The sequence below is a fragment of the Siphateles boraxobius genome, unplaced genomic scaffold (genome assembly GCF_051911475.1).
Source record: "Siphateles boraxobius isolate OS27281-9 unplaced genomic scaffold, OSU_SipBor_1 101, whole genome shotgun sequence".
NCBI classification, from domain to species: domain Eukaryota; kingdom Metazoa; phylum Chordata; class Actinopteri; order Cypriniformes; family Leuciscidae; genus Siphateles; species Siphateles boraxobius.
The window spans coordinates 50,247-112,500 of NW_027508702.1; the positions used below are offsets into that span (position 1 = coordinate 50,247).

Below are 62,254 nucleotides of genomic sequence, written 5' to 3' on the forward strand. Positions count from 1 at the left end.
GAGAACAAATTTAAAAAAACTTTAGCATTTCAGAGGAGATTTTAAAAAGTCAAACTGTACCCCGAGATCTTAATGACACAATGTCAACATTCACACATCCATGTGCATATTCATTTTAAAACTGTACTTTTACTGTATGACAACAAGTGTCTCATTTGCGACGATTTTTATTCTCTTAATAATTTTAGGAGAAACATCAGACAAAGTTGACACAGAGCAACCTCTGAACTATAAAATTTCCCCCCGGATGGCCATAAAAGCATCAAGTTTGATCCCAAAGTGGAGATGCGGGGAGGTTTGTGTTTCCAGCATGGGCAGAGTTAATGTGAGGTTAATCTGAGTCCGGCTTTAATTAGTTGGACAGTTTTATTGCAGTTGTCTACTCAGCTTCCTGTGTCACTGCACAGCTGACACTGGGCGGTCCGAGACAGAGACAATCTAAATGCATTACATATGTGTGTGTGTGTGTGTGTGTGTGTGTGTGTGTGTGTGTGTGTGTGTGTGTGTGTGTGTGTGTGTGTGTGTGTGTGTGTGTGTGTGGATACTGCTGTTTTTGTGTTTCCTGGGATTTCCCTCAGGGCCACAACAGGCCACAGCTGTACAAAACATTGCCAGTGTTGCATGTTGAGACAGAAGTGTGTGTGTGTGTGTGTGTGTGTGTGTGTGTGTGTGTGTGTGTGTGTGTGTGTGTGTGTGTGTGTGTGTGTGTGTGTGTGTGTGTGTGTGGATACTGCTGTTGTTCTGTTTCCTGGGATTCCCTCAGGGCCACAACAGGCCACAGCTGTACAAAACATTGCCAGTGTTGCATGTTGAGACAGAAGTGTGTGTGTGTGTGTGTGTGTGTGTGTGTGTGTGTGTGTGTGTGTGTGTGTGTGTGTGTGTGTGTGTGTGTGTGTGTGTGTGTGTGTGTGTGTGTGTGTTTGTGTGTGTGTGTGTTCACTCTGTGTTAAGACAGCTGATGCATGAAATGGAACTCAGGTAAGCGCGGGCCGGCGGCTGTCTCATGTCTTCCACCAAGTGATTTTACTCTGGCGCATTGATTTTGTTCCTCACAGCCGGTAAAAAGAATCAGCTGACCGTCAGAGTCCTGAAGTTTAACAGGTTAAACCCTTAGAAAGAGAACATGCAGTGAATGTTACATCACATAGACCAGCAGACACACAAACAAAGCAGCTGCGCAAGTTTTTGGATCAAATATAATTTAATTCAGTCCCTCCAAAAATATATATTTTTGATATTTTACTATAGTGCATATATTTATTATTATGATGCAATGTAATATAATATAATAATAATATTCAATTAATTGTTTTTTAATTATTAATAATTTATGTATTTTTACTTTTGATAATTAAGTTAACATTATATTATAATAATTTGTTACTTATACTAATGTTAAATTATTTTATTTTTATATTTGATAATTGTTGAAAGTAAAAAAGAAGTGAGTTAAGCATATGGTTTAATTTAATTGTAAATTATGTAATTTAATTCAAACTCATGTTGTTCAGCATGCAATAGCCTACTTTTCATGTTCAATCCTTTTTTTCAATGGTTGTCAGGTCAGGTGTGTGCGTGGGAAATGATCAAATTCTCTAAAATAAGTAAAAACAAATGCTACAAATAAGAATAGTAGGCCATAAAATTGTGCTGTCGGGACGAAACCTTGTATCTCTTCATTGTTTTAAAAAATGAATGCTATTGGTCATCCTTGCCATCTGTATGTGGGTTTTTACAAATATTTAACCAATAAAAAGCATTTAAATGAGGTTGTGACTAAACCATTGGCTCCTCTAACTGTCAGTCAAACCTCATAACTCCAAAGAGAGCCTAAGCCCCGCCCCTCCGCTTCCGGCTCATCGGACCTTATTTGGGAAAAAATATGTATGGTAGTCAATAGCGAGAGACAACTTATCTTTTTATTCCGTCTGAACTGTGCCCTGAATTACACATATGATGTTTGTCAATTTAAAAGATAATTCTGAAAGTCAAGAAAGTCTCAGTTTGTCATAAAACAGAAGAGTAACATTTAGTTTTATGTGAAAATCGCTCCATGAACTACATCTCTCGTCTCGCACTATGTACGTCACCAAGCTCGTGTGTGTGCAGTCTGGTACAAAACACACCGGCATGACGGCGTAACGTTACGATTATAACGTTAGACTATAGAAAACATGACAGACGTTAGCTTCAGTAAAGTTAGCTTCATTCATTGAGAGAAAAGGTAAGACGTCACATGCGCGCCTTTTGGGTTTGTAGTCTTTGTAAATACGTATTTTCACAGTCTTATAACTCAACAGTTTTACATCAAACTGCGACTATCTTGACTTTAAAATGTATCTTTTAAATTGACAAACATCATATGTGTAATTCAGGGCACAATTCGAACGGGATCCAAATATTTGTTGTCTCTCGCCATTGACTACCATACAATATTTTTCCGATATAAGTTCCCATGGTCCACCGGAAGGGGAGGGGCTTATGCTCTCTATTTAGAAGTAGTCTACTGCGCCCGCGTGCTGTTCGAAGACCTCTGCTTGTTTGCAATGCAAGGGTAAATAAACTGATGTTTGCGTAAGTACAGCGTTTTATTTACTCAAGAAACACAATGCCCATAAAGCCTAATGCTTTTGGTATTTGAAGAGCGAAGAATAGTCTTAGTCTTTGCTGTGTTGAAGAAAATATACTTTTTGTGCAGATCGGTTCATATTTTGTATCATGAGATTTTGATCGTGACATTTCAACAACAAGAAAACGTCTAGGTTACTAACGTAACCTTGGTTGCCTGAGAGTATGGAACGAGTATTGCGTAAGTTAGCTTATGCTATGGGAAAACTCCTCGCTTCATTAATGGTATTTACAGTTATATTTTATACTTATATTGCTATAAGCCAAGCCCATTCTGGTGGGCTCTGACTTCAAAGCGTCCTGATTGGTTCGCGCATCCCAGCCGACTCGCCATTGGTTCATGTAGTTGCCGCAGCTCAGCCAATGAGTGAGCTAAGGCGCTCAGCTGTATGTCTGCTGTGCAGCTGTACTGCGTTTAAAGGGGTGGTAAAACGCATTTTTTCGAAGGCTTGATTGTGTTTGTGGGGTGCACTGTAACGTGTTCATGCTTCGTTTTTTAAAAATTGCATTATTTTTCATATATTTTACCTTTATTCTACACTGCTCTTCCCCTCCTTGTAAAAACGGTCTGATGGTTTCCTGGTTCTGTGAAGCCAGTCCCTCAAAACTACGCTATGGGCTCAGATGGGTTAGCTGGCCCAGTGTGTCGTGATTCGCTAACCGCCTAGTGCACGTCTCCTGGAAACGTCACGCCCCTTGCCTTTACCGGTAGTTTGCGCTTTGGTGTATTATAAACAATGGCGTCAATAAAACCAATCGGACCCGGGGAAACGTTAGTGAAGATGATCGAGCAGAAACGACGTTTCAGAAAGGTTTGTTTTTTGTTGTTCTCTCATTACTTTTTAGATACGCTGTTATTTAATTGTACTAATTATTATAGAATTACAAAAAAATAAGCTTCATAAACAAGAATTTCATATGACTGACTGTATGGCACCGTTACTTTTGGATTTTTAGAACGATTGTAGACAAATATCTGTCGCCAGAACTATTAACCCAAAACGAACACTAAACATCGGCTGCCAAATCAAACACAGAACCATGTTTAGCAAGCCTGTAGATAAACAAGCATGTAGATAAACATAAAAGCTCGAATCAAAGAATAATTTACACTAATTCCTAGTTCGCTGTTGAGATAAAAAAAAAGTTTGTAACGTTAGGTGTTTGTCGGATAACGTTAAGTATGAATGAGCATTTAACAAACCAGCAGAGCTAAACAGCGTTGTCATTTGTTTATTACTTCCTTGCTACAACGCACAATTAACAATACAAACTATTACAGGAAAACACATCGACGAAAAATAAATCATACTTACAGGTTGTGGCCCGTAAACAAAAGCTTCTGTTTTTAAAGTTGGAACTGCTCCATCTTTCAGGACAAGCCGATGTGCGAATCCTGCATTGAGCTCGCGAAGATTGTGAAAGCTTTCCTCCGTAACATGTGCAGCACAGAGAGCGAGATTTGGGTCATAATTATGAGGGACCGAGTTAAAAATAAATTTTAACCATTGATCCCGAACTCCCTCGACCCTTGGAAGGCTGAACAAAGTGGATTTGCAATCCGGATGAAAATAACAGCAGCGTTTCGACAGCATTGCGACAACTCATCTCCAAAACAGCAATATAAAATGGCATCGCCCCGCTTATAAAGTATTCTCGGAGGAGGGGTTTATGTAAATTATGACGTCAGCAGGAAAAAAAGAAATGTCGTGACGTCAGCATATCCCATGGAATGTCGTGTAGTCCAAAACCGATCGTTTGCTTTAGTCCTTAGAAATATATATTTTTTAAAGCAAATATCTTCCTTTGCTTTGAACTTTGAGCGCTTTAACTTTGCAGATGTTGTTTATGCTCAAACAGCAACATTACACACTAGCTAAAGTTAGAAAAGTGAAATCGTGTTTTACCACCCCTTTAAAAATATGTGCTTCACTATTTCTGAGAAAATAAGTTTTCCCAAAGCGTAAGCTAACTTACGCAATACGAGAGACCTCTCGAAAGGGAACTGAGCTCCCATATGTCTATAATAAACTTTATATCCGGTACTTTGATGAAAATGTAATGCGATGCACGTAACATTACTGCCTCAGATGCGGCTGTTCCAGTGACAGGCAAAATATCTCAAATGGTCAAAAACCTCGTAGGCTTACTCAATTTGAGCTTGATTTTCATAAAATGTTAATATTATAATGACACGTGCAAATGTCTGACTATAGCTATATAAAGCCACAATGCCAACTTTGACGACAGTGTTTAATTAAATAGGAGGTTTCCGCCCGAAAGCAACGACAGCCTATGCAAATCTGTTGTTTTAATCACCAACAATATCATACTGATTGTGGTCCTACCTGACTTAAGCTCAAGTTTCACATTAAATGTGCGTACTACTTTTAATATAATATCTAGTTTTTTATATGCCATTTGAAGCAATGCATGTTTGTGCAATTTTGTTAGCCAATATTTTTATATAGTGGTGAGACGTGGGATCTTTTACTTATCAAAACTGTGCGTTACAACAACAACAACAACAAAACGCTGGGTTAACACTGGGTTAGAGTTCAAAGCTGTTGTATGGCATCAGAAAACTTGTAATATACCACAACTTGGACTCTTTTTTTCTCTCTTTTGGTACTCAAAAGCATCCTAAAATCTCCATTAAAATCCATTGTATTGGCAAGAGCACAAAAACATTCGTTAAAATATCTCAATTTGTTTTCCTAAGACTAGTTTGGAACAATTTGAGGGTGAGTAAATGATTACCGCATATTAATTTTTGGGCAAACTATCCGTTTCTCGTTTTCTTCCTCTACAAAATGTAAGAGTTACCTCCGCTGGTAAAATGAGGAAACACACAAGTCCCATCCAGACCTCATAAGTGAAACCTGCAGCTTGTGTCAGCCAGCAGAGCATTCTGGGAACTCTGAATAATAAGTGTTTAGTCCTGATCAATGGGAGCCACCGTGCTGTTAGTGGCAAAATCAATACAGTTTTCTTTGCTATTACAATAGGCTGTCTTGTTGCAAATGAGCAATGAAACAGAGTTGTCTGGGAGAGATGTCGAATCGGAGCAGCCTGCAGAAGTTCAGAGTAATAAAGAGGTCAATAGCTTCCATTACTGCTGCCGTCTGCACACTCATTACTTTCAATGTTCGAAAGAACAATAAGACCAACAAACATTAAAGTCAACAAGAATTGCACTCTGCAACCATTACTACTGTAATTTAACATTAACTGCTGTTCAAAAGCTTGGGGTCGGTAAGGTTTATTATAAGAACTCTTTCGAAGGCTGCATTTATTTGATTAAAAAATACAGTAAAAAAAAATTTAAAATTGTGAAATATCAGTAATAACTGTTTTCTAATTTTCTGTTAGAACGGTGTCGTGTTAGCGGCCCCTAAGTTAATAACTAATGATATTTGCGACGGAAATGAATCAATCAAAACTAACTTTAGCTGGAAAATAACTTTAGAGCTTTCATAAAGCCAAAACAATCTCTGTTACTTTAATTTCCTATTATCACTGTTAAGCTGCTTTGAAACATATAGTTAAAAGCGCTGTATAAATGAAGGCGACTTGACTACCGGTATTTTAAAATGTAGTTTATTGTTGTCATGACAATCCTAAATTTTCAGCAACATTACTCCAGTCTTCAGAAATCATTTTAATATGCTGATTTTTACATTTACATTTTGTTTTCAGGATTCTTTGATGAATAGAACGTTTTTTTAAAAAGGGTTTTTTTGTAACATTATAAAGGTCTTTGCTGTCACTTTTGACCATTTTAATGCATCTTTGCTTAATAAAAGTATTAATGTCTTTAGTATTCATTCAAGAAAATCTTACTGAGGCCAAACTTTAACTTCCAAGTGTAAAAAATATAAAGAATTAAATTAATTAAGGGACTTGATTTATTCCATCAGGTTTTGATTGACTAATGAAATGTCTTTGTGAAATATAATTGGCTATGACACTATTGGTTAATATTTTTTTTTCTTGCATCCACAACCTTCATTACATCAGCAGAAAGTTTCAGACTTGGTAAGTAATAAAAAAAAACGCTTTCTCTTTAGAATAATGTGCACTAATGAATACTGTGTATTAAAACTAAGGACATTTTATAGCCTTTTAAGACAGTATGACATCCAGAGTGAAAAGTCTATAACATGTAAATGATTGAAATGAGCTTTTCTGTTCACATCTTCCCTCTAAAAATGAAATGAAACATCAGTGTGTCGTGAGCTCATGAATCAAACGGCAGTCAGAGAGTTCATCTCACTGTGAGAGCCCGTTCTCCAGCGGAGTGACCTTTACCACACGCTCTTCACTGAGACCGGATCATTTTCCTTTCAAGAGATCCATCAGGATTCTGTCTATGAGTTTATGAGGCTGAGATGAGAACTGATGTGCCTGAGAAGTAGACAATACTAAGCAACACTAAAAAGTGCATTCCTCTCTTCTTCTGTCTAAATGAGTGTGATGAAATACAGCTTTTTGCTGCAGACATTAGCTCATGTATGTTGTAGGGTTCAGATAACATATGTGGTGCAAATAAAATTAATGGTAGCACAGGTTGAACGTTTCAAAACATGTCGTCACAATAATGTCGAATCCTGGTCAGTTCAAAGTCCATTCAGATCTTTTTCAACCCTTTTGTTTCGGTCTCTGAGGAAGGCTCTGGGTTTATGGCACAAATGGTTCAATGCATGTTTGTGTGATCCCTATCATCTCTCTGCCTGATAAATATGACCTTTCTGTGACCTTTGCATGCAGCCCTAATCCCCAGCATGCAGAGGACAGCATGATTTTTCATATTCATGCACTGCAATGTTCTTAGTGTTTAATATAATGCGGTCAATAGTGGAACTTTTTGGTTTTGCAATGTCTTAAAGGGATAGCTCACCAAAAAATTAAAATTCGCATCCACGTTCCCGACTTTCTTTCTTCTGTTGAACACAAAAGGTGATTTATTTTTCATTTTTATGATATCCTGGTAATCATTTACAATAGGCTCTAATGAAGCTGAATAATAACTGGGGTGGTTTAGCGCCAAAATGATAAGAAAGTCTTTTGAAGTCATATGATAACTTTAGGTCAGTGGTTCTCAACCCTGTTAAGAACAGTCTAAAATGTAAGTAGTTATTCACTAATAATTTCCCCCTCCTGGTGGCTTTTAACCATCGTGTAACTGAATCGTTAATTCACAGCTGCATGCTTTTACAGAAGTCATATCTTATATGTCAGAAATAGTAAGAGTAGTGTGTTTGTATACAGTTCCAGAATCAGCATGAATCTGTAAGTTTAGAGAACCAAATCAGTCTGATTTGTGAACAAATAATTCAGACCATATTCATGAAGTGGATGAACTGATTTGTTGAAAAGAGATGCCTGAAGTACAATCAACTTGGATGTTTAAGTCATTTCAACTTAAATTACATTAAACTGAATCTTGCATTACTTAAGTAGAAAATTGCTTAACTTATTTTGATGAGTTACAGCAATGTATAAACATATGTTGTCATAACTTATTGATCATATAATTTTTTACAGTGTATTCATTCATGAATCATACATCTGTTCATAGGATTTAAAGATGAAGTAGCAACAGATGTTGTCTTCTGTTTTGTGAAGTACATCTGATGGATTATCAAAAGTAGGGCATGGACTTGGTTCTATCCATCAGATGTTAATTTGATTTTGAGATGGTGGTGTTGTACTCACAATAGGTCAATCTGATTGCAAGTTTTGAGTCAATTCTGGTGTCATAGCAGTGGAAGATCAAGTTATGACACTTTGATTAAAAATAAATTACATAATAAGTAAAAAAACAAAACAAATTTACAATCAAATACATTTTAGCTATAGATTGTGTTTTTTTTTTTTATTATTTAATGACATGCAGCATTAATTCTCCTTTTCTCATAATCATTTGGACCACTTTTATGTTGCATTTTTGTCATTTTGGAGCTTGACAACCACCTTTTGTGTTCCCAGAAGAAGGAAAGTCGTACAGGTTTGGAGCGACACGAGGATGAGTAAATGATGACAGAATGTTCCTTTTTGGCTGAACTATTCCCATGACACCTCAATCTTACAGAGCTCACATCCCGATCACAAAACCCACCGCACTATCTCTCTCGCTCTTCCTTATGCATCTATTATTCATCCAGGCTTTCTCTCAACGCAGCACCTCATACTGCCAAAACACTCGTGCTAATAAGGCTCATAGCTTTCCTCGATGATTATGTGTGACAGCTTGGTCAGGAATTAGCCTCACTTTCACCCCTCGGAGAGGCACAGAGTGCCCGTGGCGCCCCGCGGTCAGTCTTCTGACACTCGCAAATGGAGTCAGGCCCGAGAACTGCCTGGATCTCGCACAGCCAGCCTCATGTGCCCGAGGTCTGGCCCGTTATGTTTGTTCAGCAGACATTTTAACCTTCATCTCAGAACAATAAAACAAGAATAGAGCGAATGTGTGTGTGTGAAAGCGAGAGACGGTGGGGGTATTTGACACATCTCCTTAAGCCACTGTGTGCTTTATTATCTTTGGCAGGCCTTATTGGTCGTGCTAATCAAGTGAACGATTTGCCACCCTCATTCCCGGCGACTGACAAATGCATTACGAACCGAAGGGAACGTGCGACCTTGAACGTGTCACCTGCAAACCAGCTGGCGCTCTCTCCGCCAGCAGGGAACGACCTTTCCGAGGTCAATAAACTAAATAATTCACAAAGGTTATTCACTTTGCGCTGAATGCACAACAAATCTGTAACTCCTTTGCAACTGGAGTTGGTTCATAACGCGGATCCAGTTTCGATCGCGTTCATGACACAGGACATATGCTCGATTTCTCTGCCCTCTCAGACTACAAACATGAAGACTTCATGAATTATTCAAACATGGCTTTGATGTGAAACATTTAGTGGCATTTGATAACACAGGGCATTTATGATGTGTACACTAACTTCACAATTTTGGCCGAGATGATATGAGGCTTGGCACTAATGTCTGTGCCAACAAATTATGATCAGTGAAGTTATCAGTATACGGCTGCGAGCCTTTCCAGATCACTAACGATGCCCATCTGCATGAGGTAAGAGTGTCTAAAGTCATGCTTTAAAGGCCCCCTGAAATCAAAGTTTTTTAGCTTTTAGTATGAATATGTTAGCTTTAAGGTTATGAATAAGCTGGTGTGTTCCAAAACAATGACAAAATTCACATTTAGGAGATAAAAGCATTCAAAACTTAGTCTCTCACTTCTGCTAAAATGGATCACGGATTTTTATGACATCATTGGGACTTCAACTTCTCATCACATCTTGTCCAATCAAATGCTCTCTAGAATCTAAAGCGTCCCACCCATAAACACCGCGTTGACACGTCACGGAGCAATATGAGTTGGAGATGTGTGTTCGGTTGCTCAGACTTTCAAGTTTTATTCCGTTTTCTAACTGTACGTTGGTTAAGAATGAAATAGAATTTATTCCCACCTCTACTATTAAATCCAACGTATCATCAGCGCTCGGATTCGCTTCCATAGTGCTGTCAAGTACGACTTGCAAACCAAACCCTATTGGCTATTTGAAAAGGAGGAGGAGCCATTCAATATGTCCCGCCTTAGCTTCCCGTTTCAGTGGAAATTACGTCAACGCATCATACAAAGCTGTGCGTTCCAAGGCACTTCAGTGGGCCTTTAAAGACAACATTAAGAGTGGAAACATCAGCGTTGGCAGCCAATGAGACGAAAATGCGCAAGCAATTCACATTAGGACAGAAAACACATTTGCTACTGTTACCTGCCAAGAATTCACTTTTATTGCTAGCCAGTTGTTATATCTGGGAAAATCTTCTCTATCCACACATCACAATCTTTTTTATATTTATTTTAAATCATAGGGTCACCTAAATGCAACTGAAGTAAAACAAAAACGTAAAGTAAAGATAACTAAAATGTATTAGCGTCCACACTAATGGAAAATCAGATTTTTATGTGCCAGTGTAATTGCAGCCTAAAACCCAAAGTATAGGCCTACTTCAGTTTTGACTTGAACACATAGCGGTCGACACATGCGTATTGGAAAGTTTCATCTTTGTCCAGTGTCTGTCTATTAATCTCCACAAGTTATGGCTGATAACAAGGTCTTTGTGCTCCTTCAAACTAAAGTTGCAATTATCTTTTAACCAACAGGTTGTTATTGTCATCTACAGTAGTTTTATGTTGTTCCATTAAATCGGTACAGCAAATTCTGATTTCGCTGACTTAGAGGTGTTCCTACATATTTTGTTAATCCTGGGACAATATTCCTGTCTAAAAATGTAATCCCTACCATATCCCTACCCCTAAACCTAAGTTATCCCTAAAATCAGAGGGAAATAATAGGTGAATAACACTGTAGAAGCACCTAACCACTGTTGTAAGCCTAAACACTGTAAACTTGTCTCCTAAATTTAGTGTTTGCGTGTGTCTTGACACTGTTAACCTCTAGACAGCACTGAGAGATCCAGAGAGAGCTCGTTTGAATCTGCTCCAGTATTAATACTAATGTAGTATAGAATTTAACAGCGGGAATGACGGCTACATTCTTATAGTCTTTGCGTGTCTCGACAGTTACAAATAAAGTCACAATAAGCTCATGGAACGAACTTTTCAATCATTTTGATGGACGATGCAGAGGAAACGCTGACCAATAAGAGGACAGTACTCGAATGTGACTTCGTTTGGAAACCAAGAAGGAAATGCAACATTGTGACAAATTAAGGGCGTTTTCACACCTATAGATCGTTTGTTTTGTTCCCGAAATAGGTACTTAGACACTACAGTTATTTATATAGCACAAACGATCTATAGGTGTGAAAACACCCTTGGTCTACAAGACCATAAGTGCATATGAAGTGCCGTTTGGGACAGGGCTTATGTGAGCAGAGCATGAGAGTATCCGCAGTTACAGTGTGTACAGTACGCACAACTATGCAGATGATGAAATGTATGTCTTGTGCACTGTATGCATTATGCTGTATTTGCATCAAAACGACATATTTTAGTTTTTGTGCATGCACATATATGCATACAGCGGACCGCTTAACCTTGCAATACTTTATTTAATATTGTATGCAAACACACGTGGTCAACACACAAAACTTTCATCTTTGTCTAGTGTCTGCGCTCTGCCTTTGCAGGAATGTCTTTTTACTCTTTTAAACCGGAGTTGCGGTCTTTGTGGGTTTTAATGCATCCATGTTTGATGTAACTTTGGTATTGTGTAGTACTATGATTGAATCACCCTGGCCGACCCCAACAGGTGTGGTTTGTCTGAAGATTAGATAAAACAGGCGCTGGCTTCCATATGGCACTGAGACTCACTAAAGATTAAATATGTTTACTTACCCTTGGACTAGGTAAGTCAAGGCAAATACATCCATATGACCTGGCCAGTGTATGGTCGCCCACATAATGACTAATTCATGATACTATTCCTCACAGGTGTTTATTAAATGGACTCAAATGTCACCATGTAGTTCCTGTCTGCGTCAGGATGGTCTCATCATTTCCGCTGGCCTTGTGCCACGCTGAAATCATACACTGCATAACTGATGTCTCAAAGCTGCTGAAACATCAGTATTTTCCAGCAGATGCAGAGGGTTTGTGGCTGTTACATGCATCAAACGCGGCACACACCTGGCAAAACGCTACGGGATACTTCTCCTGGACGCAGGTCTGACTGCAGTAATGACAATCTGTGTTTCTGTGGATCTGATGTGAGGCTGTGTAAATTCACAAGTGTCATGAAACATGAAAATTCGCTCACCTGAACGCTTCTATCTCACATGTAGCGATGGAAAAATGTCCCATTAATTTAAATCCTAAATCCTAAATATTTATCTCATTTGTAGCTCTGTATATGCCTTCACATGCAGTCAGAAATTTCCTGCTTCCCACTTCTTAAGTTTAAGCGATTACAAACTTGTCACATACAAGAGCTTTGTTGTCAGAAAGAACAGGAATCATAGACGACACCATGTTTAATTTTGCCTATTTATTGGGAAAATCTTATTAACGCCAAAATGATATGTAGCATCCCATTCATTGACAAATATAAACATTTACTGCGCTATGGATCATCAGCTTGCTGACGATTCTGGAATTTCAGTCAAGTACAGGCTATTTGCACTGTGTATAAAACATAAAATACGCTTCAAATGGTTATTCATATATAAATATGCACTTCTTTGGGGACAAGACAAGGCGATGTAGTTGTTGTGGAGAAAACGAATAAAGCAAACAAGTCAAAGCCAAAATCATTCTCCCCTCCGCCATGTTTAAAGTTTATGGCCCGCCCAACTCGGGAACTTGCGTATCAAAATTATCCCTGAGCTTCCCAGTGGTAAATACGTCTTGAGAGGCATCCATGTCCAATTTTTAATTAGGAAACTCGTATTTACAATAATTCGGATAGCATGTGAAGGCAGTATTATACACAGAGACCTAGAAACAGAACCAAGGAAGCTAACAAGGGGATTAACAAGACTAAACTGAAAGGAAACACAAGAAACATAGACACGAAACCAAACACTATCCTGACAATAACCATATCTTTAAAGTTTTGATAATTGTTTTAATTCTATATGAATATGGAAGTCCACACTACAACTTTAACGTCATAGAAGAACAATTTCGTTGGAATCACTATCAGAAAGACTTTTTCCAGCTGATGAACAATAAAAATATTGACAGTCACTCATAATCCCGAGTTTAAAGAGCTTGCTTATTTAAAGCATCAGGCGTCATAACTGCACTCTCACTTATAATAAAACATTATCGTCCATTGGTGTGGACACTATTATAGTTATTGTTCTGGGTGTGAACGGGCCTACAACAAATAATAGCCCTTAACCTACACCCTAACCTTAACCTTTGGTATCCAGATAGATAGCATTACTGTTTGTCCATTCATGATTTTTCTGTATTCTGAACTGAATCCATGAAGTCTGACATTTACTTGACATACTGTAAAAAAAAAAAAAAGTTATCACTTTTAAAAAAGTGAGGAAATCCGTTGATAGTTAATAAATTTCATGCGTAATTGAACAAATTAAGTTATGTGGAATTGTCAAGTTCACATAACTTAATTTTTTCAATTATGAATGTAGGTTATTTACTTAATAATTTTAAGGCAATGGGTTTCCTCACTTTTTTTAAGTTAAGTCAACTGATCACTTTTTACAGATTGCATGATTTAGTTAACCAGTAAAATTCTGGTTCTGGGTCAGGGTTTGGGTGTTTATACTGTTAGAATGCCTGATTTATTATACAGAATCGGTTAACCTCACACTGTTCTCTCTCTCTCTCTCTCTCTCTCTCTCTCTCTCTCTCTCTCTCTCTCTCTCTCTCTCTCTCTCTCTCTCTCTCTCTCTCTCATGTAGATGTGGACAATCTGATTCATTCTAGTGAATCGGTTCTTTCAGACGGTTCATTTAAATGATTCACAATAGTATCACTGATTCTAGGCATTCTCTTCCATAGTGGAATATTTTATTTAAATTTGCTGTTTATCGCTATATTTTTGCCTCAGTTATATGAATGAACTTATATTGTAGTTTTAAAATTATATTTAGTGTTAATAAATACTGAACTTTCAAGAGATAGTCTTACTCCACATTGGAAACTGTATGCATATATATTCCTAAATTGGATATGAATTTGAATTGAGGAAGCAATCGGTGTAGACATAAAATTGGATTTTTAAAATTAAGTAGAATTAAACTGAATTTAAATTCAAAGAAATTCATATACTGCAAGTATTTTTTGCATAAAAAAAAGACAAATCATTAGCTTGACAAAGCCTTGTTTGACAAAACGCTATCATATGGCTAAAGAATAATTAAAATATAGCACATAAGAAATACTGTCTTCTATTATGGTGTTTTAGTGGTGCAGTTTTTGTGCTTTTTTCAGCTTGACAGAAGCCAGGCCATTATACTCTTTCATTGCATTCAAGCAGTGTAAACATTCCTCAAAAATTCTCCCCGCGCTTCATGGAAGAAAAAAAATCATGAAGGTTTGGAGCGACATGAGGTTGAGTAAATGATGACAGAATTTTCATTTCTAGCTGAACTATACCTTTTAAAGGCCGAGGAGGAGGATAAATACAGTGAGACAGAGCGAGACAGTGAGAGAGGAGTGCGTGTGTGAGGGCCGGGTGAGATTTTAACAGTGTGAAGGACAAAGTTAGTGACCCGTAGATTATTCAGAGGAGATTGTGTTTCAGGGCCATCTGAAGGTCAGACTGAATATTTTATCTCTCTGCTCTCCATAATTTGCTTTCAGCAGTTGGAAACTGTTTAATCACAGACGGCTGCATAGAGGTCATCCTAACATCAACATTTGATCTGTTAGCAGCATAAATTATGGGGGAGCTACAAACTTCCTTTTTTAATAGCAAAATATTTGTAGAGGGCCAGATGTTACTGGCTGATTTGCAACTGTTTTGTAACCTGATGTATTTTATAAAAAAAAAATTAAAAAAAGCCCTGCACATGGACTTCACACTAGAGGCTATATTTGTTTGCCGGATGCAGATAACAGTTGGGCAATGAGGGGTCAAAAAAGGTCACCGCTTTCACACTATGAAGGGTCACGGCTGCTATTGACTGGAGAACAAGGTTGATGTTACTCATTTAAACTCCATTTGTATTTGTCCGGTCAGTGCATTCCACCTCATTTAATTTATTTAATCTATGATATGAATCTAGAATATTCATATTTTCATTATGCTAATTTATAATGCTTAATCTATGCACATGATGACATTTAAAGCAACATGTCATTGATATCACAGTGTCTTGGAAATGTACTTGTGTAGCAGTGTAGTCAGCAGTCATTGATCTGCAGTGCCGTATGCTGAGATGTCCCCGGCGTGGATCAACCCGACTGCATGTGAGCGTCTCAGAGGGACGAGAAATACGTCTGGGACTGCAGTGCTGTCCTAGTGCACTAGTATCACTGTATCTACACTGCAAGTAAGTGATGTGACACATCAAAACTAGAATGCACTGTATCACATGGGCTCCACTCCCAGATCTGGGTGGTAACTGATTACGTGTAATCTGGATTACATAATTAGATTTCAAAAACAAAGTACTTGTAATTAGATTATATTACGTTTTAAAATACAGACTACACAGAAATCATTTCACGTTTAAGGACTGTTTTCTCAACATTGCATATCGAATCAAGTCCTGACGAACACATTCTGAACAGATTTCAAAATACTTTTCCACGTGTTTCACAGACAGGGCTTAAGCTTAGTCCCAGACTAAAATGCATGTTTGAGCTGTTTTAACTGAAAGCAACTTGAACTGACATATCTTTCATATAACATTTGCCAGTGCCATTGTTTTGCCTAAAGATGCACACCAGTAACGTTTGTTTCTAATGCACGTTTAAACTTTGCATCATACACTAAACGACTGAGGATCATACACTTTCAAATCGCTGTGAACACAAAAAACTCACACAGAAACACAGGAGATGCATGAAGGATTAAATAAACATGGATGTGCAGGAAATGATCACAGTAGTGGTGTGTTCCCGTTCGCCATCTCAGAGTCAGAAACCTGCCTTCTAAAAATCAGCGTCCTTAGAAACGCTTTGAACAACTCAGAACGTCAGTGGAGAAAGGCATATAGTTCATCATAACATCGTTATATACTGTACATCATATACATAATTCACCCACTATATTGCTAAATGTACACGATTTTTCACATAAACAGAAAAATATACCAGGATAACCTGGCTTCTCTTGAGACTCCCCTGCTTCACTGCATAGTTAATGACATGCTAAAGCCCGCACCCCTCATGACGGGATTGGTTACAAGGTAGTTTTTGACCCAAGAAACACCATCGATTTCAAACCGCGTTTTTGAGACTGTCTTTTTGTCACTGCAGCAATGGTGTTGACTTATGAATTTGCACATGGTTTGTCTTAAAGGAACACTCCACCGTTTTTTGAAATTGGGGTAAATCACCATCCCCCCTAAGATAGCGTATAACAAATTGCCTGGATTTATAAATCAGAAACAAATATAGTTGACAATATAATCAGGACATGGAGACACCAGCGTGTGAACTGGAGCGCATCTCATGAACTGAAACTCAGCGTATAAGCTACTTGTCTCACTGACCTGAGAAGAATCTCTATAGAAAGCTTGAAATGTCTACTTTTAAACAAAACAATTAAAAACTAAAAGAAATTGGCTACTCTCTGCTCATGTAGGCTAATTCGTATTAAGTGTGCATTTCTCTCTATAGGCAATTTTATCACTACTGCGTTAACTTTATCTTTGCAGCCAACACTGTTTACACTAGTTTATTAATAAAAAATTCAAATGTTTCATGCATAATCATTACTTTTGCCGGTTGTGACAAGCTTTATTTCAGGTGTTGCGTGATATCTCTGCGCCCAAGTCACATTGCTTCGCCTGCAGCCAAACCTCCCCCCCGAGTATTTGTACTCGTTGTGAATAAGCAGGCCACAAGTAATTTTTATTTTATTTTTTTGGATCAGTTTTACTCACGACATGCTATCCGGCAACAAAGGATTCCATTCATTATGCTAAGCTAAGCTAGCCGCGGCGCTGCCAGACTAAGACAATGCATGTACTGAGACAAAAATGCATTTGCCCACCTATCTAAATGTAGGGGAGACGGTAAATAACCCCTATTTCAAAAAAACGGTGCAGTGTTCCTTTAAAGCATATTAAAATCACCATATAGACATAAACTACATTAAAAACTTGATTTTCACCACAGGGGGACTTTAATGAAAAGATATATTTGACAAAACAGTATATGGCCATTCAGACTAAATTGTAATTTATTTTTATTGATATATTTTATATATATATATATGAAAAATATAAATAAAACAAGCAATGCGATCCAACAATCTAATTTTGTTGGATCGCATTGCTTGTTTTCAACATAGACACGTGTGAGAAAGAATGACAATGTAAGTATGTGTGAAAAACAGAGAGAGAGAGTGAGACAGGCTTGTTGTGGACTGCAGACTCCCCCCTTAAACGGGGAGTTTTATCTCTACTACGTACGGCCTGTTAAAACAGCCTCAGACTGTTCCATGCTGCTCTGATAATGAGCAAACAGGGGCAATTGAATGTCAATGCCCCCGTGGGAACAGAGGAAATGTGCCCGGGGGGGCCGTGGCCGCTCTCCCCCTTCCTCCCCCTGAGCGACCGGAGAGCGAGAGACATAGAGAGAGGCGGTGTAACCTTGCGGAGTTGTCTTTTCGTCCTCTGATCGGCTCACTGGGTGAGGAGGGTCTCGCTGACAGCTGAGTTTCCCCCACAGGTGGGCCTCATGCAAACAATGCAGATTGGGCTGTTTTAAAGTCAAAGGCTGATTTTGACCTTCCAGAACTTCATTAGGACGTGACCTTTGGGTGCACTTATCGTTATAGACTGTTGATATTTCATCTCTCGCCAATTTGATTGATAATATAGACATGATAAAGGAATGATTCAACTAGAAATGTAAATTCTGTCACTTTTTATCGGCCCTCATGTCATTCCAAAACCCGAATGCTGTATGTGCAGTTTACCTTGTAGAACACAACCTCAAAGTATCGTCAAGTTATGTTTAACAAAGACCTTTCCTCATAACCTGAAAAATCTGTTGTAAAAGCCCATAAGAAAGAAGGTACTCGGTTACTAGCATAACCTCGGTTCCCTGAGAGATAAGGGAACCCATACAGAAAAGTAATATATGTAAATATATGTAAATTACACATATAATGTCAGTGCCCATGTATGTCTGCTGCCTATATGAGAATATATGCAAAATTCATATATATAAAACACATAGACATATATGAAACATATATTTCAAAATATAGCAAAAATGGCCGTTTTCATGTAAGTGCCATATATTTTCCAGTATACGCACATAAATGTGAAATATATGTAAGACGCATTTATGTAGCTATATATGCATATATGTACTTATTTCAATGCATCAGTATCACATGCATATATGTTTACATACATTTATTAAATATGTGGGAAACAAATATCTGTCACATATTTATACTTAATGTTGTCCATATATGTGAGAAACCAATACTATTCTGTAATATATGCAGATATATGGTATCACATATGGATGAACTCCTTTTCTCGAAAATATTGAAGCCTTTATTTTAAAACGCAATGCAGCTTTACAGCAAGCATTTGAAATACGTTTATTAACTCACAAATGCATCCACAAATATATAACATGAAAGTTTAATTAAACTCTTTGAAAATTGCACATCCTCGCCCAAATGGGACATTTACAAGTTGTTTGTTACAAGTTACAAGTAAAAAAAACATGATATATGAAAATGAAGAAGAACGGAGTTATCTGTTTTTGCAAATCAACTCTATAACAGAAGAGTTCATTTGCAAAAACAGATAACTCCATTCTTGTTCATTTTCATATCTCATGTTTTTTTTTTATTGTGCATTTGAATATCAATCAAACCTCAGCTGGGTTGTTTTGATTAAGTAATGATAACTAAAAAAATACAGGTAACTTATAAAATTGAAAGTATTGAAAGTATTTATATATATATATATATATATATATATATATATATATATATATATATTTGTGTGGCAAAAGCAGATAACTCCACATTTCATGTTTCAGAGTTAAACAAAGCCAAGTAATTGCTACGATACATAATAAAACACTTAATCTTTGTAACGTTAATCTCCAAAACTTTGTTGTTGTGATTAACGACACGCAATACAGAGAGCTTTTCCCTCACCACTAACGTGCTGTTTTAACAAGATGCCGTGAAAAAGTTTCAGCTTTTATTTTACTTTTACGCCCCGAAGGAGAAATCACGGATTCATCAAGTTCGTTGAAATCCATCCTCGATCACTTTTAATCAGCTTTGACGAAACTCCTCTCAGCTAGCGCGTCTTTTCGAAGTGACTAGCAGCCTTGTCACCTGACCTAAATACTGCGCACTGATTCGCTAAAACAACAAGGGTGCTTGTCGTTTCTGTTGTAAAACATGAACTCGCGATGCCTTAACAGTGGAAAATACCGGCGTTCGTGACAAAGGGTTCCGTCAATTTTGTCAGGCGTCTATTTCAGCTGAGAAAAGTTACAGGATGTGGAGAGTGTCAAAATAAAGGTACCGAATATAGATATTTTATGTGTGGCATCGATGCATCGTATCGTTAGACGTTTGATCGATGCATCGATCCATATCGATGTATTTGTTACACCCCTACGTTGAAGGCCCATTGAAGCGTAGGCTAAAGAGATAGCATCTACTATCTAGCAGATAATCTCTGCTTCGTGACCGGGGACCCTTTGTTGCGGGCACCGAAGCATACAAAGAGCTGTTCCGACTGCCTGTTCATGCATTTGGTAAACGTACGGGGTGCCAGTGACAGTCCGAATGGCAGAACTGTGCATTGATAGGCCTGCCCCTCGAATTTCAAGAATGGCCTGTGATGGGAGCATTTTGGATGTGAAAGTAAGCATCTGAGAAAAACCAATCCCTCGGGCGAATTTGCGCAAGGATTTGTTTAGTCGCATCCTGAAAGGCCATTCCATGAGGGGCTTGTTCAGGTGTCTGAGATCTAAAATAGACCTGAGGCGGCCATCCTTTTTCAGAATGAGGAAATTGCGGCTGTAAAAGCCTGACACGCTTAGTGATCGGGGAACAGTCTCGACAGCCCCTTTCGCTAGTACGTGAGCCACGTTGCTCACCGATGTCTCGACCACAGCATGAAAGCGCGGCGGTCTGCGAGCGAATTGGAGCGAGTAACCTCCTTTTATTGTGCTCAATACCCATTTTGACACGTCGGGGATGGCTTCCCAGGCCTTGGCCCAAGTGACTATGGTTGAATAAAGTCTGGGGTGGTGTATCGGCAGTGTTGTTCGATAGTTCATGAACTCGTACATATTTTGGGCGAACGTGAACTGAACGTACTGTATTACTGCCTGATGAACGTTACTGTGAACTCGTTAATTCTGGTGTCTGTGAACGGCACGCTCTCTCAGTTTAACTTCGTTCAATAGAGTGCCAGATTTCTATAGAGCCTTCCAGCCGAAAACCCGGCAAAAACACACCGTAAACAGGACTTAATATGTAGCGGGAAAAACACCCAATCTGGCAACACCAACACTAGTGTCGCACCGCCGCATGCGTAATCAACACAAAAAGCAGCAGCAAGGAGGCGTCGTATGATCATTTAAATGAGTTTTATGACAAGGTCGGGGAGGATGGGAATAATCTTTTTCTGTGCCAACTTTCCCTGCGAGATAAAATAAGTGGTCTCTGTGGTTCTATATGGGCTGTGGCCAGTGCTTGAAATGGGAAAAAGGTGCCGGTACTCTCTTGCATTGGCAAATCATGACATTTGAGATTTCTACTGTGAAAAACAAAACTTGGAGATATTACTGGTACAACAAATTTTTTTTGTTATTTATTAACAACATAAATGTATTTAAACAAGTTGTGTGTGTGTGTGTGTGTGTGTGTGTGTGTGCGTGCATGCATGTGTGTGTGTGTGTGTGTGTGTGTGTGTCACTGTGGCAATAATTTTGAAAAAGAATAGCTCGCAGCAACATATGAAAAAAAAATAACTATGAATTAGTTAAAAATTTTAAGTATGAAATATGAACTGAACTAGTTCATTTTAAAATTTGTGAACTGAACTTTGAACTAGTTCATGTAGAAAGTGAACTTTCCCAACACGGTGTATCGGGCGTGTATCGGGGACCCGGTATTTTAAATTTAATTATTTTAAATTTTTAACCCGGTAATTTGCTCTTTTTGTACACGACTGCCAATATTTCAGCCCACCTCTAATCATTTTAATTATTTTTAATGTAACAATTTCAATATTTATTAGCATCATACAGAGCCCCTTTTACAAAACATGTGTTGTTTGCGAGCAAACGCAAAGTTTCTCGAGGGTACGTAAAAGTTTTGTGAGCGAACGCAAAGTTTCTCGGAGGAACGCAAAACATTTGCAAAAGAACCCAAAAGAATTGACATATAATTCATAATTTCAATTTTTTTTCTCTTCACCATGTCCCTTTCAGTGGCTCAGTAGTATCGCCATTAACATGAAACATGTTATATAAAGTCCAGCTTCAATATTTGATGTGTTCCAAGTGTTCTAAAGCCATAAGATATCTTTCAAAATGATTTTTAAATGATATTTGGTCAAGAGACACATAAGAACCCATAATGTTTGATCATGTAATTGACACTTTATTTGATGCAGTGATGCCACTATATTAGATTTGAAAGGGCAGGTTCAGTCATTGCTCGATCAAATAGCTTCATACTTTGGAAAATAGCACATAGTTGAATGAAATCTCTTGGGGGTGAGTAAATATAAAATTTTGGGGTAGAAAAGTAGAAACCTCCACACAGAGTTCCTTCTGTTTCATCCACAGTGGAAGCTGAGGTCTGTAACACACGTCCTAAACACAAACACAATCCCCTATCAACTACAACATCAGAAATCTGACACGGACGAGGATGACAAGAGTTTCAATAACTCGATCCTTTTAACGCTGGGTAATAAATTCTCACCCAACTGTGTCACTTAAAAAGCTGATACACTGGCTTTTATAATGTGTTTATTCTCAATCTAGAAAGATTCTGATCCACAACAAAGTCCTTCTCGTAGAAAAGAAGAAAATATCGGTGGCATCTCCAGAGAATGGTGTGTTAAGTTAGAAACAAGGCCAGACGCAACATGACAGGAAAGATGTCAGAGCTTGTTTGTCACCTGATGAGAACCATGTCTCGGTGTCAGTAACAACTCAGACGCGACGCCTCCTCGGAGAAAAAGATCTTCAGGATGGCAGTAGGGAAAAGATCAGAGAGCGAAAGAATAACAACGGCGGAGAGTGCTGTGATGGCACATTCAAATCTCATGGCTGCCTGGAAATGTTTTTACAAGGGGCTCTGTCCTTTCCATCTGATAGTCAAATGAGACAGAAGAAAAGCAAAGCAGCCCCTCCCAGACCTCTCTCTCTGTCTCTCATATCCAGGGATTAACCAAAGACCACAAAGTAGGTCAAGAAGACACGCTCGGAAAGCGCAAGGAAGGATAGACAAACCACCTCTCTGTGACAGGCCGGGACTTGTCCTTCTGCTAGATTTTGGAGCATTTACTCACACGTACACACACCAGCGGCAACCTAGATTTCATATTTGAGCAAAGACACAGAAGTGACAGCCAAAGTGTTTGAGAGCCTGCGAATGTAGGTTAAATGCTGAAGATGTAAAGAGAGACATCCAGAGTAAATGCTCTCTTCCCCGTCAGTCACCGGGGAGCTTTTAAACTTATTTATTCATGAAACGACAAGCTCAAATCACTCATCAGTTTTGATTAACGCAGGGAACGATGTTTCGGAAACCATTTTTATGGCATGAATGCACCAGAGACGCTGTTCAGAGACGTTCTTGTCTCTCGCCTCAGAGACTTTTTGTGTCTTTGAGCCTCAGGGAGCGAAAAAGACTAGGAAAAAAAAAGGATGAAACCGTCCTCCCGCCTCTTTCTGACACATATCATGGAGATATCAAGAGGCTAACGGATGCTCAGACGGACTTTGAACCCCTGCGAGTGTAACGCTCGCTTTAATACCTGCGATGATCAGTCGCTGAGCGCTCTGAAAGCTTCCTGTTCGAGATATAATCCTGTGAGGGCTATTTATAGACGTATATTTGGAGCCCTGCAAAAACAGAATATTAAATCTTATGCCTTCATGCCTGTCTGATTATTTATGAATACATCTTTATCTAGGTCATGACTTTGGATGCTGTGGTGATCACCTGTGTCGTTCAGTTTAAAGGAATGGTTTCCATAAAGGCTCATTCAAGTTATTTTTTTGGTAATTTTTTTTCAATGCCAGATTGCATATACTTTTGCATTGATTAATTAATTCATTAATTAATTTTAATATGTTGCATATTGTATCCTGGTTCATGTATGTTTTTGGTAGATATGTTTGTTATGTTAATTGTTTTTTCTACTGAAATGCCAGATTTTGTATGTTTTCGTATACTTTTGCTTGTAACATAACTAGATAGTGATTTTAATCCATAGTTATTTATTTGTTTTATATCTTCATTGATTTTACACCTTTATCCATGCACGTCCAGTATGATCAAACACACATCAAAAATAAGTGAGGGACAGTGTTAGCTAAAGCATTTATATTATCGCCCAAAATTAAAAATAAACAAAGATTTAGTGAAAATCCTTAGTGAAAAATAAATATACTAAAATGTATTTGAAATACATTTATTTTTATGCTAAGTATACTACAAATACTGTAATATAAATATTCTGCTATTGTACTTTTTGTATACTAAACTGTATTCTTAAAGTCGGCTAAATTGGAACAAACAAAAATGTGCATTGTGCAAAAAAAGAAGTACTCTAAATAAAATTTAATTATAATATTTTTATATCAGTAACTCTCAAGCGACATGTCAGTAAATATGTTAATGGATTTGTATACTTGGTATGGAATAAAGGTATTTTAAATACATTTTGGCATATAGTTTTTTTCCATCAGTTTTTGCATTTAATTTCTTTACGAACCACTCAGTAAAAGGGTGTTAATAGGGAATATAAGTGAAGAAATTCGAGGAAAGTTTAAAAGCGTGAGATTTAAGAGAAATCCAATGAAATATCAATCAACATCAGCAGCGTAGCAGAACAAACATATCAACATTGTCATATCCGTGTCATTAAGAAATGCTCTCAGTCAGGTGTTATTCACACAGTTGACAGCACATTTAGTGCACATGAACATCAAATGCATGGTTTAATAGTTTAATTCCAGACTTTTATAGTCAGAATCTTATTTGAATAGTTGTATAATGAAAGCTCCCGATAGAGAAACTTGACACTTGTTTATTGTACCTCTCAGCTTCTTGACTTTTTGCTGCCATTCTTCAAGCCAATTCGTTTAGCTTAAACTATTTTGTACAATTCTGATTTGTATCTGTTGACATTCGACATTATATTGCAAATACCTTCCAAATACTCTCTTAAGTGTGTTTACAGTGCCTGCCTTCTTACGTTTCTAAATACAAATGTAATCTGAGGTTGAAGAGGTTAGTGACGCCTGTCATGTTTCTGAGTTGCAGAAATTGTCAAACAAAATGCATTTGAACAGCATGCCTATTTTGCTTATCATTGTTGTCTCATCTCGTGTCATATCTTTTGCTCTCGCTGGTCTCTCTTCCTCTCTGGCCACCAGATACACAGAGGTTAATGCATGGATGGGGCCAGAGGTCAAAGGTTAATGTCCTCTGACACAGCGGCTTCTTCCCCTTGAGACAGTCAGGCGTCTGAGTTCAAATGCCCTGGACACCCGGCTGGACCTCTGGAACCAGAATATAAACCTGTCCTGCATTTCAATGACAGCAGAGAAGAAAGATATTGCATATAAAGCCATATTGTACCGTAATACTTCATTCAGTATGAGACACTTGTTTGTGGCAATCAGTTCTGTTAATGATAGATGAAGAAACTTTATCAGTTTTCGTTCATCTGATGCCATCCAAAATATCTTGTCATAGTATCAAAGAGTAATATATGAAATCAAACACAAACAGTAATATATTAATACAATTTAAGAGAAATGCTTTCTATCTTAATATTTTTTCAAAAGTAATTTATTATTTTCAGCATCATTACTTCAGTCTTCAGTGTCGCAGATCATATGATTTCTGAAGGATCATGTGACACTGAAGACTGGATTAATGATGCTGAAAATTCATCTTTGCATCACAGGAATGAATTACATTTAAAATATATTTAAACAGAAAACATTTGTTTTAAATTGTATGTAATAATATTTCAAACTTTTATTGTTTTTAATGTATTTTTGATCATAAGTGCAAATGAGCATATACGAGACTTCTTTCAAAAACATACATTTTTGCATTCATGTAAATAAATAAACCTGATAAAAAAAAGAGCTAAAATATGTTTATACAGAATACATCAAAACCGACCAGTATATGTTACCAAAATTTCAATAAATCTATAAAATACCTGATTCTTTAAAGATCAACAGACTGAATTGCAGATTATCCATAAAGAATTTTTTGCTTATGGAGGCCAAACTACAGAATGACTGAAAAAACAAACAACAACAAAAAAAAACTACTTAAACACACATGTGTCTCTGTTCTAAGGTCAAAGGTTGAAGTTCTATGAACCATGGTTCCGTGAAAAGCTTTGGAGCACAGGTCACCGACTCGAGATGGTGAAGGAATGAAGGGCGGATATTGTATCTCCATTCATGTGGCATTTGGGGTCAAAGTTCAAAGATGAAAGGTCCCCTAAGTTCAAAGGTCAATTTAGTGAGATAAAACAAAAATTGCTGATGCGGTGTGTATGCGAGACCCAGGAACTTGTAGTTGAATAATACTCATTAAAAAAACAATGTTTTTGCAAAAAAACTAAATCGCTAATTTGAAATCTGAACAATATATTAATGTAGACTAAATTTCTAAAATGTTGAGATTGCCTGTACAATCACACTTTTGGTCCTGTGAAATGGCTTTGGCCGGTGTATTGTTTTTTTTTTTTGTCAAATAAGTCGCAATATAAATGTTTATCCACTTTGCTTATAAAATACAGTATATCAGAAGCCATAAAGACTCTCCTTTTCTCAGATTACTCCAGATTATAAAGAGTGAGAGGTGGGTTGACGCACGGTCTCCCTGTGCGCGCGCACGCACGTACACACAAAGCGCCTCCTGTAGCTTTAAGCTGCGCTCACTCAGTCGGTCAGACAGGGAGGGCAAGAGAGAGCAGGAGCAGGAGGAGGAGTGTGGACATTGCGGAGTTCTCGGGGATTCCGAGAATACACAATTCAGACTCAGACCCGACAGTCGGTGCCGGAGCCCGATGAGTGTTTGGACTCTACTTCCATTTGGCGCGGTTCACGACGCACGTCTCCGCGCAGGAAACGCTCGCTCACGCTCGGATAGCGGAATCAGGTACGTGTAGAGACGACTCGATGCCCGCCCAGCAGCTGCAAACACTCCGCTGCATATGACTGAGATGTTTGCTGTATGTTTATTGTGATTTTAGGAGGTGCTGAAAGAAAAACCGACGCGTACGGAATGCGAGACGCCGTTCACACGGGACGCGTTCTTACCGTTATAAACAGGACGTTGTGGTCTCGAGACAGCGTTTTTAAAAGTTGAACAGTTTTTAACTTGACTCGGCGTCTTAAAGACGAAACAACGAGACCAAAGACGCAAGGACGTGTGCTGTGTGAATCGCAATGGTCGCTTCTGTCATTTAGTTTCCATTTTGTTTCTCTTGTTACTGTCAGTGCGATGTTACCGTTTCATGTATGTGCTAGTTATTATTATTCATCGAAATACGGGGATAAGAATAGATTATGTTTCTTTTTCCCGTGCCAAATCTATTTATGTAAGATTATGTAATGCAGTGTAAGAAGTCTTAAATTTGGTTTACTGAAGTGATAATGACTTTACTGATGTTCCATATTTGTGTGTGTGTGTGTGTGTATATATATATATATATTATAATACACACACTAGGGTAATCTGTTCAGAACAAGATATCACCTGCTAAGTGAGTGTCAGTTATACGTGTGTGTGTGTTCTTATGTAGACAACAGGCATAGATTTTGGACTTTGCATTGTTTATAGTTTTCATAAGGTTTCCTGTGGCTTAAAAGATCATAGTTCATAGTTTGGGTTCAGTGTTGGTTCAGGTGCTTTTCTTTGCTCAAAGAAAAGACCAAAGTTACAGAAAAACTCACATTTGTCACTTTCTGCAAACAGCATAGATTTGCATGTGTTTTAAAGAGATCAGAACGTAGGGGATTGAGAAACAACAATTTATCATAGGATTAGTTTATTCAAATCTTTCACTCTCATCTCCATGAGAAAATGTGTATCTTTATGATAATATATGATATACACACCCATGTCTCTTCATCAGACATTTGGCGACATCAGAAGAGACGAGAGAGAATCAGGGTGACAGTATTATGTGACTTCTTTAAGATTGATGCTGACTTGTAATGATGTTATCATTGCCAGAGAAATGAAAATGAACACACAGCGACCTAATTTCTCAGAGGGGATGTCAATGAAATCAACTGAGAGCGGTTAAAACAGTGCTGGGTCATCGTCACCTTAAAATACTATCTTCCTAAACTTCTAAGCACACACTTAGCAATATTAAAGCACATGGTTTTGCTTGTGCAAAACATAAACTTGCTGGCGTAACATGTCGTAAATCCATAGAAGCCGTGGGCGCTTTACACTCATTAACAGGTCAGTTGACAGCTCAGGGACACAGTGGTTGCATGTTTGTTCCTTGTGTAATGAATCTTGTTGTATACAGGGTATATCAGGTGGCCTGGAGATCAACAAGCACTTGTGCTGTTTTTACGAGAGGTTTTGTTCACCAAAAGAAAGGATGAAGACTGGCTGTGTAGGTGTAACGCCTGCTACAGACTAGATTTCAGCAAGCCAAGATCATTACAAATCACACTGTACGACATGGATCTAATAAACTTGGGTACATGTATGTATAAGATGATAACACCTATTGAATCGTAGACTACGACGCAAGTTAGTATGAAGAATAGAACCGCATCAGTGTGCGCTAGTGGTAAACAAATAGAGCAAGATGAATCTCTCTTTGGCAGTTTTTATGTGCGCTGAAAAAAAGAGGAGGAAGCGATGGAGGAGAATATGGACGCGGGGTCATGGCTAGGGAAAAGAGGCCAACTTGGCATGCTAATTTTGCAAATAGTTTTAAGTTTTGGCGTCATGTCGCGTTGATCAATACGCCATTTCATGTTGCACTTTTATTGGCTAGTCAGTAAACGTAGGTCGTGGCAGCAAACACTATTGAGAGGATCATGCTAAACTTCTGACACTGTCAGAAAATTATCGCAGGCTATCTTCGGTCACAAAGCTAACCTCTCACTGGACCACCGTTTAGGATTGGTCATTGTTTGTCTGGGACAGCCCAAAATCGAACAATATTTACTGAGCAGAGTTAAAACACTGCGATGAAATACAGGGCACAGATTCTTCTCCCCTCAGCCTTGGGACGGTGGCAGGGCTTTCATTTATAGCGATGGATTGATTTTTGCTGATTGATTTACTGCAAACGATTTATAGTTTGCTGAATTTGCGGTGGAGGTTTGCTGGGAGATGTAACTCCGATAAATCGAGCATCACCACACATTAGAACAATAGCAGTGACCTTAACACCCCTACCAATCGACCAATCTATGCAATTTTGAACACTACTTAAATTATACACTTGCCTGTTCGTATGCATATCGTATACATATTCATATATATTTTGGCCAATAAATTAAGTTAGCACTACACTCTTAACATTTTACTATTCTTAGGTCCACTAAAATGATGCAGAAAATTATCAAATGTGCAGATACTCTCTAGATATAACTAAATGTTAATTTTGCCTTGTTTCTATTTAGTATTTAGCCATGAGTGTTCTGCAAAGAGTGGTGGATGGAAAGCATGTAGGCCAGTTGTAAATGTGAGTTGGCCTCCAAAATGGACAAATGCTGATCATGAGAAACATGATCTCAACAACTTGTATAACACAGACACAAGTTAATTTAATATAATTACCCGGCTGACCTCTAGCTGCCAGCTGTATTACTGTATTGCCCACTATGTCCTGAGGCAAGATGGACCTGGAGGTCAAGGAATCCTGGCAATTGGGTTCAAGAAGATTTTTCTGCTCCTGGGGGACATTACTAATCGTGCCTTATTTTAAGCAGTTTATATGCTGTGCTAAGTGAAACTGCAGTCCTTTCCAGTGATTCTGGAGTTTTGCCGCTTAGTCGTTTGTCTCTTTGAGCTGAGAGATGAATACATGCAGATTTTGCTGTTCAAGGCCACAGCGTGCCAAACTGTCCTTCACACCATATTAGTGGTCTGTTCGTTCAGAAACCTTCAAAGCTCTGAGAAGGACATAAACCCTGCAGTAATGCTGAAGAGATGAACACTCGCAGAATGATCTGCAATCAGAGCATCAGTAAGGCATTCACAGAGAAGGTGACAGGAATGATCCAAGCTTCATTATTTCTCTCATCTAAAAGCTTTCAGATCGCACTGGCCCAAGCAATTAACTAAAGAGGAGTTTTCAGAATCTATGAATGAAAGATGGATGTGTGGGTTATAAAGACTGCCGCTTGAGGTTGAACCGTTTTGATAAGCATTATGTGTGTGTGTGTGTGTGCTACACACTATATATATACAGTCACTCCTACTAGCCATTGAGGCGGGTTGAATATAATATATAAAGTTTTCAATTGTAGTCTTTTAAAAAGGCATCTGAAACAATAAGCTAAGTGCAATGCAGTGTTGTAATATATATATATATATATATATATATATATATATATATATATATATATATATATATCGAGACTAAAAATATCTGAAACGCTCCCAGTACTCATTTTCCGCAGAATAGATACACACTACCATCTGCTCTCTCTCTCATCTCTCCGACAGCGAGTTACACACAAACCCGCCTCTCCTCACTCACTCGTTTCATTTTCCCCCGGATGAATATTGTTGGTGTTACAGGGCTTGAATTTCTGCGTGGGATTGTGTGTATTGCACATAATTTTACTCATTCCATCAGATTTTGCGCTCACAGCCGCCTCTCAGTACAAAATTGAGTTCTTTTTTGCTGCTGATTGCACTTAAACGGTCAAATACACGCAAAATAATATCAAAATGCCGGTCTTGGCGAGTATTCACGTAAACACAGTCAGTTATGTTTTAAGTGAACGTAAACAGTTGAGAAAGAAAATGCATGTGTAACCGTATATCGGATCCGTGCGTCAGGTCTTAAAGTGACAGCAGCCTAATAAACCCGCTGCCAAATTATGAGATAATATTTAAAATATCTATATGGCAGTGTTTTTCACAGTGGCTGGTGAGAAAAAAAGTTAATGTCAAGCCCTGATTATAATGTAGGCAATTTTTTTCAATTTATATGCATTTTTTTTTTTTAGCTGTGAATAAAAAGAAAAGTAAAAGTCGATATAATCAAAGTTAATTGGGTGTACTGTTGCTTTGGGCCCCACTGACTTAAATTGTATTGAGAAAAATGTGTAACATTAAGATTTTGTGTTCTGCAGAGTGCAGAAGAAAGTATTTTAATTTGTGTGAACTCTTTAACTCGTGCTTGTGCTAACTCCCCTCAACAAAATCGTAAGCACTCACGAGTATAAGCGGCGACCACTGATGGGATCACGTGAGATGGATGTTTTCACCAGGTGTAAACATGCACTTTATCGCAGCTTTAAGCTAATATCTTCCTGCTTCTGTGGATGTCACGGGGCTGATTCTGCTATGACTCATTTCATGGAGAGATGTCAGGGGTCAAGCAGATTTTACGCCGCCGTGTGTTTTTGAGCACAGAGCTGCACGCTAAAACCCCGGAAAGTAATAAAGTCCTGTCACTTTTGTAGCAGCCCACCCGTCACTGGCCTCAGACTGCTGAATCACTTAATACTTACTTAAGGGGTTAAAACGAGCTGAGCTGTTGCCAGGCAACAAGGGACACCTCAGCAGCCGCTAGATGTGGGGTGTAGCTATCCGTCCCTCACGCACAGCCAGCGGTGAAAACGTTGAAAGATTCACACCGCATGCCCCTGCTCTCAAAGCACTCTAATGCTTCATGCAGCGAGGCATGCTGGGATATATTATTATGGACTGCTGTTTGTATGCACTCCTGCCACATGAAGTAGACGCGAGGGGAAAGTGTTGGATTTTTGTGTTGAACTAAGACCTTCTCCATGTGAGATGCAATTCCTGCGTGTTCACATCACACACTCCGCATCCCAATCAGCCTCGAGCCGTTGATTAGTCAAGTTTGTGCGCATCTCTTTCGGTAGTTTTGAGAGATGTCCTTGGACAGACATCCTTTTGTCCTAGCAGACCGCTCGGGGCTTATGGAGGCAGCGCCTGCTTTCCTGGCATTAACACAGCGCTCCGACCTTGACCTGACTGATATGACCCGAAAGCTTTTAAGTAACTCTCTAAAACAGGATTCAGTCATGTGACACCATGTTGAAGGGCTTATGTGTCACACTTGACTACAGGTTTGGGTGAGTTTTTCATTCATATTGTGAATTCACAGCTTCACCGCTGTGCATGATGAATATTGATTCGGTGATTGATTTTGCATAACACAAAACTGAATAATTACGGTGGAGTCTTTGCCTAGTTTCAATCTGGTCTGGTGGAAAGAAATATTAGACATAATTTAGTTGTTTTTGCCACATGCTTCTTCATATGCTATGGTTGGGCAATAGAAATATTTAATGTATATGCTATCTTTTATTCTAAACTGTTTTAATTATTCAGATTTCCTTTGATTATTTTAATTTCTTCTATGTAAAGCACTTTCAATTACCATTGTGTATGAAATGTGCTATATACCGCAAATAAACTTGCCTTGCCTTGCTGATGTTTATGTATTTGCTCTAATGACTAAAAACTGTGATAGAAAAAATCGATTAATTTATAACCAAAGGAATTATTGCAACAAAAATAAAAGTGTGTATATATATATATATATATATATATATATATATATATATATATATTAAAATAAAAAGGAAATATTTAAGTACAAATATTTTTTTTATTATCTAAACCCGTTATAATAAGTGAGTATTAAGTATTTTAAAACGGTGAAATTCCTTTTTTTGGAGTACATTTATTGCAATGGCTTGAAAGATTCTCAGAAAAGAACTGAACTATATCAGCATTTTTACATCTAGCTGGTATAAGGTTCAGTACTCCCAGCGCACTGTGATCAGCAAAGTTTATCTCTTTCACAAACCCACAGTTGGTATTTTTCACCAGGTTATAACAAAGTCAGTTCTGCTCCAGTGACCTTGAGTATTGAGTATTTCAGTGAGCTAATGCTGTACATTCGTGGCCGTGTAGAAACTGGTTCACCTGTGGCCGCTGACCTGTGCTGGATGTTTACATGTGCTGTCGCTCTGCTTATGTAAGTATGTTTATATGTCTCATTCAGTCACAGAGGCCAGACGGCTCAAATATAGCAGATCTTTTCTTTAAGCCACCTGTCTCTCCATCCAGGGCTGCCCTAAATACTCTTGCTCTAAATACACTTAAACGGGTTTAAAAAGGTCAATGATCAGTTTGATTCAGCACCTTGTTTTTTGCCCTTCAGATTTGTTTACATGAATGTGTTATTTTCTTTAGGCTCGGGCTGTGCCGGTAAATTTGACAACTGCAAAAAAAAAAAAAAAATGTTTATGTGAATGCTGTTTTACTTTAATATTATGTCAGGAGTGAAGCACAAAGCTTTGTTTACAAAAGAAATAATAGGTTAGCAATTAAATGTTACATCGCAGCCATGGAAACATTTGGATTTGGTGATGAAAGAGAGAGTTGCGCGTGAGCCCATACATTTAAGCTTTGTCGATCACCCGATTATCTGCGAATTTAACAATATTTCATTAGTTATTATTCCGCCGGACATTTCTTTTCCCAAATCTTCACTCACATCCCACCCATTTTCACAGGGAATTAAACGTTTCTTCCTTTGGTTCGCTTTTAAGTAGGCCTATTATATTCGCGTTCTTTACTGTGGTAAAGTAGAAAACGCTGTAGGACAAGCTTTTTACTTGCACGTCAAATTCTTTTTAACACCGTTTGTGCTTGTTATTATACTTGGTAAGGTGCGTCACGTTTTTTGTAAAGCACGTTTCACACGCGCGGGTGATTTTTAGTTTCGCTTTCTCTGGCAGCACAAAATCAAACACTGCTTAAATGTCTTGCCCCTATGGAAGATAACATTTGCTCTTCTGACCTCTGAAGTAGAAAACATGAAGATATATAAAATAAAATAAAATAAAAGAGATGGTGTTTCTGCTCGTGTCCCACATCCCTGATCCCCTGAGCGCTAAGCTTAGGCTATATCACGCGTCTTTGTGTGGAAATACTAAACAAATGTTTTTTAAATATTTAACTATTATATTATTTAAGTTAATATTATTTACTGATATTTATTTCAATGCTTTAGTGATGTTTCATTGACGGAAGTGCTCAAATAAAGACGCATGTCTGTTATGTAATGGATGTTTGAGCCTCGTTTATTATTATTATTTTATTTCAAAATGCATTTAATTGAGATTGTAAGCTTTCCAGAGTGTTTCGTAAAATAGTGATAAACTGAGATATATGATGCGAGCCAATATTTAAAGGTGATTGATTTTTTTACATTTTTTTTTCTTTTGGGCAAATGTAAGATGATCAGAAAAGGCTGACAATTGTTAAAGGGTAACTAAACACTAAAACAACTATTTTTAGGTAATTATCTGTAAGAATGGAGCTTCATAAATGCTGTTCATTGATTCGAGTACATTTTTTGACATTTGGGTATAAAGTGTTTTAATTTTCAAATATATGGTGTAAAAACGTCTGAGTGCTGCCCTCTTCAGGTTAAATGGAAAGCTCCTGCAGTAGGGGTACTCTCTGACGTAGAATACTCTCTGTCGTCACTCGGTCACGCCCTTGGTGCGAGCTCACCACGTCCTTGGCAGCCCCTGGTATAAAAGCATCTGGTTCCGTCAAAACTACTGTAGCGAGTCAGGAGTTGGAATTACAAGTATTGAAAACGATCAGGATAGATACTGTATATATTAGCATCTAGTTAGCATAGCATTTATATAGTTATTTAGATTATTTCATGTAGCCTAGGTAGTTGATCTCGCCTATCGCTACAGTGTGCAACCTGCATTTTACGTGGGATTGCTTCTCCAACGCAATGGAGGTGAAAATGGGCTTCTCCACACAGCTCGCGCTGCCAAACGCTGCTCTTCCTGCATGAACTCCACCACCGCAGCGGCGTCATGATGTGAGTGAGCATTTACTTTTAATCATAATTTATGTTCCTTCTTATTAGGCTAAAGTTAATCCTCTGGTGTCGACAAACGCGCCGGCGCGATTTGCTGATTATTTTTTTCACATAGCAGCAAAATATATTGAACGTAATAGTAATAATAATCCTGGAAAAATTACCTCAAAATGACTGAATATAAGAATAATTGGATGCCGATCGCGATGCGGGAGTCAAGACCGCAGTTTGAGCTGGTGTCCACAGACAATTCACCCTCCTCCACTTCAGGTGAAGGTGGGGGAGAAAAGTTCGCGACTTCAAAGGACCGCTCTGTTGCAAAGCTACTTGCGTCACTCCATTTTAGCTAGTTTGACAGCAGCTGTCACTGCGGGTCTCAGGTGCACGCCCCCCCGCTCAGCCCCGCCCTCGGTTCGTCCCCTCTATCTCCGCTGGGCTCCGCCCACTTTTCCAGCATTTTTCAAATATTGTCAGTGGGTGGAGTCAGGCTCTGACCAGGGGTTTAATTACCCTTTAAGCAAATTTTGCCCATATTTTGGTGACATGATTAATTTTTTTTGCTGAGATGTGTGCCGGGTGTTTGCTTTTGAAACTGACAAAATAATTAATGTCAGAGACAGATATATGAGAGCTTGAGTTGTTGTTGGCATTGAGTGCTTGATCGATATCTCTTCACATGCATGTGTTTGTGTTGTTTGAAAAATATGTTCTCACCTTACAGTAATCATACACAAGACTTTCACAACACTATCAGCACAACACATCCATATCTCATCTAAGGAACTTGTTAAATCAAAATGTATACATTTTCTTATATATATAGTGCACATACAAGGGTCAAACCTAATTTCTGGCCTTAGTAAACGACCTTGACCTGAGGCCCACCTTGTAACTTTTGAGATAAGGCTGTCTTGTTTTCACTGATGAGGTCATTTTGTAAGGTTGTAAATGAGGAGTTGTGTACACATGACGTGTGTGATTCAGACGGCCACACTTGGCTCGTGAGCTGTGTTTAATTAAGGCATGTGTTGTGTTCGTTCTTGCTGTCTGATAAGACCCTTGTACGTCACTGATGCGAGGAGCATGTGCACTCTGAATACTGAGGTTAATGAAGGTACTGTAGATTCTCTCTCTTTCTCTCTACGGTGTTTGTGTTTTCTCTTCTTTTGCTGCTGCCTGATCAAGTCTCTGCAGCAGTCTTCATACACACTCTTTTAGTGGGGGGAAAAAGAAACAAAAGTGGGCCATGGTGACCTATTTTCCTCCCAGTTCAGGGAGGCCGAGGGTTGCGGTGCTGCAGTCAGTCAGATGGGGTGCAGGGGCTGTTGGCAGACACACACACACACACACACACACACACACAGAAGTGGGTCAACGGCAGGGACTGTGTCTTGTAAACGGCTTGTCGAACAGTAGAGAGCTGCAAATGAAGCACATATTATATGCCCGAAACGGTTCATGGAGGTCTGCGGTCTCTCAGGACCATCACACCCATCGAGAACATTCACTGAGAAAATACTATAACGTCTCAGTTACAGTTTAGAAACAATGGCTATTTTCACAGAACAGATAATAGTTGTCACTCTTGTTCTGAGTGTTTATTCATAGATAGATTGATGGATGGGTAACACTTTACAATAAGGTTAATTAGTTAACATTAGTTAATGTATTAACTAACATGAACTAACCTTGAGCAATAGCTTCATCTGTTACTGTATTTGTTCATCTTTTTTATGTTAGTTAATAAAAAAATATAGCTGTTCATTGTTTGTTCATGTTAGTTCACAGTAGATTAACTAATGTTAACAAGATTTCAATAAAGTGAATTATTGAAAAATATTAGTTAATGTTGAAATTAACAGGGATTAATAAATGCTTTATAAGTCTAGTTCATTATTAGTTTATGCTAACTAATGTAGTTAACTAATGAACCTTATTGTAAAGTGTTACCGATGGATGTGTATTTTATTTATATATATATAAATACTTTTTTTTATCAAATAAAAATATTGATTAAAATAATAATTACTATAATATAATACATTAAATGTATAATAACTGTATTGTGTGTATGTATTAGTATTAACTTGAATTATATTTATAAAAAAAAATTATCTGAGATATTGAACTGATTCTCTCATTGTTTCTTTAACATCTCAAATGTTGAAACTTGGCAATTGTACCGACCTAAGTATCGGTCCCGGATGATTCATCACCCCAGAAATGCTGAGAAAATTTCCTCTCCTTTTCTTCAATAGTTTAAAGTTTGAAACTATGTATCAGTTTTACAATTTGACTGACTTCTTTGTGATCACCATGATTTCCCAAATCGTTTCCTTAAAGTCGCTGAATGTACGAGGTGAGCTCGCAGCTCAATTGAAGTTTTGTTGTTGTTGTTCCATAGCTCAGGGTAATTAAGATGACATCAGTATCTCCACACTGGTGAAAGCCAGGAGTCATGGGAGAATCACTGCATCATCATTACGCTCCTGGACACTGATCCCAGTGGGCGTGGCCTTTTATGACCGATTGTTGTTTTTGTAGAACGTAAAAGGTCAACGGATCCTTCAGCGCACTGAGAGAAAGCCTCAGAGCAGGCGACTGGACTCTGGAACCCAAAATGCATCTCTTTTTGAATAATGGCCCTTTAAAGTTTATATTGCACTGTTCAATATTTGATTTAAGTGAGCTGTTCTGCGTCTAACAGACATAAGGAGACTTTGACCTGACCGGGAGTTTCAGTATTTGAGATTTTGAGTTGTGTACACACACACACACACACACACACACACACCATGGCTCTTATCATGAGTACTGTGAGTAATGGAAAGCAGGTTGGCCTGCTCTGAAAGCGAAGGGCGGCATGATTGTAAAACATAGCAATTGCAACGACCTCAATATCAGTCCCAATCAAGCGATGACACATTTCCCCAGAAATCCTCTGTAGTCACACTTTCCTTTAACTTTGAGAAAAGTCCTGATTTTAAGTTATTTGAGTTTTATTTTGGATATCCGTTTTTATTTCTTGGGAGTTTAAAGGGATAGTTCACCCAAAAATGAAAATTCTGCTATCATTTATACTCATAAGGATATATTTTGAAGAATGTTGGTAATCTAACACTTGACTGTATTTATGGCTATTGACTTCCATAGTATTTTTTTTCCCACTATGGAAGTCAGTGACCATCTACTATGTGTTTACAAACATATTTTCAAAATATATCCTTCTGTGTTCAACTGAAGAACTCATACAGGTTTGGAACAACATGAGGGTGAGTAAATGATAACCGGTTTTTCATTTTTGGGTGAACTATCCAAGTCTTAACTTTTAACCATACATGGATTACATTCAAAGTTAACATGAATGACAGCTCAGACTGTTGCCGGTAGCTACTGTGCAGGATTTTGAATTGGCTGAATTGAAACATTAAAACTTTAAATCCTTTATGATGAACATCATTTTATCACATCAGTATCAAGTAGCCTATATAGTGTCTAGTTGTTGAAGACTGTTCTTATTAGTGGCTCAATATATTGAATGAAAATGATTGAAGTTGAACCCAATTCAATTCGCTTTGCATACTTATTGTTTCCTGACAACTATGAGAATGAATAATACATAATATGGAAACTATCCAGTATTATTAAAGTATTAAAGCAATTATTTGAATATTTAGAGGTGTATTCTTATTGATAATTAAGATTAATAGTTAAGATTACAATTGTACTCGCAACAGAGCCAAAAATGCTTTTTTATGTAACATTTTATATATTTCATGATATTTATATTAATCACTATACTATAACCATTAATAAATTAAACTCTTTATAAATTAATTAAGTTGCTGATGGCTGCTATTATTTGGCTTTGAAAAAATGCTACAGTTGAATTAATGGATAAAACGATATTTCCGATTATGTATTTGTTGATGAAGTGTTAAAATAAAAAATCTGAAATGATACAATTTGTGATTATTTTACCATTACTGTGGAAATTGTCATATGGACATTCTTTTTTCCAGTAGTTTTTCTGTAGTTTTTTCCCCCCATAAAAATTGTAAATTGTGATTATATCTTGTTTTTGAGAAAATGTTTTTGCTATTTTTTTGTTGCTTATATCGTCCACCCCTATGGTCTTGTTCTTGTCATGTCTCCAGCACTGCTGAACCATGATATAATCACTGTAACATCTTTTATTACTTATTGCTTCCCTGCTCACTTCCCTAGTTTGAGTCTGATACTAATAGCCACACGGACCTGATGCCTTGGCACGAATGACCTTTGGTCTAATTGAGTGTTGCATGAGGATCCTAGTGGGTGTTCCTGTGGTAATCTGATGTATTCCAGCGGAGGTGAGGAGAGCGGTGACGTCCTGGACTGTGTGCTGTCCATGGCAGATGGTTTCCAGCAGGATCACATATGACATGCGATAACGTTACAGTCAGGAAAGGTCAGTCGGCACGGCACTGCAGAGACTCCCGCAAAGGACACGATCCACACGTTCCCGGGCCGGGCGGGATTCATGCATGTGCGTTGTGTTCCTGTTAGTTACGAGGCAGGGTTAGTGTTTAAACATGACATTTCTCCCCTCTTACCCTACCTTGGTGTCAATGTACAGAGGACAGTCCAAATATTTGTTTAAAGTGATGAACCTTGTGCAGCCAAGGGCACTGCATTTGCATGATGATAAAAGGCGCTTTATGCTCTCCTGTAACACGTTCAGTGTGTCGCTTTTTGTTTTTGTGCCATTTCTTTGTCCAGAAAGGCACTGGGGATGCATATGGCACCAAAACTTTTTTTCTTTTTCTGTACTTTTTTTGAAATGACAATAAAACACGAGGACACATACCAGGATACTGGTTATGGTTAGTGCTAGTTTAGTGCAGGTCTAGCTTATGGACCAGCAAAGCCATGATGTTCACCGTCAAGTCAAGTCACCTTTATTTATATAGCGCTTTTTACAATACAAATTGTTTCAAAGCAGCTTTACAATGATAACAGGAAAGTAAAGTTGTAATAGTATTGTTAAATTCAAAATTAAATGTTAAATGTCCCCAACTAAGCAAGCCAAAAGCCAATGGTGAAAAAAAAAAGCTAAACATGTATGTTGACCCTGTTTAGCTATTTAAAAGAATACTATCAGTTATTTTAGTATCATTTATGTACTATTATAGTATATTTTAACTTTAATGTTTTATTTTTCCATTTTTCATTTCAATTTAGGTTGTTTTTTTAGTATCTGTTTAGCTTCTTTTTTATCACCTCAGCTTTAGTTTTGGTAATTCAACTTTTATTACAACTTAGTTAATTGCCATGGCAGCATGTCTATTTTTTTATGTAAGTTTTCATATAATATTTATATATTATTCTGTTATTTGCTTTTATTTGCACTTTCAACAAAAGAGTAAAAATTGGATCACAATGGAAGTGAAAGGTTCAATCCGTAAACATAAAAATACTGTTTCAATCGTATATCCACAAAACGTAAGCAATGTGCGTAAGCAATATAACAGAAATTTAGCGTGAAAAAATCAATTGTTAACCTTTACTGTGTAAAGATATAATCTATTTATTATTATGACAACGTAAAACAACCAAAAATGATGAGAGCAATGTTTAATGTCAAATTATACACAAGTTCTAACAGAGGAATTAGTGGTAACTCTTTATTTTACAGTCCTGCACTTATTATAGCAATTACCATAACTGTGTAGTAAGTAGGTACTAACCCTGAATCTACCCCTTAAAACTTACATGAACCCATGTAGTTACACTGTAAAAAATTTACTGTCAAATTAACAGTAACTTACTGGCAACAATTATCCAGTAGTTGCTGTATTTCATTAAACCGTTCATTAAAATTACTGTAACACTAACTACAGTAGTGTTAAGAATACTGTGAAATTAAATACAACCTTATATTACCATTGCTTTCTTGGGTAAGTACACTATACAGGTAAGTACACTTACTGTAAAGTAAAGAGTACCCAAATTAATAAGTGCTCCTATAACATAATCATCACATTTCTGCTGTTTAATCCTCCAAAAATTGGGCCTGATTTACGTCTGTTGTAAGTGCTTGACTGTAAAACGTGTGGTTGTAATGAACCCAGAATATTCCTTTAAGAACCCTTTTGGAGATACCACCATGCTAGGATACAAACCTTTCTTACAAGCAGAACTCTAGCAAACCAAAACCAGCTCGTCCAGCTATTCACCGAGAGCTTTCTTTCCTTTTTGCTGGATGGTGGATGTCGTCTCAGAGTTTGTTTGAGGCTTTTGTGAACATCAAATAGTTCTGCCTCAAAAAAACGTGTATTCCAAGTCGGCCTGGTTAGTGTCTCGGATGCCATGGACGGAGAGTCATCTAATCCCCTGAAACGGAGACAAACAATCTGTGGAAGAAGGTTAAAAATACACCAGTGAGACATTTTGAAATTCCGCCTCTGTCTGAGTTCAGTGCTAAGGTTAAAGATCCAGCATTCAGATTAGACTCCCCCACTGGGGAGGAGATAACAGGCACGCAGATTGAAAAAAGAGAGACGTTTGGGGTTCGGGGTTGGTGGGGGATTTGAGATGTCAATCTGGCAGTGTGAAGGTTTTTGTCTTGCAGATCCAGTTCAAGGACGCCTAGAGGCAAGGACTGTGCCATCTACGCATCTCAAGGTCACATGCGCTCACCCTGTGACTCTCAGCAACAACAGGAAGAGGAGGGCGGGGGAAATGGGGGCACTGTAAAATCCTTCATTTACCCCATGGTTAACCCCTTAATGCCTTCCTGTGACCACAGATATTGTGGCTGCGTTGAGGCGCCAGTCAAAGGCTGTCTTCGATTATCCTCAGACGCTTTGAAACAACTCTGCAGTGCCACATATTCCGGTGCACCCAGGAAAGAGGGTGTGTGTGGTTTTAAAGGCTGTATGAAATGGAGGGAGAGAGGTTTTAACGTAACTTAGCCATTCAAACAGTCATGCTAACCGCTTCCTCTCATGCTTTTAACTCATGCATCTGCTTTTATCTGTGGCGATTAACAGTTAAAGCTCTGTTAAGTCTGCCCTAGTGCCCTGCGGTCATACATGAGCTTTGTGTAAAATTCCCCTGTTTTAATGTCACATGGCAGTTTGTTTGACTAGTTTTGTCTAAAATAATCTTACTAGTGTTGAGAGAGCATTTAAAGGATTAGTTCATGACGTAGTTTCTTCTGGGGAACACACATTTTTGTAGAATATCAAGGCCTTTTTTTTCAATATAATGGGAGTGAATGAAAACTGGAGTTGTTAAGCTCTAAAAAGCCCCCAAAATATCATAAAAGTGGTTAATTTGATTCGTGCATTGTATTGTGTTCTGAAACCATTGCAATACCTTTGTGTTAGGACCAGACCAAAATTGTATATTCTCTTTCTTTCGCATGTTCATGCCAGTCTATAATACAGTAGTCAACATTGGATCAGAAAAGACAAGAACGGGGATTGTTTGAAATGTATGTATAACTTTGAGGACGATTATGATCCACTCTACTGTAGAGGTAGCATTTTCTGATTTATGGATAGATCATTCTTTTGAGCAGGATTTCTTCAATGAATCATCCAGTTCACAGACTGTGTTTCCCAAAAGCTAGAGATCATAGAACCATCGCCACCAATGGTCTCTACGAACCACTTGGCTCACGATGCTTTTGAGAAACGAATGAATCGTTAAAGGGACATTGTGTAGGAATTTCTCCCATCTAGTGGTGAAATTGTATTTTGCATTCAAACGAATTGTGCTCTTCAGCACCTCGCTTTTTCAAATGCGTGTTGCATCTACGGTAGCTGTTATATACCAAAAAGCTATGACAGGATGTCTTCTAATAGCACTTGGTCGAGTTTTCTTTCGGGTGAACAGGTTTGTTATTTCAAACAAACTGCAACTTGACACAACGAACAAATGGATGTTTGATAGAACATCGCAGAGAAGCAACCAAAAAAAAGCTTGTAATTTAGGCCGTAACATTGACTTAACGTTACCTGTTGAGAAGAAAGCAGGCAAGTTCAGAGTCTCTTTGAAAGCTTTCTCCTGCATAAACTCTTTCCACCTGGAAAAAGCTATCCCGACATTAAACCTTTGCAATTAAAGTTTTGACATTAAAGTTTTTTGCAATCTCCGGTCCCGTGGCTCCACATAAGTATGGTCCTCCATTATAAATAACCGTGCAGTGCAGCGTCTCTCAAATCCTCTTGTCCGGTTCTGCTGCTTTCAGTCACGTGACACTGGCTCTGAACGAAAACGCGTTGTGGAAACGCGTCGGCCTAGTACTTTTTGTCCCTCTCTGCTATTATAGTTTTTCAAGATGGCGGAACGACATGGAAGCCTCTGTGGACCTACCCGTCACATGTATATAAAGATAATAAATTCTTCGTTTACGAGGATAAGTAAGATTATTGGCAGAGGTATTTGTACACCATTGAGGACATATTTATGAATAAAAATATTGATTTTAGATAATAAAATACTTAAACTACACATTGTCCCTTTAACAATTTGGATTCCTTAGTGATTCTAATAAAACTTCTTGTACTGTTTTTCTTAGCACGCTAACCTCTTGAAGCTTAATTTTAGAGTGAACCTGATGTTTGGCTTCAAAAAATAGCCTTTCAAAACAGCAGCGGTCGTGTACTTGAGGTATCTGTGCTAAACTAATCTGTCCCTCAGGCGTCCGTTATCACCGTTTTGCGACTTTTCGATTAAACGGAGAAACCATGGAGACTAAATGATCAATAACCACTGTCATGATCCCAGATTTTGTCTGTCGTAAATCTTCTGCCGGCTGGCAACCAGCTCATTTCATTTCGCTGTTGCAGATTAGTTTCCGTCTTACTCAAAACAGAAGTGTTTTGAGATGATAAATTATACAATCACAACAAATTTGTCAACAATTTCCGCGCTCCCTGACACACTGCTGAGACCGAAACGATCGTCTAGTTTGCATTGCGGTGCATTGTCCTAAAAACACACACCCGAACAGACACTCACACACACAGTGCAGAAAGGTCTGAGGCAATGGCGGGGGAAGAGCATAAATCTTTAATATTAACGAGTCTTGCTGTGGCAGGAGACCCAGCAGCTTTGTCCCTCTCTCCTCTCGGCTCGCCTACGCTCCCTCGTCATTTAATTAACAGTAGGGAGATTATGGAGGCCTCAGGCCTGTGAAGATCTGATTTAAACATGGAAATGTTACAATACTGTCGCTCTTTTGGCAGAAAAAGGTTGGAGAGGAAGTGAAAAGATTATTTCTCTGGCTCTCCAGTCCTCCACATTAGTGTATGGGATCGCAAACTACATCACAATATACTGTACAAGTCGTGATTTAATGTATTATAGTGCTTTACTTAATTGGATCACAATTGAAAGTGAGACTTCAGTTGCACGTTCTTTCCGGTATGGATTTGGCCATTTTAGAAATGCAAGTTGTCACTTACAGTATGTCGACTATCTGCTGCTTTATTCAGGAAATTAAATGAAATGCACAAAATAACTGAATGGTAAATATTGACACATTATAAGGATTAATTGAAACTCCAAAAATTAAACCAGGATATAAATGAAACATTTTACAGTTTTATAAATTTAAAACAATTTTATGATACAATAAATAAACAAATAATTTTTGGCCGATACCGATAATTCTTTATATTCGAAAGCCGATAACCGATATATTGGCCGATAAATCTATATCCAAATTTTTTTATACGTTTTGAGAGCCTGATTACAATAACAAAATCTCACCATTTAAAAGGCATGTCCCAAACACACAAATATAATGTTTTAATTTTATGTAGCCTATATGACAGATTTTGCTGTGCATGTTGCACTTGTACTGCATTTTCTTTTTTTAAAGGGATTCCAATCTTATTTAAAGCAATTGAAACCTATCATGTTGAATCTGAAGTGTCTCAGCTGAAAGAAAATAATCCATTATTTATTGGCTTTAATATATCAGCCAAATTTTCTTATCAGGCCGATTCCAACAACATCATAAATATGAATGTATATCGGCCAACACCGATATGGTGGCCGATACATCGTGTATCCCTAGTTATATGATTGTATCAGCCCTATATTCACCATTTTGGATATTTTTTAGAGTTGCTCCTGGTGTCTGCTGCGGGATGAGCAGGACATGCCGGTAATCAGGTTCTAGTGCCCGCAGGCTAGAAACCTGGAAGCATCGAACATCATGTGTTGCCCAGGCGCTTTCCTTTTCCTGGAACGAAGCGGTTAATGTTTCGCTGTAATTGGCATCCGCAGCTGCTCTCTAGTTGGACAGGGATGAGTCTAGAGCCTCTGCCTTGCGTGACAGCTGCCTAATTGGGCATTCTCCCCTTGTGGCAGGTGCCGCCTCCTCCAGCCGGGCTGCTGAAGAATGGCAGAGGATTACAGATGAGGACATGGTGACCCTCTCTACCTTCCGTTGGTGTGTGTGTGGGGGGGGGGGGACTAGTTCAATACCGTTGGGTTATCAGGATGAAGTGAGGGTTGGGTTCTGCCAGGTGGCGGATGACAGAGTGTCACATGACAGTGTCAGTGTGTCAAGGGCGCATACATCAGCATTGCTACAGCAACCTGTTTTTTTTTTTTCTTCTTCTGTTGGTTGTTTTTGAGGTTTTCACTCTAGCTTTATAGCTCCTGGCTGTCTTCACACTTCAGTTCAGAGAAGATGTCAGCTTCCTGTGTGTTCCCATGTAGCTTCTCTTTATATTCTCCAGCTGTGTATGAAACCAGGTGAGGTCGCGTCCTCTTGTTAGAGGCAATTAATGACACTCTGTGTAAAAATGTAATTATTCCTGCTGATGTAAAATGAGCTATTGGCTTTACTGTATCGCTGCCCTGTTGACTGCAGAGGGGAGTAACAGCACAGTGGCTATCTTTGGCCTAACCGTTAGGACATGTGTTCTGTTCTCACACATTGAGCCCTGTGGCTCTTGCGGCTGTGAGAGTATTTAAAAAAAAAAAAAAAATGTTATATATATATATATATGATGTGAAAGATAGTTAAACTGTAATAAGCATCATAAAAAAATAAATCCAATTTTTTTTTTAAATAGTCACCCGTTCAAAAGTTTGGAGATTTATTCTATTTATGTTTTTGAAAGAAGTCTCTTGTCAAGGCTGCATTTATTTTATACAGAAAGTACTCGTATTGTGAAATGTTATTTTAAATAACTCTTTCATTTTACTATATTTTTTAAAAGTGATTGATGGGTGTGATTGCAAAGCTGAATTTTCTGCATCATTACTCCAGTCTTCAGTGTCACATGATCCTTCAGAAATCATTCTAATATGATGATTGTTGCTCAATAAACATTTCTTCTTATTATTATTCTTATTATTATTATCAATATTGAAAACAGTTAAGATAGTATCCTGAAAAAAAGACTATGTAAATTCAAAGGAACAACATTTATTTGAAAGGGAAATGTTTAATGTCACTTTTGATCAACTAAAGCGTCCTTGCTGAATATAAGTATTGCATTTAAAAAAAAAAACTTTTTAACTGAAGTGTATATTAGAAGAAAGAGCGTCCATTACAATTGGTGTTTTAATTATCAGGATTACATAATCATTGAATTCCAAAGGGCCTGTTTTTTAACACTTTTATTGTTTTGATTGTGAAGAGGTTTGGGAAATGCTGGATTTAAATTTGTGTTGCCCGCATTGCCACACCTTAAATACATCTTCTCTTTTTATTTTTATTTTTAATTTTTATTTGTACATTAGTGGAGAAAAGATCGCTAATAACACTGTCCTGTGACCCTTATTAAAATATGTCACTCAGTGCAGCAAGAAACACATTAAATCTGGGAGCTGGGCATTCAAGATTCAGCTCAATCCCTAAATTGTGATAAATTGTTTTTCTCCTCTGACATACCTTTCCCCTCGAGTGTTTATATGGGTGACTGCTCATGTGTTTCTTTCTGAATGTTTACCTTGGATGCATCTGTACCCGTGTGTGGCGGCGCAGGTGTGTGTTTGGTTTCTGTTTTGTATATTTCTGGCTGTAAGTGTGTCCACGTGCGTGTGTTTGTGTTCAAACGGGGCCGTACAGCTGGGGTTGTACTTTGACTTAGCTATTTCGAAGTGTCGAGTGGAACGGCTGTATAATCTTTACCCTAGCCTTGAGTTTTCTCATTCCTCCCAGCCAGAGGAACCCAAGGAAAGAGGTTGAGTGAACGTGTGAGAGTGTGATTGGGATTATTTGTGTGTGTGTGCGCAGAGAGAGAGATTCATTAGTATTCTGCTGAGGAGTCCTGCCGGTAGAGCAAATTGATTCCCACACTTCACCTGTCTGAGTCTCCTGAGATCCGCAGCGGAGACGGCCGTTCTGTCTGCACTCCTGTCGACTTCGTAACGGAGGGCCACTCTCATTAGCCGTCATTAAACAAAGCTTATAGTTGGGATACTGTTGTCTTTAGTAGTCCTAGCAAGTGTGAAGATTGCTGCTACAGTCCTGAGGGGTTTCTTGACATGAAGATTTCAAGCGGTTGTTAAAAGTGTTTTGTTGGGAGGGGAATAGATTGTGTATTTGTGTGTGCTTTAAATTGACTCATTCGTTCAGGTGACCTTTTGGAGTAAGACTGCAGGAGTAAGGGAATACATATCTGTGCTAAACACTTGTGAAGTGTGGAGGGAGAGGGGTAAACCAGGGCTGTGCATCATTCAGAACGGAACGGAAAATGCTTTTTAAATTCCAAAGGAATTTCATCTTGAATGTGAATTTGGACTACAACTGAAATATAGTTGTAGCCGCATGATATTGGAAAAAACTTTTAGATTGCGATATTCTTTTTTCTTCTGCTATACTATATATATATATATATATATTGCTGAGGAAAAAAGAGTCCATTATATCAAATTATCAATTTCAATGTAAGTACATAGTACTTAAAGCCACTTAATATCAAGTGGGACCCATGCGAATGATAAAATTTGACTCTATGATGGTTAATGGATCAACATGGATGATCCCTTTATTTCCCCTGAATGTCATTTACCTGTTAAATTTCTTTGAATTGCAATTCAGGAAATTCCACTTCCTAATCCTATCACTGCAATTTAAATTCAACTTCAACTTCCTGTGGGAGTGACCAATTCAATTCAAACTTAGAAGTGTAGAAGGATCTTTGCCTGAGATGTGGTGTAGTTGTAAGGGCAGTGAGGAACGGGGTAAGATCTATTTGTAACTGGCTGTGTTGCTATTAAAGAGACAGCGGGTGAGTAGATATGGAGGAGTTGGCAAGTGGAGTCGAAGTGTTTCTGCGAGTAGCTGGAGCGTGTGTGTGTGCACTCCAGCCCCAGCGATAAGAGCGCAGAGTGAATGAGATGCTGTAATCTTACTCTGGTGGCATTTCGTTGGCATGTTCCGCCAACTTTTGTGCCAGCTGAAATGATGCGCCAAGAGGAGGAACTCGGGGGCTTTGTGTTTTCATTGGTTAAGTGCACTTAATCGATTAAGAAAATGAATAGAATCTCTGTTTTGAATTTAATTACTATGCTGTAGTTTATAAATATGAACATTTTGGAGTTACTTGTCTTGCAAAGAGCAGCAGAATTATGAAATAGGGGTGTAAAGATACATTGTTATATCGAGATATAAAAAAATGCGACTATGTATCGTTAATGTAAATGATGTGATTTGCGATATACAGTTAGTTTTATCCAAGACTCAGCTTACTGTATTTAGAAGGTATAATTCACCCAAAAATGTGTCATCTACTCACGTCATGTCATTTCAAAAGATTTTCATTCAACTTCCAAACACAAAAATATTTTATATTAAACCTGAAAGATGACCTTTTGTGATCTTTAAATAAAAAAGTAATTCAGCATAAATTATAGACTTTAATTTGATTTGTTATTGTGCCATAAAACATGCATTTTATTTTATTATTTTATTTTATTTTATTTTATTACAGTGTCCCCTCTTTTTTAGAGTCTGTAGGCAGTGTTTGTTTACTAATTGGAGTTTTTGGTTTGTTTCTTAGTAAGTTTGTTCTGATTGACATGGTTTTAGATTTATATCAGACTCTGTTTGCAGAGCGCCATAGCTGTTTACTTGCTCTCTGCTTTACTCCAAAAGAGCAAAAGTTCACTGATGTGGACGCTACAGTCGTGTTTGTTTAGGTAGCACGTCGCTCCCCTTATTTAATTTTCTTGAGCCATATTGGATTTACAAAATCTGTCCTGTGTATCTGAGTGAGCCTGGCTGAACACCAGCTGCCTACGATAACATGATGGAAAGCGGTTCACACGGCTCCCTTTCCTTTAAAATTTCTTTAACCTTGGCTTACCTTTAACGCCGGGGAAGCGTCTGCCAGTCTGGTGTCAGATATTAGCGATATGCGCAGCAAGGACCGGGTTGTCACTTTTTATTAACACTGAGCGCTTTGCATGGACTCCAGCTGTTGCGTGGACTGAGACTCAGGCGTACTTGACCTTGACTTCACAGCACAGTTCCTGCGGCTCACCCTATTTTTAATCATGCATTTTAAATGGTGCAAATGGATTATGGTTCCTTATAATGGGGATCATTCATTAACCTTTTTTTGTTAGGGTACCTTGTGGGATGGGTTGGATTCCAATTAATTTCATACCCCACATGTGAGCGTCACCGGATTGGCTTTGGATATCAAATCCCTGACATTTGCGTCAAGAAGTTAGGCGTTCACAGTTAAGGCCATATTTTGTCCAGCTCCTCAGGGGAAATTGCCTCTCAGCCACTGATGATGGTTTGACCTTCCTGCTCATGGTGTCTAGGTGAGCAAAGAGAGACGCCCTGCCATGATAAAGCTTCCTGTCTGCCGCTGTTCCCTTCACCACTGGCTGGTGAAATCACTTAAAATGCTGTTGGGTGTGAATGTTTGACATTGTCAGAGATAATGGATAATCACTTGTGGACCGCTGAAGGGAGAGATGGAGGGGAAAAAGAGAGAGAGAAAACATATTTTGTATTTCTTGTTCAGGAGAGTCATGTGTGGAAAAGACAAATGGAGTGTATGTTGTGAGATCGAACCTGTTTCCGGTCTCTTGTATGCCTGCTTCCTCTCATAATAGACTCATAGAATATAAGATTGTGGAAACACTTCAGTATGGGGAACACACATTAACTATAAACTACAACTGTTGCCTAAATAAACTAATAATAGTAAATTATAAATTATTAATAGTTAGTAAGGTCGTTTTTGTAGGGTTTTGGGTAGGATTAAGGGATGTAGAATAAGGTCATGCAGAATAAGGCATTAATGCTTTATAAGTACTAATAAAGAGCCAATATCCTTGTAATATGCATGCTAATAAGCAACTAGTTACTAGTGAGAATTGAACCCTAAAATAAAGTGTTACCAAGATTGTTACTAAAATAAATAAGTATTTATAGTCCTGATGGTTAGGAATCATTCACCCTAAAACAAAAATGATGTCAATTTCTTCTCACCCTCTTGTCATTCCAAACCTGTATGACTTTCTTTTTTTCTTTTGCAAACCTTAAAAGATATTTTCCAAAATGCTTCTTTTTTTTTCCCATACAATGAAAGTCGGTGTGGTCTCATCATGTTGTTTTGGACCACTGACTTTCATTGTGTGGAATAAAATTTCAAAGAAAGAAAGCCATACAGGTTTGGAGTGACATGAGTAAATGATGACAGAGTTTTCATTGTTGCTGAACTATCCCTTTAGTTTTCCTTTTGTTTTTATGGACAAGATCTAATCTAGCTTGATCCGGTTGTAGACCAATATTGATTTGTCTTGAATGATGTGTTTACTTTATTGTTCTTATGGTCCAATTTTTCAGCTTGTCTGTCTATCTTCTTTCTCCATCTGTCCCAAGTCTGAACTTTTATACCTCCATTGGCAGGAAATTAATCTTAATCTGGCCTATTAAGATTAGTGTGAGACATCAGATAGCCCAGTTTTAGCAGGTTGCTAAAGGTTGCAGGTTTTCTTGGTTGTTAAATTTAGGTCAGTGGCCCAGGCTGATAATGTAACTGAGACCGAATTAGTCAATGATTTAGTTTTCCTCTCCTCACAGTCGTAACTTGTTGCATCCAACCTTAATGGAGTTTGCATCACATTTAAATGCGTGTGACCTTGTGCTGATTCTCGCAGGATTTTCCTGTCACGTCATCTTGAGGATCTTAAGTTACTACAGCACATTCAGGATATTCCAGGCGTGAGCATGCTGTTGAATTGCTGTAACAGCATCCCCAGCTCAAGGTCGAGCTAAACTCCTCAGCAAACCACTGAAACACGTTACCCCGTTGCTGAAGGGGCAGGACATGGAGGGTAAGATGTTCTCTGGCAGCTGAGCACTGCTTTAGGGGAGCTGGAATCCTGTATTAATTAACCTTTGTGATGGTGGCCCTGACAGTGGGAAGTCAGGAGTGTTTATGGAAGCAGTTCTGACAGGGTTCAGGCCCGTCGAGCGAGCAGCCAGCGGTGCTGTCATGTTATCTGATGCCGTAGCTCTGTGGAGGAACGGTCTGACAGGTGTGCCATGTGTGCCCCTCTACACCTGCCAGCTCTGCTTAGCCACTACTGGCCCGAGTATGAGGGTCTGCTGACAGACGTTTTTAAATGGGTATTATCAGAGACAATTTATATAGAGACAGGGGTTAAAGTGGGCCGGAACTGCGTTCCGGCACCTCAGATGAATTATTAAATAAATAGATTCATTAATCACTATGAATCTCGCTGGTCCCGACATGGACCGACTGGCCGACCAACCTCCCTTCCTCCCCGCTGAACCCCAGTGATTATAAATGCGTGAAATGCACTCACGGTGGTTGAGCACGGTAAAGTTAGTTTAATGTTCGATATTTCGCCGGACATTGTTTTCCCTTGCCACTGTTCCATAGGGTCGGGAGTCTTACAAAGATATCAATAGCAGGATTAGTTTTAACATTATGTAACCATTATCGACATTAAATATTCGCTTAAAATCACAGTGCATTAATGCTGCAAAATCACACACTATAAATATAATAAAGAAGCAGAAACAGATCGTTGCAGTAAAGTAAGATATTTAATAAGTTGAAGAAACAATTTATGATTTGTGACACGCACATACACACCAACAGACACACAAACAAACAAACACGAACAGACACTCTCTCTCTCTCTCTCTCTCTCTCTCTCACACACTCACACACACACACACACACACACACACACATACACACACACACACACACACACAGAACGCAGCCACCGAATCCACCGAACGCAGCCACCTGTAATAAAAATTGAGAAGAAGCTTTTCAACGTGTTTGCATCAGTAATTCCTAAAAATTAAATTCGGAAAACATTAAGCCTATACCTTTTTTATTGTATGTGGATGTGGGAGGGGAAAATGTCGAGACTAAAGCCCTATATTCGGATTAACTTTACAAGGGTAGATGGAGTAAGTTAATAATGTAATTTTACCACAGGACTTCTGTAATATCAATAGCCAAATCGCATGTGATAAGATATAGGTTATCAATAACACTAGAAGTTGGAGGGGTAACTCAATTTGCGCATCACTGTCATGCGTGTATTACATTGCTTCCTGATATCATGTGCGCAAACACAAATAACCTATACAACAGGGCAGTTGAATCCTTATCTGATAACCTAGCTGTTGTAATTATTACTTTAACAGTTATCCCACCTCTCCATGCCGGGTGAACACCGGCTGATGCAGTAAACAGCATTTCACAACGATTTCAGTACAGTAATAGCAAATATCTTTGCTCCTTCTCGATTATCTGGTAATATTCTATTCACAAAATACAACCAATAGTACGGTAATGTTAAGACTTACTTGTGAAAAGCCCTATTTTCGATGGTCCGGCGATAAGAACACGAAAATGCTCCACAATGCTCTGGCATCTTATCTGCTGCCACGCAACGAAACTAGGAATACGACCGGTTCAAGATGGCGGCCGGATTTCTCGGTTTCCAGCGGCCAATAGGGCATCTAGTCTCTAAATGATATCTATGCCCCCACCTACCAAATCCCACTTTATCTACTGTATAGAGACATGCCACTTCCTCAAACCTCATTACAACTATATAGGGAAAACCCGTAACGTCAAAGATGGCGGTTGTATGCACATGTGCCGCCCTCCCGCTGGAAAGCCAATCGTCTGCTTTTAACAGTCAAGCCGGGAAACATTTGAGCCTATCGTCTGGTTCCACTGACGCATGCGCACAGTTGAGGTTTGCGACAACGGAAAATACGTTGATGTTTGAAAAGGCGACAGATTTGATATGCAGTGTATGTGTGCGTTGTGTAAATATCAGACATCCCAAGTCTCCCGGAAGCTCCGGGAGTCTCCCGCATATTGATAGCGTCTCCCTGATGCCCGCAAATTAGTTCAAATCTCCCGGAATCTAGAGCGAGTGAGCGAGAGCGCGTACATACTGTGTTTCAAACTGTGTAGCGCACGCGCGGCAGAGAGGGAGAGAACCCTTGCGCATGTGTAGTAAAAGTATAACCTGTAGGGAAAAAGGCGTTTTAAACCTTATTTTGGGGCAAAGTCATCAAACTTTTTCATTGATTTTTATCATATTTTACTGCTGTTTCTATACATGCAGTGTTTATGTCCCGGTGACCAGTGAAAGTGCAGTTCTGACTCTCTGCCCATTCACTTAGATAGGAGCCTGGTCTTGTTAGTCCGAAATAGCGGCCCGGAAGCGTTGCCAAGATGGTGGCCGAGTGGCATGACTTGCCTAAAAGGATTTTGGTATTATTCACTTCTTTGGTCCTGTTATGACACGTAAACTGTCATATCTGTGGAAGAGGAAATGTTTTATATAGATTGTAGTTCTAAACTTGTTTTCCTGTATTTAACAATAGTTTTTCAGTCATAATATAACTTGGTATTTGCTCATATCAGAAAGAGATTGTGTTTATCAAAAAGAGCAGATCTGTGTTAATCAAAAAGAGCAGATCTGTGTTAATGTTTTACTTGAGGAAGCACTGATATAATAATTCTGATGGATACCGATAAGCTGATAATTATTTTCATACAATGACTGATGATGACCGATAAATGACAAGCATCAAAATTCCATACTGTTTTTGTCAAAAGTGAATGTAGGCATCACATTTTGTGAGTGATATTTATAGTGTTAATTTTTTTAAAGATGCTTGAGCACAGCAGGCAAGAAGTTGTCTTTCTTACTAACAAAGTTTAAGCTAATATCTTTCTTTTGGATGTAGTATGCACAAAAACAGGTTCACTTAGATTTAAGAAACCTTAAGATATCTATTTACACTCCTTAATCTGTGGTGATACCGATAATTCTCAGAAAGGCTCAGCCTCATGTGAAGTAATGGACATTTAAAGACTTTCTTTACGTAAGAATGAACATTGAGAGGTCCTAAAGCTCGGTGTCAGAGCAGCTTGATTGACATTTGCTGGAGTCACTATATAGAGTTTGTCAAAAAGAAGCTTTGTGTTCACTCTAAAGTTTTTCGCTTTTTTTGCTTGAATTTAATTACTTGTTTTGTGATTAATTGGTCTTGACAGAGACTTCAAAGAAAGTTACAGTGGTTGTTTTGATGATGCTGGGATGTTGAAGCCTGTCACTCATGGTGGTTTCTCTCTTCTTGTGCTGTAGGTTCCCGTGTGGCCACATCTGAGATCTGAAGAGCAAACAGGGAACACTGAGCCTTTGGTTTCTCCCAGAATAACTCCCAAATATAGAGTGTTTGCTTCATCAGGACAGAGAAACCTCCTCTCAATATCATTGTAAAGCAGTGTGGATTTACTCATGCACAGCAATGGCAGCTGGGATGTTGTGTTTGACATTACAAATGCCCTCTGGTCATAAATGTAAAACTTTTTGACTGAAAAGAAACTAAATCCAAAGCGCTGCTGGAGTTCTCTGCTCTCATTATTTATGGCACAGATCTAAGACATTTTCAGTAGTTGTAAAACACCACATCAGGGCATCCTGCTGTTGAACATGACTCATGGGGTGGAGTCTGGCCCTGAAACCCACCAGGATTCTGCTGCTTTAACATATCTGGAAGGTTTGCTAATGCATCCGGTCACCGCTGGGCCTGCTGCCACTGCCACACAGAGATCAGAACCTGTTCACAACAACGTAGAGAATGCCAACAGGGTGACTAGGGTGTTTCAACCCCCAAATCGTGGCTCCCCCTTGCCAGACAAGGGTAGACCACCAAGTGCTGCCTCACAGCACCTTAAAAAAGCCAGACTACTGCGCTCAGGAGCGTGGAATGAAGATGACAGCCAGAAACGATCAAACACTGTAGTGGAAGTGAATGGACAGAGAAGGGAGCACTACAAAGGAAGCCTGGATGGCTCTGGGCAGGGAGAGAGCACCTTGCTGGCTTCTCTGCTGCAGTCCTTCAGCTCTCGGCTGCAGAGTGTCGCCTTGTCACAGCACATTTCTCAAAGCCACAAACCGCTCGACAGGGAGAGCAGTGAAAGTGCTCCTGTTGATAAGGAAACCTACCAGAGTTACGGCACAGCGTCAGGCCGCCTAAAAAGCCTCATGAGGAAAAGCAAGCACCAGAAACAAACAGTGCCTTACTGTTGTCAGAGCAACCAGAATCGAGGCTCTGATTCTCCTCATTCTTCTCAAAGCTCTGCCCAGCCCTCTAGCTCAGAATCATTGTCCTGCACAGAGCGTCTCAAGGCTGTTGCCAATATAGTACGGACCAGGACCAGTCCGGCCCCTTCACCTAAGCCCAGTGTCGCTTGCAGTCAGCTGGCCTTGTTGCTGTCCAGCGAGGCTCATCTACAGCAGTACTCCAGAGAACAGGCCTTAAAAGCACAATTAACCAGTCGATCAGCCAGCGAGAGGTTAGCTGCTATGGCTACTCAAACACAGGATAAGAGGCCTCCCAGCATGGGGCAACCAACAACCACCTCAGACATGCTAAGCTCCTTAAATGTCAAAAATGGAACACTCCCCCCACCAGTGATCGATTCCAGCAAAAGAAGCCCTTCCCTTTCCTCACCCACCATGAGACCCCCCAAAGAGAGACGGCCCTTCGACAGAAACGGTCGACCGCCACAGAACTGCAGCAGCCTATTGCTCCTACTTCTCAATAATCACAACTCCCAGCAGCAGCTCACCAGAAACGGACACCTGGAGGACGACTGCAGGATCGTCCCGAGCCGGGCCTCCTCCCTGCATTCTGACAGCGAGTACTCCAACCAGGATAACAGCCTGACCAAAGACAGCAGTGATGCTGAGAGTTTCTCCAGCTGTTCCCCCATCGACCTCTCCATGAAAAGCAAAGGGCCTAGCCAAAAATCTGAGCCCTCCTCTTCATTAACCCCCTATGTGGAGCGCACAGAGTCTCTCATAAACAAATGGAAGCCAGAAACTTCCGTGCCAATGGTCCGTGAGGCCACAGATCTGGATACCAGCCCAGACATGAAATCCCATGATAAGGTCACTCTGATGCAGTTACTGCTGGACCGCAGAAATAACGAGAAGGTAAACAACAGTTCAGATAATCCTGGTTTGCGGCCTGACTCAATAATCGGCAGCCTTACTACAGCCCCACTTAAACGGATTGACACACCTGAGGACAGCAGAACACTGAGTCCTCTGCTCCGGCAAACCGCTACCTTCAGCTCGGTCTCCCCTTCATACTCTTTCCCCTCACCTCATGCCCAGTCCAGTCCATTAGATCTGTGCAAGTCTAAAGCTCACTCAAGTGAAAAGATGGTGGAGCCTCCGTTCAGTGCCAGCAAGCTACTACAGAATCTAGCCCAGAGTGGTATAAAGAACTTGTCACCTTCTCCCCCTCCTTTACACTCTCAAATGGTGATGAGCAGAAGGCAAAGCCCAGAACTTGAGCTTGACAAGCCTCAGGCCTTTTTGGATCGACTTGTCATTCCAAACAAGCGGAATAAAGCCTCTGCACTAGATAGAGGTTCCCCTCCTGCTCTTCCACCTCACAAATGTAACCAATCACCCTCGGCGTCAACACAGATTGAAAATCTTCTAGAGAAGCGCACTGTACTGCAGCTTCTGCTGGGAACAGCTTCCCAGAAAGAAAGAACCAGTGGGCACAGATTCTTTGAAGTAACCTCAGGGAGGCTGGAGAAGCCTCAGACAGGCTGTCAGAGTGTCAACTGTGACAGCTCAAACAAGCCTTCTCTGGACTGTAAGATCAAAACAGAGCCAGTAGAGGAGAATTTTTCATCAGACAGCTCTAACGATGGGGTGTACCATCAGAGACGATCATCACAACACTCAAACATTGCTGAAGCACAGGACACAACGAAATCTGAGTTATGTCCTACAGAAACAGCTGCTAAATTTGGACTTCTCAGCCAGCTTTTGAAACAGCAGAATGCTACCTACCATTCAAACCCACACACTGGGCTCTCTATGAACTCTGTAAAAGAGGAGCCAATGGATTTTCAGAGCCCCGTTCCTAAAAAAAGAAAACTGACAGAGTGCCTAAGTAATGAACTTTGTGAATCTTATGGAGATGCCACTCGCGATAATCTCCCGTCTAGAACACCTGAAATTAATGGTAGAGGCCTAGTAATACCTACAGAGGAAGAGATAGTCGTTAGTCCCAAGAGCAGAAATTCTCTCTCCAGAGGAAGCCAAGGCTTCAATGTTCTCAAGCAACTCCTCCTGTCAGAGAACTGTCTGAAAGAGCTGTCCCAGCCCAGAGGAACCCCAAGTCCTTTCATCCCTCAGGCAAATTGTGCAGCCAATGGGAACTTATCCCAGTCTGGTTCCCATTACGAGTTGTCAAACATGCCGTGGTACCCATATTCTCTCAGTGCGGGTCCCAAAACAGCACCCTCACCTGTTGATACCACAGGGGGGTCGTTAGTTTGGGCTAAATCCTCTCCCAAAGCCAGTCCTAAACCAGTTAAAAAAGAACCTGAGGGGTCTCTTGGAGGATCTTTTAACAGGGAGGAGAGATCCAGTCCAGACTCGCCCCCTTTAACCAGGTCTAACCCGATTCTTTACTACATGCTTCAGCAGGGAAACGGTCAGCTCAGACCTGAGATCCAGGATCAGATGCAGCCGGCCCACTGTGTCATGAGTGCAAAAGTGGAGCCGTACAATGACTATGAGCACAGGATAAACTCTCCAGTCCACAGACAGACTCATAGCCAGAGAGAAGAGAGCCTAAATGGTTCTGTGGAGAAATGGTAGATGTGAACTATTAAAGACAGAGAGAATCTGAAGAACTGCATGTACGTTTTTTTTTTTCATCTTAAAACAGAAAATCAATAAATTTGGTCATTCAGTTTAAAACATTTGACTGTTTGCCACCACTTGAAATTATTTCATTTTAGTACATTTGTTTGATTTGTTATTATTTTATTGATGTCAGAATGAGATGGTCACATGATTCCCCATTCGCATACACATCTTTGAATGTTTTTTTTTGTATGTATGCTAAGCTAATTTCTTGGTCCAGCACAATGTAAAATGTCCACCACAAAAAGCTTTTTCTCCTTCCACAACTGAAATATTTATGAAGAACATCCAATTACGTGTATTATTAATGAATCCAGAAATGTTACTGCTAATTTCACACTATATTTATCTACAGCCAAATCAGGATCCTTTTCATTTTACTGAGACATAAAATTGTACAGTCTAAGCACAATATTGAATTTGTGGCATTGAAATGTCCAGTTATAAAGTATATTTTCTTACAGCAGAACGGCAGTGTAATCTATCAGGTATCTTTCTTGTAAAGCTAGCTGAGGTCAAGAAGCGTTTCACGTGTGATCGAAAGGTAACAACATTTAATGGAATGTTCCTCAATCGTAACTTAGTCAGATTTACCGTGCTTTATTTTTCATCTGGAATGAAACTATATCTGTTATGTGGTGATAATGGCATGATGTTTAAAAAAAAAAAAAAAACCTGAGTGTCATATTTTTAGCCAATGAAATTTACCTTTTTACAATTTTGTATAATTTGTTGTTTTGTATCTTATCTAAATATCCTATATGTAGCATTCACACATTTACGGTGTTGACAGGAAGTTGAATATTGAAAGAGATTATACAGTATGTCCACCAAAGCCATGAGGGTAAATTATGAATTATGATATTTATGGACTATAAATTTTTCAGGATACTGTGTGAATCAGACACTCTACTGTGAGAACGGATTGGAATTCAGTCTGATTCTTTTGTGTTTTATGTTCACTTTATTTGAAATAATTTGTTTGTTTTTTTTCAGATAGGCCCATCACTCGAGTCTTAAACATTAAACTACAAAAGAAAATCACAGATTTTATTCCACATTCTCTGTACGATTCAAATGTTTTGACAATGATTAGATGCATTTATGTAAATATCGCTTTCAAGATTACTATTTTGTATTGTTTAAGACATAAAAAAAAAGTTTTTAACGTCTTGCAGTGTACATACTGTATGAAAACTGTAATAATGTACATAGGGTACTGGAGGATGATACTTTTCTGCATGTCTATGTTGTGCTAACGATAATCTTTGTTCATCTACTGCTCTGTTCGAGGCTCTTTGCTGCCTGTAGCATGCACACGCATGGGGAGTCCCTGTGTTATGGGGAAATGTCAAGTCTTAAAATAGATGCTTTTATCATGGAGAGATGGGTACTTAAACCATAATCTGTCTGCAAATGCAGTCCTAAACTGTTGAGCCTGTGCTCAAACCTGAGGAAAATGTGCGTAATTGTTTCTTTTTCTGAATGGTTTTGTTCGTTAACTAAAAAAAAAAAACATTGTTTAATTTAGAGTCTCTCATCAATGTTGTGGCTCTGCATTGTAAATAACTGAGAAAAAAAAAACTTCATATACTCCTATGTTGACTGGAGACTTTTAGTTTTCTTATGTTCTGTCTTTGGTGTTTATTTGCACTGATAGCATAATAAAATATTGAGATGCACAGAACTGAATGAAGGTTTGCCATCTTTTACCTGTATTTATGTATCCAAGGTTACAATGCGTCGGAAATGTTTTCTAATATATAAGCTTACATGAGGCCAGAGGTAAAATTTTAACCCTTGATCGTAGTCAATTTTACAAGTGAACATGATTAAACTACTCGAAAGCAAGCTTTTTATCATACTTTTTTTTTTTCTTCAGCAGTTTTAACTGCTTAGATGTACACAGAACAACTCCAGGCAACAAAGTGTGAGAAGGTTAACTAGTACTTAACATTTGAACTACCAGCATAAATTATGACCATCTTCTCCATGTCTGACTCCAAATCATAAATGAACAATTTATATAAAAAGACTTTCCAAACTGGTATTTGCATGATTGCCAGTTCTCAACAATGGCAGGAAAGAGGTGGTAAGGAGGATTTGGAAAACATTGTTTCATAATTATGGGAAAACAGGTAGTTGGCTTCCATTTTGAAAAATGCCTTCTCCAACCATTGTGAGAGAAACGCATTGATCTCAAGTTTGCACTTCCTTTCGGCCACTTAAAACAAATGTCAGAATAAACATTTCAAGACAAAATTGTTGCGTTGCATGCGTCAACGGATTAAAGCATTTTCCCATTGTTGTAGCTCAAAAGTATTTGTACGATTATTTATATATATATATTATTTTTTTTCAACAAAATATCAAGTTTAGTCACATTTGTTTTGAAAGAAAAATTACACTTATGCAAAATATTTTTAGAAAATGAATGTTAGGTTTTTAAAATATACAATATGAAACCGAATCCATATAATCTATAAAATCATTGCAAAACTGACTCAGAAAAGTGAGGTTAGTTGTGACAGAATGTCTAGTATCTAATGCAGTGACATTCAAACATTTTTAAGTGTGATGAAAATGTCAGAATAATTTTGGGGGTTCTGCAGAGTGAATAAGTGATTTTACATTGTACTTCCAGGCTCTTTCTGATGGAGAGGCTTTTGTCTGCTGTCTTCCCACTTCTTTAATCCTCTAATGAGGTTTCTTTTCTTCAACTTCACATAACCTCTCCTCCATGTGAACTTCTCCATCCAGAGATCTTATCATGCTTGAACTGCCAGTAACCCCCGATTTCCTTTTGGCTTCAAAACAGAAGAGAGGGCAAATGCACAAGCCACACGTCTGAACCGAGGTCAGCGTTTAAAGCGCACAAACGGCCGTTTGTCTGTCTCACATCCTCTGATATCCTGAACTGGGCCGGTGGACAGGACGGGGGGGTTTAAGGCGGCCCAGCGAGCTCCTTACCCTTTCACTACAGCCCACTACACAAAGGAAATGGTCTGGTCTTCAGGAAGACGGAGTATGGGGTCAGCAGGGGTCAGCAGGTTGAGATGGAGGTTTGGAGCCGCTGTGTGTATTTCCTACGATGAAGCACGGCTTCCCGCGTCAATGTTTAACCAGACTCCATCACAAGCCTCGGCTGCTGCGTTAGAAAGCACTCGTTCTCAGTGCTTCATTACAGTGTAGAGCTTATCTGATCGAATCATTCTCACAGGCTGCTGTCAAAAGGAAATAAGTGTGTAGCATTTATTTAATGCATGAGACACACATCTATCTGTCTGTCTTATCTATCTATCTGTCTGTCTTATCTATCTATCTATCTGTCTGTCTTATCTATCTATCTACCTATCTATCTATCTGTCTAATCTATCTATCTATCTGTCTGTCTTATCTATCTATCTGTCTGTCTTATCTATCTATCTATCTATCTGTCTGTCTTATCTATCTATCTATCTGTCTTATCTATCTATCTATCTATCTATCTGTCTTAACAATCTATATATCTGTCTGTCTTATCTATCTATCTATCTACCTATCTATCTATCTATCTATATATCTGTCTGTCTTATCTATCTATCTGTCTGTCTTTATCTATCTATCTATCTGTCTGTCTTATCTATCTATATATCTGTCTGTCTTATCTATCTATCTATCTACCTATCTATCTATCTATCTATCTATATATCTGTCTGTCTTATCTATCTATCTATCTGTCTGTCTTATCTATCTATATATCTGTCTGTCTTATCTATCTATCTATCTACCTATCTATCTATCTATCTATCTATCTATCTATATATCTGTCTGTCTTATCTATCTATCTGTCTGTCTTTATCTATCTATCTATCTGTCTGTCTTATCTGTCTCTCTATCTGTCTGTCTTATCTATCTATCTGTCTTATCTATCTATCTATCTATCTATCTGTCTGTCTTTTCTATCTATCTATATATCTGTCTGTCTTATCTATCTGTCTGTCTTATCTATCTATCTATCTATCTGTCTGTCTTTATCTATCTATCTGTCTGTCTTATCTATCTATCTATCTGTCTGTCTTATCTATCTATCTATATGTCTGTCTTATCTATCTATCTATCTGTCTGTCTTATCTATCTATCTGTCTGTCTTATCTATCTATCTATCTATCTATCTGTCTGTCTTATATATCTATCTATATGTCTGTCTTTATCTATCTATCTGTCTGTCTTATCTATCTGTCTGTCTTATCTGTCTCTCTATCTGTCTGTCTTATCTATCTATCTATCTATCTGTCTGTCTTATCTGTCTCTCTATCTGTCTGTCTTATCTATCTATCTATCTGTCTGTCTTTATCTATCTATCTATCTGTCTGTCTTTATCTATCTATCTGTCTGTCTTATC

General features: G+C 38.7%; 1 protein-coding gene across 1 annotated transcript; it reads left to right on the forward strand.

Moving 5' to 3' along the window:
* The first annotated feature begins 26,429 nt into the window (after positions 1-26,429).
* Positions 26,430-59,557, forward strand: LOC143752182 (nuclear receptor-interacting protein 1-like). The gene is made up of 2 exons (XM_077245255.1): positions 26,430-26,690; positions 54,274-59,557. Exon 2 carries the CDS (start codon positions 54,622-54,624, stop codon positions 57,820-57,822), a length of 3,201 nt encoding a protein of 1,066 aa, XP_077101370.1. The 5' UTR covers positions 26,430-26,690; positions 54,274-54,621; the 3' UTR covers positions 57,823-59,557.
* The last annotated feature ends 2,697 nt before the right edge of the window (positions 59,558-62,254 follow it).

Excerpts from the sequence above, each read along its gene's own strand:
- LOC143752182 (XM_077245255.1), top strand. The coding sequence starts at position 54,622 with ATGACTCATGGGGTGGAGTCTGGCCCTGAAACCCACCAGGATTCTGCT.